At 31.4% G+C, this 72,089-nt stretch overlaps 2 protein-coding genes across 2 annotated transcripts; both read left to right on the top strand.

Annotated features, from left to right (window-relative positions):
- Window positions 1-52,942: 52,942 nt before the first annotated feature.
- Window positions 52,943-57,216, top strand: LOC139864851 (DEAD-box ATP-dependent RNA helicase 7-like). Its single transcript, XM_071853419.1, has 15 exons — window positions 52,943-53,291; window positions 53,616-53,852; window positions 53,951-54,085; window positions 54,182-54,328; window positions 54,416-54,527; window positions 54,723-54,793; window positions 54,944-55,098; window positions 55,205-55,316; window positions 55,402-55,503; window positions 55,588-55,648; window positions 55,755-55,923; window positions 56,001-56,097; window positions 56,190-56,284; window positions 56,385-56,518; window positions 56,640-57,216. Exons 1-15 carry the CDS (start codon window positions 53,037-53,039, stop codon window positions 56,867-56,869), a joined length of 2,112 nt encoding a protein of 703 aa, XP_071709520.1. The 5' UTR covers window positions 52,943-53,036; the 3' UTR covers window positions 56,870-57,216.
- An 825-nt stretch (window positions 57,217-58,041) lies between these two features.
- LOC139861527 (cytochrome P450 704C1-like) lies at window positions 58,042-60,619 on the top strand. The gene is made up of 6 exons (XM_071849950.1): window positions 58,042-58,517; window positions 58,602-58,817; window positions 58,899-59,183; window positions 59,261-59,596; window positions 59,969-60,169; window positions 60,330-60,619. Exons 1-6 carry the CDS (start codon window positions 58,164-58,166, stop codon window positions 60,510-60,512), a joined length of 1,575 nt encoding a protein of 524 aa, XP_071706051.1. The 5' UTR covers window positions 58,042-58,163; the 3' UTR covers window positions 60,513-60,619.
- Window positions 60,620-72,089: the final 11,470 nt, after the last annotated feature.

The following is a 72,089-nucleotide window of genomic DNA, read 5'->3' as shown; positions in this document are numbered from 1 at the left end:
CGACCTAGTCTTCAACTCACGACGAATTTTAGAAATCAATTTTTTTTTTTTTTTTTTTAACTTAATGAAATAAAGTCAATTTTTTATTTTTAAAAACACACAAAACTTAAATTTAAAAAGCATATTAATTTCATATAAAACCTACAAAGCAAAAATTCAGAATGGAGGGAGAAAACTAGTTCTTTAGTGTCTGCTAGCGGAAAAGACCAATCGGATTCCATTCTCGGAACTACACGAGAACAGAACAAATAACTTTAGACAGCATTATCTTTTTAGAACATTCGAATCTCCTCACACTTAGGTAGCTGTGGTGTTGAAATTGTGATTAACTTCATTGTCAATTTCTCTTGGTCCATAATCAACTTGCCTATCTGTGACTTTTTCTTTAAGCCAGTGCCCGGCTTCTTCCGTAATATCCCAAAATTCAACTAGTTTCGCCTTTTCTTTAGGCGACAGATTGGATACTAACCGGTTACATAACTTAAAGTTCCCCTTACTTCTAGCATCGATAGCCCGTTTAAAAAGTTTCTTCATTGAACTGTTAATAACGGGGTCATTTAATTTCGTATCAACAACGGGGTTCTTTATTATCAAGTCATCATTAGGTTTTACTTCATTTTCCCCACACTTAGGCGTTTTATTATTGCTAAGCACTACCGTTGGAGTTGGTAAAACAACATGGTTATTACCAATCGTTTTTACTGGTTCAACGGTTTTAGTTGGTGGAGATTTAGACTTTCGAATCATAAAGGTGATTGATTTGTTACCACTTTTAAGTGTCATTCTTCCATTTCCTACATCAAATAACGCCCCGGTGGATGCAAAGAATGGTCGACCTAAAATTAGAGGAACGTTTGGGTCCTCTTCTATGTCAATGACAATGAATTCGACTAGAAAGGTTAAATTGCCTACTTGAATGGGTAGGTTGTCAGCAATTCCAACTGGGTGCTTAATGGTTTGATCAAAGAGTCGAACACTCATATCCGTTGGAGTTAACTCACCTACACCTAATCTCTTATATAAGGAAAGAGGCATAACACTTACACTCGCACCTAAATCTGCTAGTGCATCATACATGACACAATCACTAAGTAGACAAGGAACAATAAATTCACCCGGATCACCTACCCTAGGTGGAGGTTTTGGTGGAACTGTCTTCACCGGGTTTATATTTACGGCTTTTGTTTCTTGCACTTTCTTATTCTTTTTCTTCTTCTTCTTTCCAGAGGTATCACAATCTTTATTATCTATCACTTGCTCATACTCAACTCCTTTTCTTGGAAACGGGATGGGTGGTTTGTATGGTGCCACCACTGGCTTTACATACTCGGGTGGTGGTGGTGTAACTTCTTCATTGTTACTCTCATCTAAAACCTTCCCATCTTCTGATGCTGGTTTTTCAGAATTCGTTGAAACCATGTTAACATTCTCATTCCGAGGATTTACTTCAGTATCACTCGGTAGCTTTCCTTGTTCTCTTTCACTTATTAATCTAACAACAGTACCTACTTGTTTTTCTAGATTCAAAATGGAAGCTTGTTGAGTTCTAAGTGACTGATCAAACCTCTCATTCGTTTGGGTTTGAGATGTAATAAATTGTGTTTGAGATTCAACTAGCTTTGCTATCATTTCTTCTAGATTTGACTTTTTCTCTTCGAGTTGTTGTGGTGGTTTATACAAGCTAGGTCTTTGTTGATTGAAAGTGTTGTTTTGAGTTGGTTGGTTATTCGGACCTTGTTGGTTGTACAAGTTATTTTCGGGTCCTTTTGGATTGTAAAGAATGTATTGATTTCGATTGAAGTTCGGCCTTGGCGGTTGATAATTATTTTGATAATCATTTCCCGGCCTTTGGTTCATATAAGAAACATTCTCTCGTTGTTCCATCGTTGGTTCAACATTACAATCTTTCAATAAGTGTGGTCCACCGCATTGCTCACAACTGATTCGTATTGCGTGAATATCTTTATTCATCTTTTCCATTCGTCTTTCGAAAGCATCTATTTTTGCGGAAACGGAATCAAAGTCATGGCTAGAATCGGCTCTAGCCGCTTTAGATGATCGAAAGATATCTTTTTCTTGGTGCCACTCATGCGAGTGGGAGGCTGTGTTATCAATAATTTTGTAAGCTTCAGTTGCGGTTTTCTTCATAATGGATCCACCAGCGGTTATGTCGATGTCTTTTCGTGTGGTGATGTCTACACCTTTATAGAAGATTTGTACTATTTGAAAAGTATCTAATCCGTGTTGAGGACATCCTCTCAACATCCTTCCGAATCTTGTCCACGCCTCATATAATGTTTCATTTGGATTTTGCGCGAACGTAACAATTTCTCCTTGAAGTCTCACGGCTTTGGATGCCGGAAAGAATCGTTTAAGAAATTTTTCAACTAAAACATCCCATGTGTCAATCGCCCCTTCAGGTAACGATTCTAACCAATCTTTGGCTTCTCCCTTTAAAGTCCAGGGAAACAACATGAGATAGATCTGCTCATCTTCCACTTCTCGGATTTTGAATAGTGTACAAATTCTTTTAAACGTACGAAGGTGTTCGTTAGGATCTTCATTCGGTGCACCACTGAATTGGCATTGGTTAGTTACCATGTGTAGAATTTGTCCTTTGATTTCATAATCTGACGCATTAACTTCTGGCTTAATAATGGCGTGACCTTGGCCCGTGCGTGTGGCTCTCATTCGATCTTCCATACTTAGAGGTTCCGTTACTTCCATAATTGAATTTGTTGAATACGAATCACTAGAGGATTCTGATTTAACGGTTTGTGGTTCAGGAGGAATAATTAGTGGTTCAGGATCTTGGAATTGTCCTTGAATATGCTCCGGGTTCTTAATTGTGAAGTCGGGTTCAAAAGATGGATTATCGGAAATTTGAGTTGGAGTTCTTGTTCGACTAGATGACGATTCTAAAGAAAAATCAACGGCGACAATATTTGCTAGATGTCTTGATCGAGTTACAGGTGGTGAACGTATGAAAGGTGGTGAACGTTTTGCTCGGTGCATTCACTGAATATCCTATTAGTTTTTAAAAAGGAAAGAAAAATTATAATAAGTTATCCAATTAATAGACTTTTCTGATTTTGCCCACGTTTCGAATAGCCAAAAGATGCAGCAGAGGGGCAGGATTCGTTTGGTCTCAATATAATTGAGGACTGTTTGGCTCCAATAACCCGGTCCACGTACAAATCCAACTATTACTACGAACCAGAAAATTTTGATGTCTATCAATTTAACAACTTAAAATAAATTTTCGTAATTTTAAGAAATTTAGAGAAGAAGTAGAAAAAAATTCTAAGTCCTAAAAACTAGAATGGCGAGAAATAAGAGAGAAATAGATTGCGCGTCGAAAAATGTCGAAAAATAAAAGGTCGAAAAATAGGCGTCGAAAAATAAAAATAAGAAAGTAGTGCGAAATACGGCGTCGTAAAATTCTAAAGCACCTAAAACTTAGTCTAAGGAATAAACACTTAAGGGATTTTACGGCAAAGCCTAAAAATTCTAGAAGTAAAAATAACTATGGCAAAACTAAACTTAATACTAAAAGTTGCGACTATAGTCTAAAAATCTAAAGGTAATAAAACTAAAAAAACATTTTTTTTTTTTATAGACAAAATTTTAAAAATATATATTTTTTTTTTTACGTTTTTTTTTTTTTTTTTTTTTTTTTTACGTTTTTGTTTTTTTTTTTTTTTTTTTTTTACGTGTTTTTTTTTTTTTTTTTTTTTTTTTTTTTTTAAAAAATTTTTTTTTTTTTTTTTCTTTTTTTTTTTTTTTTTTTTTTTTTAAAAACGATTTTTTTTTTTTTTTTTTTTTTAAAAACGATTTTTTTTTACAAATTAATAATTTTTTTTATAATTATAATTTTTTAAAACTTTTTTTTTTTTTTTTAATTCATTTACTATTCATGAATAGTAAATGAAAATTAATTAATTAATTTACTATTCACATGAAAGCGACATGATAGCAATTATTAATTATAAGTTACATAATATACCCCTGAAGTATTTAATAAATACGACTTTTTTTTTTTTTAAAATTTACGTAAAGATTCTTAAATATTTTTATATTATTATATTCTATTTCAATATTATTATATTATTATATTCTATTTCAATATTATTATATTATTATATTTTATTTCAATATTATTATAATTAAAAATATAGCGTTTTAGCGCTCCCCGGCAGCGGCGCCAAAAACTTGATGTTGTAGCGTGAGGGTACGAAATAGTATTAATTTTTACTACAAAATGCGACGAAATATTACACAAGTTTTATTAATTTACGGATGGGATATACCTAAACCTTGCTACAACACTATAGGCAGTGTACCTAATCGTAGAGTAGTGTAGTTTTTAGTAAGTCCGGTTCGTTCCACAGGGAGCTGGTGAAGTTAACGCTATATTATTAAGTTTATTTGTAAAAATATATATATAAATAAGTAGTAGTATTATTATAAAATGGGGGTTTTACCGTTTAATGACCGGTTTGTCGATTTTAAGCGTAAAAATAAATGACAAAAATTAAAGTGCGTAAAATAAATTGCGATAAATAAAATGACAGAAAATAAAATTGCGAGTAATAAAATGACAGTAAATAAAGATACGATGAGAAATATAATAAAAGAATTATGCTTATTTAAACTTCCGTAATCATGATGTTTGACGTGTTGATTTTAATTTATTACCATGGGTTAATTGTCCTTTGTCCTGGTTTATTTGATACGTCTATCTGGTTTTTGTCCATAATAGTCCATCGGTCATAAATATAAAGTGCGAGTATCCTCGTCAAATTACCCTTATACCCGAAGTCAAATATTCCAACTGATTAAGGATTTAAACTGTGACGCAGTTATCACTTCTGTCAACAATTACACCAGTTATCACTGTATGTAATTCACCCCTGTTTTAATTAGTTTATGAATATTAATTCATCCACTTGATCAGAATGAATAATCAATTACCCAACCCAATTGATTAATTAAATGATTATAACAGATTCCATATGAACATCACTAAATAGGACAACCATAATCATTATTAATTATTAGGTTAATTAATTTGAAGATAGGTTCGACAGACTCCAATGAGTTGTCACTCAATTAGACAATACCCCCCATCTATTAATAGTCAATAGTTCAATTTCCACAAGTGTCGGTCTTTTGTCCAAACCCCAATTATGGTACAAAGCCCAATTACCCAATTTTAGTAATTAGCCCAACATCATGATTACTTCGTTTTAAATAAGCATAATAATAACTTAGCTACGAGACATTAATGTAAAAAGGTTGAACATAACTTACAGTGATTAAAAATAGCGTAGCGTTACACGGACAGAATTTCGACTTACACACTCAAACGATCTCTATCATAAATCTTATTATTATCATAATTTAAAATTAAAATTAAGATTATTGTTATATCTGATTACATTAACATTATGATAGAGAATTATAAATATAGATATTAATATTTGATATAGAAAAATAAGAAAAAGATAGAAAGAAAAAAAAGATCGTAAAAAATCTCTTCTCCCTTCTCATCGTTACAATCGTTCCATTTATAGGCTAAATTGTAAATTGAATTTTCATTTACGACCCCTGAACTATGCTCAATTAACAACTTTTTATTATTTAATATTATTCTTATTATGATTTATTTAAATATTATATTTTATTCTTGTGCATAGTTGACTCGTAATTTTTACACCGTTGCGTCGAGCGTTGAGAGTTGGTTCATGTCCTGGTTCCGGATTTTCGAACGTCCTTTCGTACAATTTTATATCTTGTACTTTGCGTTTTGTAACTTGTACTCTTGTCATTTTTAGACGTTCTTCATCAATAAATTGAACCTTTTGAATTGTATCTTGTACATTTGAGCTTTTTGGACGTTTTGGTCTTTCAAATCTTCGTTTTTGTCTTTAAATCTTCATTTTCGAGCGATTTGCGTCTTTCGTCTTCGCACTTATTTATTTAACTATTACAACTAAAAATAAGGAAATTACATTTAAAAACTTTACATATTGGAACGATATTGCTACAAAATATATGTTCATTTGGAGCACTATCAGTTATATTATAGTAAGTCATGCTAAATTTCTAATGTAACGTGATGATGATTCAAAGACCTTATCCTCATCGTGTGTCATGTTACACGACTCTTTCATTCTACTTAATCTCTAAGCATATCACGGAATTATTTCCTTGATAATTCTGTTCTTCCGTAATTCCAACAGTTGCTAATAAATCGTGCCATCACATTTTCTTTCTGATTAGAAGATTTCCTTAAATTCCTTGAATTCCGGGAATCCACAATGATTACGTCAAAAGTTAAGACAAAACTTTTCACTCTTTTGTGATAGCTTCACTCGTACGTTTCACATGATCGAATTGTTTTATCTATATTCATCAATAATGATAAAACTCTATCTATCAACTCATATTCGTCATAAAAACAATTTTATTGTTTGCCATGACGACCTCAATCAAATTTCGGGACGAAATTTGTTTAACGGGTGGGTACTGTCACGACCCGGAAAATTTCGACTAATTTTAAACCAAATTCTCGATACGATTTAATATTCTTGACACGATAAGAGAAGTCTGTAATGTTAGGTCTCAAAAAGTTTGAACTATTTACATGAATTCATTTGACCCTCGACTATTCCCGACGACTCACGATACGATTGCTTGTGAATAGATATGCATGTATTTAGATATATATATTTATATATATGTATATACAATAAAATGAAATATTATATATAGTAATTGTTAAAATAATTTTTGTTTAAAATAAATAAATAATAATAATAATACATAAAAAGTATCTATATGTAAATAAAGTATGTAGAATATACAATTATATGGTTTCGAAGTTATTTAGTAAACGACGGTAATGCTCAATTGTTATTCGACTGATAGTAAATGAGTTAAAAAGGAACTTACGTGATTTTAGAATAAACGAAGATCCGGAAATGGGTTGTATCAATTTTAGCTTTATTAAAAATATATTTAGAATCTATTTTACCAATTTTAAAAATAGGTAATTTTTAGTTGGGATCGAGCTCGAATAAAAGGTAAATTTTTATGAACGATATTAAACAAGCTAAGACTCTTATGAAAAGTTGGAATTAATTATTGGTCCATAATTAGGTTATGTAAAGTTTAGATTTATTAAAAATATTTTTACTTTGATGAGTTGAATTTTAATACTCCGTATAGATTACTTGAAATTAAAAAATAAATATTAGACGCACATTTTTTTATCAGGTTTCAAACAGTTAATGAGTGAAATAATTAAATATATTTAATCTAAAAATTTGGGATTTTTTTAGAGGACTTTTATCCGCCACTAAATAACAACGAGCACGAGATAACACAGTGTAAGAAAAACCGTCGGCACAATACTCCAATATAAGCGGCTGCTATTTTTTTTAACATGTGAGTTTTACTATTTATGTATATATTATAATAACATGTGAGTGGGATTAGGTTACCACTTTAAATTTATATATATTCACATTTACGATTAAAAATCTCACCACTTTAATTTTATGGATTCATTAAACGGGTAAAAGGAGAGAACCAAAGCAAGAAGTACCCTCATGTTAATGTGATAACTCAATTTCTTTTGGGAGGTAACGGTTAATCTAACTCGTATATTATTTTTTTTATGCGTTAATCTCATATATAAAGTCGTAACAAGTAATCCAATTTCGGGTCTAAAATATGTCATCATGTCCGTCTATTGGTGAGTCGGGACCCAAAAATTTAATTTTAACCTTCAAAATGTACGTTGAGATTTGTCATCCATATTTTAAAAGTCAAAGTCTTCACAAAATTTTGAGTTAAATTTAATCCCGGATGTGCGAATGAAACCATGAAAATGGTGATGAGATTTTTATAAACTTCACTTCTGGTCCCTAGATTATGATCAAGTTTACAAATTTAACGTAAAGATCCATACTACTAATTTAACTTATTAATTATTAATGTTGACCTACTTATTTATTTAGTAACTATAGATTCACTACAAAAAAAAAAAAAAAAAAAAAAAAAAACATGCGAATTTATTCATATATTTTAGCGTCAAAATTAATGAAAATGTCAAAAAAAGTGAACATTTATTTATAGTGATTGAAAATATTGAGAATATGAAAAACGAGATTTCTTAATGAAAGTACTCATGTCGACATATTAGTTACATATAGAAAAGTTAGGTAATTAAATATTATAATATGAACACTTTGTTTTACGAAATCAAAAAGATGATAGTTTCTGAATTTATGTATTTGATCCCTAGACTATGTACAGTTTTACAAATTTATTTAGTAAAATAAAAGTGATACGAGTTTACCTTGTACTACGTATATATATATTGTAATAATTAAATTTTTGAAACACATTTGTGGCACAATGAAACTGGCACTATGAAACAAATTTTCGGACTAATTAATTGATGAATAAAAACTTATAGAAATTAATACATAAATAGGAACCCTAATATATTTTGGTTAGTCTTGTTATTAATCTATCCAAAATAATTTAGGACATACTCAGTTCGGTTCGCTCTCTCGTTTACACGATTTTCTATGTAATTGGTTGCTGCACTCAAGGTGAGTTTCATTTGCTCCCTTTTTAATTGCTTTTGCAATATATATTTTTGGGCTGAGAATACATGCGCTGCTTTTATAAATGTTTACAAAATAGACACAAGTACTTAAAAATATATTCTACGTTGAGTTGTACCACTGGCATATTTCCCTGTAGCTTGGTAACTACTATTTACATGGGTATTGTAAACGCGAATCCTGTTGATAGATCTATCGGGCCTGACAACCCCAACCGGACTGGACGACCAGTATTCAACGGTTGCACAGTACTTCGTTTTGGTGACTACACTTGGTACGGTGTAGTGAGATTTCATAATAAAGGGAATATGCGACGTTGATTAAATGTTAAGTATGGTTACCAAGTGCTCAACCACTTAGAATGCTTTACATACACTTGCGAGTGTATTATGTTTATGATTATGAAATCTTGTGGTCAATTAACATATTGAAATGATTGTTATGATAAACTTATGAACTCACCAACCTTTTGGTTGACACTTTAAAGCATGTTTATTCTCAGGTACGAATTAAGTCTTCCGCTGTGCATTTGCTCAATTTAAGGACATTACTTGGAGTCGATCATCGCAATGGGACCAAATGTTGATGATTTCGTCCAGGGGGATAAGGACGGGTCGTCACACTATCCTACTTATATCCACAGATATACGAATCTGTTCACCGCAGAATAACCATTTTCATTCAATTTCATATTTGGATTTTGACCTATCAGAATTCAACAAGTGGCATAATGAAGAAAACATTGGACAAAAATAAAATTTGTTAGAAACAAATAAATTAACTATGAGAAATTTTGTTAAGAATCCACGCTAACAAAATCCTAGCTAACTATTCCTAGCTAACTGTTAATTTCTTATTACATTTTAATTATCGCAATTTATTTTATCGCCATTTTAATTCTCGCAATTTTATTTATCGTCATTTTATTTCTGTTATTTATTTTACGCACTTTATTTATCGTCATTTAAATATTGTTATTTATGCACCATAAATATCAGGACACGTATACAAGATTTTGACATATCATATCGATGCATCTATATATATTATTTAGAATAACCATAGACACTCTATATGCGGTAATGATCAAGTTAGCAATACAGGGTTGAGGTTGATTCTAAAATAATATATATACTTTGAGTTGTGATCGATTCTGAGACATGTATACAATGGGTCACGATACGTATTAATTAATTCGAATATTATATATTAAACTATATGTGAATTGTTGAACTACTAATTGTGGACTACTAGCTGTGGACTACTAACATTGGACAATTAAAATGAATTAAAATAATGATTATAACATATGAAACTAAACATTTCTTCAAGTTTGCCACTTGAGTTCATCTTAAAGCTCATTTGTAACTTGACGATTACAATCTGCGTTCAAACCTTTTTATGATTCTTGAAAACACCTCCATCGAGAAGATGAACCAACCGCACTTCTTCTACGGAAGAAAAGATTGATGCATATAGTTATGCACCTAAAAACACTCGAAACCTGAGTAAACGTTTAACACGTATCTATGCTAGCCCTTTTGGCATTGTTATTATCGAAAATAACTATGCAATCCCTTTTCAAAGTAGCCAATTCTGTCACAGCTCCAACAAATCAACTTCGACTTTCATTCGAATAAGCCTTATTATAACTTTGATATATAAGTTTACCTTTCGTTATCATTGCCAAGGTACCGTTTATATTCCACCACATTAGCGTTAAACTTACCAGCAACTTCATTACTCATTAGCTTAAGTCTCTCCGAAGAACCATTATATTTGTTCGTTAAAACTATTCATATACTCATCCACATCTTGTAACGAGAACTACCGTATCAATTACTGGGAATTAGCAATCAGTATTTTGAACCTCACAGCGTTACTACATCAACAGTTATATGTATATACATAACATTTATCTTTTAGAATTATGACCTTCCATTCTGAAATTCTGAAAAACACCCTAAACTGCGAACTAGTTCTCGAAATTTTGAAAAATGCTGATGAAGCAGCAAAAATTATAAATGACCTTAACAGCTAAAAGTTTGATGATAAAGAATAATGTGTTGGCAAATATCAGAAAAAGAGAAGGTTTGGAACTGGAAAACAGATTAAGCAAACCATGAAGGAGGCTGTGAATAACTCACAAAGACTAAATCTATCTTCAAAGAATCCAAATGATTCAGTATCTTCTGAAGTTATTAACGAATACCTTGCTCCTGACTCTACACTTTTACGGACAAATCTTCATCATCATCCATCGATATTAGAAATTCTAAGATATCATCATATCTTTTATTATAAATATCCTCGATATTTCTGAAGATATTTTTATAACTATTCTTATCTGAAATCATTTATCTCTTCGCGATATCAATGTTACATCAGAAAGGAAACTGTTTTAGTTTCTAAATTCTGATAAATGCGAATTTAAAATATGAATGTTTTTGAAGTAGTGTTGGGAACTGATGCATGATTTAGTATAATATAATGACACTTGGTCAACGTGATTATATTATAGTAAGTCATGTTGAGTTTCTAATGGGACATGACGATTCACAGACCATATCGTCATCATGTGCCATGTTACACGATTATGGTATTCTATTTAACCTCTAAAAATATCAAGAAAATATTTTCTTGATGATTCAGTCTTTTTGGATATTCTGATAATTTGAAAAATCAAATCGTGCTACTACCTTTCCTTTCTACTTTGTATATTATGATAATTCGAAGCTCTGTACCTACGAATTCTGGACCAATACTTGCTAAAAGAAAACAAAAGCATTAAGCTCCGAAATAGAAAGGGGTATAAATCGCAGCAAACAGAAAAGATCATTAACTATAGATGTCAATAATTATAGAAAGAAAGAAGCAGGGACTTCGAAAAATAAGGAAAGACATAAAGCCCGACAGCAACACATAAATTACAAACCGTGTATATCAATACGTATTGCAACGTAAAGACACGGGAGAATTAAAAACACTATAACCCCAAGGTAATAGTAAAAGTAAATAAAATCCTCCGGTGGTAGATGAAAGAGAAGAATGAAAGATATGAAAGTTAGGAGTATATCAAGAATCAGAACTGGATGGAACATATTGAAGAATGTTTTAGAAGTATGAATTGGGAAAGAAAGTATATATAAGGTGGGAGTGTGGAAATAAGGAAACGAATGGAGTGGATTTATAGCGAAAAATCCGACAGAGCAATCAAGACAGATCATCGCATTTAACCGAAGAGGATCCTAAATTCTTTAATTACCGAAGAATTAAATCTTATTACAAGGATTTTCTCCAAATCCCTTGAACTCTGGAAATCAATCCTGTCTACATCAAAAGATATGACGAATCTACATTTACTCATTTCACTCTTTTGTGATAGCTTCACTCGTACTCTTCGAATAATCGAATTGTTTTATCCATATTACTCTATAGTAATAAAACTCTATTTATCAACTCATATTCGTCATGAAAACATACTTATTGTCAGCCATGACCATCCTAATCAAATTTCGGGACAAAATTTCTTTAATGGGTAGGTACTGTAACGACCCGAAAATTTTTGACCAAAATTAAACTTAATCTTTATATGATTTCAAAACGATAAGCAAAGTATGTTAAACCGAGTCTTAAAAATTTTGAACTGCTTTCATGGATTCAGTTAACCTTTGACTATTTCCGACGATTCACGGACAATTGTGTGTAAATAAAAATATAAATAAATATATATAAATATAAGTAAAAGTGTATATATAATATTTTGAATTAATAAAGTATACTTTAAGCAATTAGAATCAAAAATGTAAAATAATAAACAGAATAATTAAGTATTATCAAAATGAATAAGTATATATATGATTCTTATTAATAATTATGATTATATGGTAATATATATAAATTGTATAAATAATAAATATTCAACATATATTATCACATAATATATAATATTAATAATTATATGTAATTACAAGTTAAAAATATATTTGTTATAATTGCTTTTATTATTACTAATATCAATATTGGTATTATTAATATTATTATATAAAAATGAAAACATGTAACTCGTTATATCTTCATTATTATTAGATATTATTATTATTATATATAAAAATCATTATTATATAATATATATTATATAGTTATATTATATAATCTATAAATTGTAATATTAATATATTAAACATAATTGTTATAATAATATTGTTAATACTTTTAATAATAATATCGATACTAGTGTTATTAATATAATATATAGATATGAGATTTGATAAATTTTATTTGTTATAATATTATTAATGCTAATATTATAGTTATCCTTATTATTAATTATTATAGAACTTATTATTTCCATTAAAAATTATCATTATTGTTATATTAATGTTATTATTATTATTATTATTATTAGAAAATAATAAAATTTATTTTTATTATCATTAGTAATATCAGTATTATCATTTTTAATTCTTTTTAGTATCATTATTATTTAATATTATTATAAATGTAATTATTATTATTATTATTATTATTATTATTATTATTATTATTATTATTATTATTATTATATTTTAATTATTAATATTAATTTAATTACATAAAATATAAAAAGGATGATAATTGGTACTGTGACGACCCGGAAATTTCCGACCAAATTTAAACTTAATCTTTATATGATTCCGACACGATAAGCAAAGTTTGTAAAGTTGAGACTCAATAATTTTTTTTAACTGTTTACATTGATTCATTTGACCTTTGACTATTTTCGACGATTCACGAACAATTGTGTATAATTAAAAATGTAAAATAAGATACAAAATAATTAAGTATAATTCAAAAAGAATTTATATATATACATATAAATAAATTGCTATCAATAATTATTATGTAGTAATATATATAAAGTATATAAATGTTAAATATCCAAATGTGTTATTATTACATAAGTAATAAAAAAAATAGAATTTATGTATTATATGTAATTACAAGTCAAAGTATAAATGTTATATTGAGATCATTACTTTCATTAATGCTAACATTAATATTAATATTTGTATTATTAATATTATTAATCTTAGTATATATGAAAGTAGATATATATAAACTGATATATTATTATTATTAGTATTATTAATCAGTATTACTAAAATCATTAAATTATTACAATTATTGTTATTGTTATACACTTATTATTATTATCATTAATATTATTATTATTAATAATATCATTATTAATATTATTATTAATAATTATCAATATACTTAATATTAATATTAATACTATTAGTTTTATTAGTATTATTAATAATATTAAATGTATTACTATTATTTATATATATACAAATTATTAGTATTAATTTCATATAGATAAAAAAATGGAAAAGGATCCAATTCAGTTTACAATCCCACTAACCTTTATATATTTTGTTTCCTATCTCCAATTTCTTACATATCAATATCAATCGTACAATCTGTTTCCTTTCACTATCAATTCTTATTTTTTTCCCTGACCTCTTCTCCTGCTCAAATATTCCGTCGACCTAATTTCTAATATAAAACAACTATTTGTTCATTGTACTGAGGAATTCATTCGATTATCCACCAACAATATCAAATTACAACTGTCTGTATTTGTTTATAGCTGTTAAAGTATTTTTTTTATTATATACAGCTCAACACCCTGTTTTACTACGTTCAAATCAAAAACTAGAATACGAATCAAATTGCAAAATCTATAAATGTAGAAGGGATATGAATCTTCTGGTCAAGTTATCTGTGAAATTTCAGGTATCAATTCCTCAAATTGATCTTGAATTTAGGAGTCAAAAGATTTGAAACAAAAAGTCAAACGAACCAGTCTTCTTAAAATTTGAATCTGTTTTAATAATTTAGGTTCAATTGATAATTTCTAACGTTTCTATAGGTAATTTAAGGCATAATTCATGTTGAAATCTTGCTCTGAAACAGCCTCTAGATTCAAAATCGATTTTGAGTTTCATCGTTTTTTTTAACAGCTCGTTCTCATTTTTTTATTTTCTGTTTTAAATTAATTGAGTCACTCATTAAAGGACGCTTCTGTTTCAATTTCTGATCTAATTCAAAATTTAAAGCTTGCTAATATTTTGGTTTGGTCTTGGTCGAGTTAATCTATTGAGGAAGATGAAGAAAAGAAAGGCAGTAGGGGTTAAATAAATATAAAGTTGTATTATATCAGAAAAATAGAATTGGTGGAGTGGTTTGTGGTGTTTGCGGGCTAGCGGGTGGTCGTGGGTTCGAGTCCCTGAAGGGGCTGTTTATTTTTTTGGGGCCGATTTCTCTTGAAGGTAGCTTCAATTTTCATTATTATTATTATTATTATTATTATTATTATTATTATTATTATTATTATTATTATTATTATTATTATTATTATTAATCTGATTATTGTTATTGTTGTATTATTAATTGTATCAAGGATATTATTATTGTCATCATTATTACTAATACAAGTAATAAATATTATTTACTTATAATTACGAAAATGTATAATTTTATTAAAATAAGTATTAGTATTAAGTAATAGTATTATTATTGTTAGAATTATTATTAGTTCACTTATTATTATTATCATCACAACTATAAGTATCATAACCATAGTATTATTATTATTGATATTATGATCATTATTAATTATTGTTATTGTTATAACATGATTTTTATTATTATCATTTTAGTTATTATTAAGTAATATTGCTATAAACTAAAAGTATTACTATTATTAATACAGAGTATGATTATTATTATTATTATTACGAATATGATTATTATTATTATTGTTTCTACGAAAATAACACAAACTATTATTATTATTATCATTAATATTAGTATTAGTATCATTGTAGACTTATTATTATTATTAACAAAAGTATTATTATAAAGATTATCATTAGTAATATGATCGTATAATTATTATTATTATTATTATTATTATTATTATTATTATTAAGTATTATGTATTATTATCAAAATTATTATTTTCATTATCATTATTATTAAGCTTACCATTTTATATAAAATTTGCATTAATATTATTATTATTAAATCTAATAGTATTATCATCCATATCTTAATATTTTCATTAATTTAACTAGCAACTGATATTCATATAACAATATATTTAATAACACAAAAGTAAACTATATTAATATCTTATTTATTAAAATAAATAAAATGAATATAATGAAACATATAAGTTATTAATATTAAAACTTATATTACTAATAATATACATATTTGTCCGATTACAAGTATATGTATTAATATATATATGAATGATATAGGTTCGTGAATCCGAGGCCAACCCTGCATTGTTCAGTTTCATCGTATGAATATTTTTCTACAAAATATTGGATAGTGAGTTTCATTTTATCCCTTTTACTCTTTACATTTTTGGGCTGAGAATACATGCAATGTTTTATAACTATTTTACTAAATGGATACAAATACTAAAACTGATTTTTGCGTGAGTTTCATTTGCTCCCTTTTTAAATACTTTTGCAATATATATTTTTGGGACTGAGAATAAATGCGCTGCTTTTAAAAATGTTTTACGAAATAGACACAAGTACTTGAAACTACATTGTATGGTTGGATTAATATACCGAATATCGCCCCTTCAAGTCTAGTAACCTAAGAATTAGGGAAATGGCCCCTAATTGACGCGAATCCTAAAGATAGATCTATGGGCCTAACAAACCCCATTCTGGAATTTGGAATGCTTTAGTACTTCGATTTAAATGGTGATTGCTATTGCCAATATTATGGCATACTTGCGAGTATGCGGGGGATATTCTATATGCATTATGTTAATGTCGGTTACCAGGTGTTCATCATACGAATGATTTTTAAACACTTGCGAGTGTATGATTATTGAATAAAGGAAATCTTGTGGTCTATTAAAATGACGGAAATGAATGTTTATGATAAACTAATGAACTCACCAACCTTTTGGTTGACACTTGAAAGCATGTTTATTCTCAGGTATGAAAGAAATCTTTCGCTGTGCATTTGCTCATATTAGAGATATTACTTGGAGTCATTCATGACATATTTCAAAAGACGTTGCATTCGAGTCGTTGAGTTCATCAAGATTATTATTAAGTCAATTATAGTTGGATATATTATGAAATGGTATGCATGTCATCAACTTTCGATGTAATGAAAGTTTGTCTTTTAAAAATGAATGCAATGTTTGTAAAATGTATCATATAGAGGTCAAGTACCTCGCGATGTAACCAAATGTAATGTATTTATCCAGATGAATTAGGACGGGTCCATTAGAATTGGTATCAGAGCGGTGGTCTTAGCGAACCAGGTCTTGTATTAGTGTGTCTAAATGATAGTTGTTTAGATGCAATAGTGGGTCTGGACTTCGACCGTGTCTGTATGTCAAAAGTTTTGCTTATCATTTCGTGTCGAAAATTACCTGCTTATCATTCTTAGGGAATCACTTGCTTATCATTCTTAGTCTAGACACATCTTATTGCATTGATTGCATGAATAGTGTATAGACAAAATTCATATCTTAGCGTATCTGCTAATCCATATCTTAGCGTATCTATTACTATAAACTTTGCCTGACATATTCCGTAAATTCCTCCATAATCTATGAAATCTTTTGCTCTATATATATAGATATTCTATGTAATTAGAATACCATCTGATAGCCGAAAATCATTTCATATCAAAAAATCCTTTATTCAATCGTACGAAATGGAACTCGTCACTAGTTCAAGTTCTTCGGAACCCGACAGCTATTCCGACATGGATGTTCACCTAAACTCTGGAAGCAGCGTCACCAGAATGAATCAACCAATCATCCATCCCCAATTCATCTGATGGGTTCGTAGTCTACTTAATCATTGGAGACGCGAAGAAGGCGATCCCTTGCACCAACCGAATTCACCTCTTGATTATGAACCTGAAGGGCTTACCGGCGAACCTGTTCGAGACACCATTTTCTCTCTCTTATCTATAGTATCTCGTCACGATTATATTCTATCCGCTATTCTAAACCTTATTCATCCACTTGTTCCGACCGACAATCATCCCAGAGTAATACAAGAAGTCAACGAACTTCGCGCTCGAGTAATCAATTTGGAGAATATGGTGCAAAACGTACCAGCTTCAGCAACATCATCGGCATCAACAGTACCACCAACAACACAAGTTTCAACATCACATGCCCCAATATCTCATTCTGTACCTCGAGCATAATCATCGTTCTACGAATCATTCTACATATTTTATCTTCGTTCGACATGGCGATTATATAATCTTTAATATTTTAGAGATTATATATTCTTATTCTAACGGTAAATCAAATGAGTCTAATATCATATGGACTCATTAAATTCATGATTACATCTGAAGAAAATATATATGTAAGTATATTTTCATAAAGATTGTAATTAAAATTCTTTTGTACAAACCGTTAATGGTGAAAATATTTTAACGGGTAGGTAATACCCGAGGAATATTTAGATTTCACATTAATAAGTTACACTGTACATTCTTCGAATTTGATTCAACAGTCATTTACTATCCTACTTACATCCACAGATATACGAATCCGTTCACCACAGAATAACCATTTTCATTCAATTTCATATTTGGATTTTGACTTATCACAATCCAACAAGTGGCATAATGAAGAAAACACTGGACAAAATAAAATTTGTTAGAAACAAACAAATTAACTACGAGAAAATTTTGTTAAGAATCCACGCTAACTGTTCCTAGCTAACTGATTACATTTTATTTATCATAATTTAATTATCGCAATTTATATTCTCGCAATTTTATTTATCATCATTTAATTTATGTTATTTATTTTACGCACTTTAAATATCGGGACACGTATACAAGGTTTTGACATATCATATCGACGCATCTATATATATTATTTGGAATAACCATAGACACTCTATATGCAGTAATGCTTGAGTTAGATATACATGGTTGAGGTTGATTCTACAATAATATATATACTTTGAGTTGTGATCGAGTCTGAAACATGTATACAATGGGTCACGAATACATATTAATTAATTTGAATATTATATATGAATTGTTGAATTACTAACTGTGGACTACAAACATTGGACAACTAAAATGAATTAAAATATTGATTATAACTTATGAAACTAAACATCTCTTCAAGTCCGCCACTTGATTTCATCTTAAACCTCATTTGTATCTTGACGATTACAATCTGCGATTCAAACCTTTCATGATTCTTGAAAACACCTCAATCGAGAGGATGAACCAACCGCACTTCATCTACGAAAGGAAAGATTTATGCATATAGTTATGCACCTGAAAAACTCTCGGAACATGAGTAAACGTTTAACACGTATCTGTGCTAACTCCTTTGGCATTGTTATTACTAAAAATAACATTGCATTTTCTTTTCAAAGTAGCGAATTTTGTCACAGCTCCAGCAAGTCAACTTCGACTTTTCAATCGTACTAGTCTTATTATAACCTTGATGTATACAATTGTCCTTTCGTCATCATTACCGGGGAACCTTTTATACCCCATCACATTAGCAGTAAACTTATCAGAACCTCATTGATCTTTGACTTTTCGAAAAATCAATATATTCATTGAAACCCTATCATATACTCATCCGCGTTTTGTAACGATAATTGCCATACCAATCACCGAGAATCAGCAATCAGTATTTTAAATCTCGCAGCATTTCTACATCAACAATTATATGTATACATATAACATTTATCTCTAAGAATTATGATCTTCCGTTCTGAAATTCTGAAAAGCACTCAGTTTACGAATCGATACTCCAACTTTTTGAAAAAGCTGAATGAAGCAGAGAAACTGTAGACAACCGTAAATGACCTTAATTGCCAAAAGTTTGATGATAAAGAATTGTATATTGGCAAAACTCAGAAATGTTAAAACTGGAAAATGGATTGAACAAACCATGAAGGAGGCTGTGGACAAATCATAAAGACTAAACCTGCCTTCGAAGAATTCAAATGATTCAGTATCTGTTGAAGTCATTATCGAATACCTTGCTCTTGACTCAACACTTTTACGGACAAATCTTCAACATCATCTATCGATATTAGAAATTCTAAGATATCATCGTATTTTTCATTATAAATATCCTCGATATTTCTGAAGATATTTTCATAACTATTCTTATCTGAAATCATTTATCTCTTCGCGATATCTGTATTATATCAGAAAGGAAACTGTTTTAGTTTCTAAATTCTGAAAACTTCGAATTTTAAAATATGAATGTTTTTGAAGTAGTGTTGGGAACTGAAGCATGAGTTAGTATAATATAATGAACTTAATCAACGTGATTATATTACAGTAAGTCATGCTGAGTTTCTAATGAAACTTGATGATTCACAGACCATAACGTCATCATGTGCCATGTTACACGACTATTACATTCTATATAATCTATAATTATGTCAAGAACATATTTCCTTGTTAGTTCTATCTTTTCTCATGACTTCTGATAATTTGACAAGTCAAATCGAGTTGTGAAAATAATAGAACGAAAGAGGTTCATTTATAGTAAGATATCAGACAAAATAATCAAGACAGATGACCGCATTTAATTAAAAAGATCCTAATTCTCTTAAATCCCGAAGAACCAGATCTTATAGATTTCGAAGATTTTCTTTAAATCCTTGAATTTCAGAAATCAACCGTGACTACGTCACCGGTTAAGACGAACCTGCATTTACTCATTTCATTATTTTGTGATAGCTTCACTCGTACTCTTCGAGTAATCGAATTATCTTATCTATATTACTCAACGGTAATAAAACTCTAATTATCAGCTCATATTCGCCAGGAAAACATTCTTATTGTTAGCCATGACGATCTCGATCAAATTTCGGGGACGGAATTTCTTTAACGGGTAGGTACTGTGACGACCCGGAAATTTCTGACCAAATTTAAACTTAATCTTTATATGATTCCGACACGATAAATAAAGTTTGTAAAGTTGAGACTCAATAACTTTTTTTAACTGTTTACATAGATTCATTTGACCTTTGACTATTTTCGATGATTCACGAACAATTGTGTATAATTAAAAATGTAAAATAAGATACAAAATAATTAAGTATAATTCAAAATGAATTTATATATATACATATAAATAAATTGCTATCAATAATTATTATGTAGTAATATATATAAAGTATATAAATGTTAAATATCCAAATGTGTTATTATTACATAAGTAGTAATAAAAAAAATAGAATTTATGTATTATATGTAATTACAAGTCAAAGTATAAATGTTATATTGAGATCATTACTTTCATTAATGCTAACATTAATATTAATATTTGTATTATTAATATTATTAATCTTAATATATATGAAAGTAGATATATATAAACTGATATATTATTATTATTATTAGTATTATTAATCAGTATTACTAAAATCATTAAATTATTACAATTATTGTTATTGTTATACAACTTATTATTATTATCATTAATATTATTATTATTAATAATATCATTATTAATATTATTATTAATAATTATCAATATACTTAATATTAATATTAGTACTATTTTTTTAGTATTATTAATAATATTAAATGTATTACTATTATTTATATATATACAAATTATTAGTATTAATTTCATATAGATAAAAATATGGAAAAGGATCCAATTCAGTTTACGATCCCACCAACCTTTATATATTTTGTTTCCTATCTCCAATTTCTTACATATCAATATCAATCGTACAATCTGTTTCCTTTCACTATCAATTCTTAATTTTTTTTTCCCTGACCTCTTCTCCTGCTCAAATATTCTGTCGACCCAATTTCTAATATAAAAAAACTAGTTGTTCATTGTACTGAGGAATTCATTCGATTAACCACCAACAATATCAAATTACAACTGTCTGTATTTGTTTATAGCTGTTAAAGTATTTTTTTTATTATATACAGCTCAACACCCTGTTTTATCACGTTCAAATCAAAAACTAGAATACGAATCAAATTGCAAAATCTATAAATGTAGAAGGGATATGAATCTTCTGGTCAAGTTATCTGTGAAATTTCAGGTATCAATCCCTCAAATTGATCTTGAATTTGGGAATCAAAAGATTTGAAACAAAAAGTCAAACGAACCAATCTTCTTAAAATTTGAATCTGTTTTAATAATTTAGGTTCAATTGATAATTTCTAAAGTTTCTATAGGTAATTTAAGGCGTAATTCATGTTGAAATCTTGCTCTGAAACATCCTCTAGATTCAGAATCGATTTTGAGTTTCATCGTTTTTTTTAACAGCTCGTTCTCATTTTTTTTATTTTCTATTTTAAATTAATTGAGTCACTCATTAAAGGACGCTTCTGTTTCAATTTCTGATCTAATTCGAAATTTAAAGCTTGTTAATATTTTGGTTTGGTCTTGGTCGAGTTAATCTTTTGAGGAAGATGAAGAACAGAAAGGCAGTAGGGATTAAATAAATATAAAGTTGTATTATATCAGAAAAATAGAATTGGTGGAGTGGTTTGTGGTGTTTGCGGGCTAGCGGGTGGTTATGGGTTCGAGTCCCTGAAGGGGCTGTTTATTTTTTTTGGGCCGATTTCTCTTGAAGGTAGCTTCAATTTTCATTATTATTATTATTATTATTATTATTATTATTATTATTATTATTATTATTATTATTATTATTAGTAATCTGATTATTGTTATTGTTGTATTATTAATTGTATCAAGGATATTATTATTGTCATCATTATTACTAATATAAGTAATAAATATTATTTACTTATAATTACAAAAATGTATAATTTTATTAAAATAAGTATTAGTATTAAGTAATAGTATTATTATTGTTAGAATTATTATTAGTTCACTTATTATTATTATTATCATCACAACTATAAGTATCATAACTATAGTAGAATTATTATTGATATTATGATCATTATTAATTATTGTTATTGTTATAATATGATTTTTATTATTATCATTTTAGTTATTATTAATTAATATCGCTATGAACTAAAAGTATTACTATTATTAATACAAAGTATGATTATTATTATTATTATTACGAATATGATTATTATTATTATTGTTTCTACGAAAATAACACAAACTATTATTATTATTATCATTAATATTAGTATTAGTATCATTGTAGACTTATTATTATTATTAACAAAAGTATTATTATAAAGATTATCATTAGTAATAAGATCGTATAATAATAATAATTATTATTATTAAGTATTATGTATTATTATCAAAATTATTATTTTCATTATCATTATTATTAAGCTTACCATTTTATATAAAATTTGCATTAATATTATTATTATTAAATCTAATAGTATTATCATCCATATCTTAATATTTTCATTAATTTAACTAGCAACTGATATTCATATAATAATATATTTAATAACACAAAAGTAAACTATATTAATATCTTATTTATTAAAATAAATAAAATGAATATAATGAAACATATAAGTTATTAATATTAAAACTTATATTACTAATAATATACATATTTGTCCGATTACAAGTATATGTATTAATATATATATGAATGATATAGGTTCGTGAATCCGAGGCCAACCCTGCATTGTTCAGTTTCGTCGTATGAATATTTTTACTACAAAATATTAGATAGTGAGTTTCATTTGATCCCTTTTATTTTTTACATTTTTGGGCTGAGAATACATGCAATATTTTATAAATGTTTTACTAAATGAATACAAATACTAAAACTGATTTTTGCGTGAGTTTCATTTGCTCCCTTTTTAAATGCTTTTGCAATATATATTTTTGGGACTGAGAATATGATGTTATGCGAGGTGTATATAAAATAGTTTATATTTTACTAGGAAAAACTATTAAATACGATACAATTTTACACAAGATATTTATTTATTTATAGAATGGATATACTTAAACCTTGCTACAACACTTATAGGCAGTGTACCTAATCGTACAGTAGTGTAATTTTTAGTAAGTCCGGTTCGTTCCACAGGGAAATCTTTAAACAAAGCTCAACGCTATATTATTTTACTTTTATTAAAAATACAAATATATATATAAGTAATATTATTATTATAAAGGGGGGTTTTTACCGTTTAATGACCGGTTTGTCGATTTTAAGACTTTAGTCGCAGTTAAAACCTAATGTAAAATATAAAATAAATACAAGACTTAAATTAAAGCGTAAAGTAAATAACGATAATGAAATTGCGAATAATAAAAGTGCGATAAAATAAAATTGCGATAATTAAAAAGTACGATAATTAAAAGTGCGATTAAATAACAATAAATAAAAGTGCGATAATTAGAAGTGCAATTAAATATAAAATAAAGGAAATTAAATATGAAATAAAAGAATTATGCTTATTTAAACTTCCGTAATCATGATGTTTGACGTGTTGATTTTAGTTTTATGCCCATGGGTTAATTGTCCTTTGTCCTGGATTATTTAATATGTCCGTCTGGTTTTTGTCCATAACAGTCCATCAGTCATAAATATAAAGTGCGAGTGTCCTCATCAAATTATTCTTATACCCGAAGTTAAATATTCCAACTAATTGGGGATTCGAATTGTAACAAGGTTTTAATACTTTGTTTAATGAATACACCAGGTTATCGACTGCGTGTAAACCAAGGTTTTACTACTTTGTTAACAATTACACCAATTACCCTTGAATGTAATTTCACCCCTGTTTTAATTATTCTAGTGGCTATTAATCCATTCCCGTGTCCGGTTAAATGAACGATTATTCGTACATATAAATACCCCGCCCATCGTGTCCGATCGAGTGTATATGGTAATTTATAGGGACGCCCAATTGTAAATCTTTATATTAACATTAACAAACTATCATTTAGTTAAACAAATATAAAGCCCATTAATAGCCCATAGTCTAATTTCCACAAGTGTCGTTCTTTTGTCCAAACCCCAATTATGGTACAAAGCCCAATTACCCAATTTTAGTAATTAGCCCAACATCATGATTACTTCGTTTTAAATAAGCATAATAATAACTTAGCTACGAGACATTAATATAAAAAGGTTGAACATAACTTACAATGATTAAAAATAGCGTAGCGTTACACGGACAGAATTTCGACTTACACCCTTACAACATTCGCTAACATACCCTTATTATTAGAATTATAATTAAAATTAAAATTAAAATATAAATTATATATATATATATATCGTATATATGAGAGAAGAGAGAAAATAGAATATGAAAAATGATCAGAATTCGGTTTGCTTTATAGCCAGAGTTGATTTTTGGGGCTCCGCGACTCGCGGCAAAATCCTCTTCAAACTCCGCGAGTCGCGGAGAATGTATTTACAGCTCACACCCTTGGAGTTTCTCTGCCGACGGTTTTATAATATATATATATAATATATATAATTAATATAATTAATATAATTAATTATATATTATATTATATTTATATGCATAGTTAACTTGTAATTTTTAGTCCGTTGCGTCGAGCGTTAAGAGTTGACTCTGGTCCCGGTTCCGGATTTTCGAACGTCCTTGCGTACAATTTTAAATTTTGTACTTTGCGTTTTGAATCTTGTACTCTTGTGATTTCGAGACGTTTCTTATCAATAATTGGAACCTTTTTGATTGTCTTTTATACTTTTGAGCTTTTTGGTCGTTTGCGTCTTCAATTCGTCGAATCTGTCTTTTGTCTTCACCTTTTATTATTTAAACGAATATCACTTGTAAATAGAACAATTGCAACTAAAAGCTTGTCTTTCTTGAGGAATAATGCTATGAAATATATGTTCGTTTTTAGCATTATCAAATATTCCCACACTTGAGCGTTGCTTGTCCTCAAGCAATATTGTCTTGAAATACTAGAATCACTTCTTTATTCTTCACACTTTGTACATCAGTGATTTCTATACGGCGGTATAAACAATGGTAGTAACGATATGGTTTACAGTCCCACATGACTATAAAAATTTAGATCCATTAAGGAAATTGGATCTTTATGAAAACATTTGATCTTTTGAAAATTAAATCTAGTTTTTACCCTAGATAAGTTTTCCGGGATAACCCTTTACCGGTGTTTGCAAAATATTTTTGTGGGTTTGGTGGGTTTCAGATTTGAAAATTTTAGCTCAAACTTGCGGTTTTGTGTCACCCACTTGCTAACCTTGTATTTGGAAAGCAACACGTCCAGTTTACTTGTTCCGTATATTACCTTTCGGCAAACTACCGTCCGGTTGTAAAGGAAAGCGTTGAACAAGCAACTGTTAAGGCAATGTCCCGTGACATGCTTTTGATTATGGTCTATAACGTGTCGGACGCAATTACTATCCTTGGTAGGAGCAATAGTAAAGCTCACCCTTATAATTTTTCAGTATGGCACAAGGTCCTGTCTTTGACCACTATGCAACCACCGTTCTTACAGTTGACACCCGATTTAGTTCAGGTGACCTAATGAATTCCAGGTGAATTCCTAGGATTTTACGTTCAATGGTAATGAACGCATTGAAAATAGGGTTTTCAGAAAACAAATCGGTTTATAATTTTGATCAAAATATTTTCTCGTTCAAGCTCGAGTTTAGATATCATTGAATTCCATGAGTTTGTAATTCTCAATCTTTAAGGTCAATCTCTAGGATTGAGTAATATCAGTCTTAAAAGCTGATTTTTAATCTTTAAGGAGATTATCCTTTCTGGGGATCTGATTCATTAGTCTTATCCAGCTAATTTGCATGGTGCCCCCCCATTGTACGAGATAAATCCTTCTCATGGTTAGGATAAATCTGACCACTTGGCGACCCTGTTTAATGCTGAGGTCCGTGGATTTCCTGCTGATTTTAGTGATGACTTTTCTAGATTTTTCGTCAACCTACAGCTGGTCTGGACGACAACTTCATGACCTAAATCAAGAAGCGCGTGTCTTTTTCGGAAGACTTTACTTCCTTTTAATGATGGAATTGATTCATCGTGTAGATCCATCTCTTCTTTTCTTTCATCGGGTAAAACAGTTTAGTTTAGTCCAAAGCAAAAGTATTTTCAGTTATTTGTTACAGATATATGTGACATATGTTTAAGATAACTTGGTAAATTTTCCCACACTTGGCTTTTATTTTCCTTTTTATCGTCCTCTATTCCATTTTAAATGAATTTTGACATTTTAGTTTGTTTCTTAATTTATGTTCTTTCTGAGATAACAATAATTTCGGTGTTAAAACCTAGTTTTATCGTTCATAAATATGTATAAACATGATTTGAATTCATTTAATTGAAAAATTTTACTAGAATTGGGTAGTCAGTATATAAGACTAGGGCTGTTCTTTTTTATCAGAGAGCACTAGATTCTAATACAACTACTGCTTTACTAGTTTTTTTTTTTTTTTTTTAATGGTAACCAAGTGTTTAAGATAAAAATTTTAAAATCCGAAAGAATTTAACCCCTTCCCACACTTAAGATCTTGCAATGCCCTCATTTGCAAGAAATCAGTAACAATTTAAATTATTGAGGGTGATTAGTGTGAAAATGATTAAATTTTACCAAAGTTTCCAAATATATTGGCGTTTGTTTGCTGAATGATAAATGGTGCACATCATTTGTTCATTCCGTCTTGTTGTTATTTCACATATATTTTGCATCTTGTCGTCAAAATTAGTTGCTTTTGCTGAACTTAATGCCAGTCTTTGAAAATGCGTTGTTTTACCCTGTTGTGTACATAAGATAAACTGCAAACATATATACATATTTTTGAAGTTTGGTATATTACCCCACATTCAAAAATTATTAAAATCTAAGAATAAAAGTTAGACAATTATAAAAATGATTACAATATTAACAAAAATATTAAATGTATCAATAATTACAAATTACAAAATAAAAAAATTAATAAGTAAACTAAGGATGATATTGGTACCAATAGGGGTTCCAGGCATAACCATAAGTGCTATAGAATGCTTCGGCAGGGTCATACGTAGGACATGGTGGCTGCATCTCTATCGACCAAGGAGGGAAGATGGGTTTCGGTGTAGGAATATAGTTTCTACCTATATGTTGGCAATGAGCTATGATCTGGTTCTGATGAACTTGCCAATCTTCAAATGCTCTCTGTCTAGCATTTTCGTATTCCTGAGAAGCTATAAACCTATGCATTTCTTGCATCTCATTCCCCCCTCCTACATTACCTTGTTGTTGGTTTCTCTCCACCTGTGGATGTCTACCATGGTATCGTACTGCGGCGTTATTTCGCCTCTTCAAAACTTTCGCACCATGGTATACATTTAAACCTATAGTGTCGCGGGGTTCCGGCTCTTCTAGTAATAATCCCCCCCGACTTATATCCACACCGAGATATTCACCAATCAAAGTAATAAAAATACCACCTCCTATTATGCTATGTGGACGCATCCCCCGAACCATAGCTGATAAATAATAACCCACACAATATGGTATACTTACAGCGCTCTGTGGGTCTCGAATACACATATGGTAAAACAAATCTTGTTCATTTACCTTTTCTTTGTTTTTACCCCTTTGTGTAATCGAATTAGCTAAAAACCTATGTATCACTCTTAATTCGGCTCTATCTATATCCAAATAAGAGTAGTTTCCCCCTTTGAAACGGTGATGGCTTGTCATTTGACTCCACACACCGTGTGTATCAAAATTTTCATCTATCTTTCTACCGTTTAGTATCAATCCTCTACAATCGGCAGACGCTAACTCCTCAGGCTTATATATACGTAAAGCCTGAGCCATGTCCAGTAAAGACATGTGGCGCATCGAACCGCCTAACAAAAATCTAATAAAAGAACGATCGGTTAAACTCGCTACCCGATCATTCAACTCTATACTACATAACAATTCTTCACACCATACTTTATATACAGGTCTGCGTATGGTGAATAAATATATCCAGTCATTAAAAGAAGAATTACCATACCTCTGTACAAGTAATTCCCTAATTGGCCCGGCCAATTCTACAGCTTCTAAGGGTCCCCATTCTATGACCCTCGGTACCTCAACAACCTTGGAATGAAGAGTATGCAAACCCCGTTGATATTTTGGATAATCTATCCAAAGTCTGTCAAATCTCAGGTTCGGGTGCAACTCTTCCAAATGCATATCAGAAAAGGTCATGACTGGATGAGGTACATCCTGCTTGTAGTAGTTATCCACCTCCTGTTGTTCCAAATTCTCAGCAGGAGCATTGCGGGCTTGGGATGAAGATTCACCCCTTTCATTCTGCAAAACACATCAAACACAATTTTTGTGCATCCAAATATGCATTAGTGTCAGCAAAATCATCAATCAAAATAATTACAATGACATTATCAATTTATATCAAACTTAAGCTTATTTTCACCTTTTTATCAAATCTATACTTTTTCAAATAAGCATATACGAAAATGTTCGCCAAGTTCATAAGTATTCAACTCAAATAACATGTCAAAATAATCATTACTAGCAATCAAACAAGTCTCAAATGGCATTATCTTTCAAAAATCAAGTTCATGAATTTTAGACTTGAAAAAGTCCACTTTAATTCTCAAAATCATGTTTAGGCTCAAAGTTTGGATTATTTAACTACCTAGACATGTTACACTACTCAATTTAGCAACAATTCATGACAAAAATCGGCCATAACCTGTTTATATCAAAAAGCCCCAAATTTGCTCAAGAACACAAACCCTAGATTACTCAAAATTTGAAGTTTAAGGCTTCTAATCATGTTAAAAAGCATCAATCTAGGTTATACAAGCATAATACATAAACAATTTAAGTCTAATTACACTAAAAAGCATCAAAATCAAATTGGGGAAAAAATTGCTCAAGAACACCAAATTTCGAAATAAATGGTGTTTAGGTGTAGAAATTTACCGTTTTTCTTGAGTAATTCTTAGATAGCATCCTTCTCAACATGATTTTAGCAAAAAATTTGGTGATTAACGGTTAAAAATTGAGATTTTTGGGGGTGTTTTTCGTGTATTTTCGGGGGTTTTTCGCTGTGTTCTTCGCAGTGTTTTTGGGTGGGGGAGTGTACTGATCGTTCAGCTCTTTTTATTTTTTTTCTGGGTTTTGATCCCTCCGCGAGTCGCGGAGATTAACCCTCCAAACTCCGCGAGTCGCGGAGTTTGGTATATTTTTTTTTTTTTTTTTTTTATAATAATCATTAACTTATTAAAACAATTAAGTAATTAATTTTAAAATTTTGTTTCCCTTGTTATTTAGGACGAGGTCGTTTCGGATCGATGTCCTAGTCCGTCCTTCGACAAAATTTTAAAATTTGTCTTTTTGTAGCGATTGTTTTAAAAGCTAAGATTTTTGGGTTTTTTTATGTTTTTGGCATACTTTAAATCAATAAGATTAAAAATAATGATAATAAAAGTTCTCGTCCCTTCCTTGGGTAAAGCAATTTCGGTTCAAAGACCTAGTCTTCAACTTACGACGAATTTAAAAATCATATTCTTAACTTAATGAGATAAAGTAAATTTTTGTTTTTAAATTCACACAACTTAAATATAAAATTCAAAATTATTATTAAAAATTCACACCAAACTCAAAATTTAAAATGCATAAAATTAAAATTTTATATTTTAAAAATTTACACCAAACTTAATTTAAAAATTCATAAATTCATATCAAACTTATATTAATTTTTCAAATATTTACAATTTTAAATATATTGTTTTTACAAAATTTACAATATTAATTTAAGATTTAAATATTAATTTTAAAAACATGGTAAAAATAAATTTAAAAATCTTTTTGTCTTTTTATCCCACTTTAATCAATCAAATATTATCAAAAATATGCGCCCCTCTTTTCGGTAAAGTAATTTCGGTTCCAAGACCTAATTTAACTCATGACGAATTTTTGAAATATTTTGGGTTGATTGTTTAAAGATATTTATACCTTAAGAATAAACGTTAAATTTCGCAGTGATGTAATAAATTTTTGAATGATATCAATAATTTCGGTCGCCAAACCTAATTTTATTTAATACCAATTTAATACTTTTTAGCGAACAAATTAGCGTTTATTATCAAAAGGTTAAAAATAAAAATAAAAACTAAAAACTGTACAGACATACCTGTGAAATAGATTTCTTAGTTATATGATCTATTCCATTCATAAGATAGTCGGTTTAATTGATTTTCCATGGCTACATAGGCGTAACCTCGAGCATTCAGTGTCTTTTCTTCTAAACATATGAACGGTCCGTCTCTGCATAAAGTAACAAATTCGGTATTTGAATAGGTTTGATTATTTGAACATTTACCTCCATGTGACCATTTTCCGCATTTGTGACATCGTTCTAGGTGTCGTGCTCTTCTTTTCGCTGCGGATTTTGATTTTCCTTTACCAAATTGTAACTTATTATCTTCGCATCTGGATTCTTTTCTAACTCCGTCCATTCTTTCTCTGATTACTGATACTATTTCACTCGGTAGTATGTCATTATTTCTTTTAGTGATCAAAGCGTGTAGCATTAGACCATGGTTTAGTTCACAGGCAGTCTTCATTTCGTAAAAACCTAAAAAAAATAAAAATTCAGAATGGGGGGAGAAGACTAGTTCTTTAGGGTCTGCTAGGGAAAGACCATTCGGGTTCCATTTTCGAGAACTACACGAAAACAGACAATCTAACTCTAACAGAAATACATATTATCCTTTAAAGACTTGATTCTCCCCACACTTAGTTAGCTGTGGTATCGAAATTATGATTAACTTCATTGTCGACTTCCATCGGACCATGTATGTAATGTTTAACTCTGTGACCATTAACTTTAAATTCAATCCCATTTGAATTTATTAATTCTATCGTTCCGTATGGGAAAACTCTTTTGACTATGAATGGTCCAGACCATCTTGATTTCAATTTTCCAGGAAATAGCTTGAATCGTGAATTGAAAAGAAGAACTCTGTCTCCTTCTTTAAATTCTTTTGAACTTCTGATTCTTTTATCATGCCATTTCTTCGTTCTTTCCTTATAGATTAACGAATTTTCGTATGCTTCATGTCTTAATTCTTCTAATTCATTTAGTTGACTTAATCGTAGACGTCCAGCTTCATGTAAATCAAGATTACATGTTTTCAAAGCCCAAAATGCTTTGTGTTCAATTTCTACTGGAAGATGACATGCTTTTCCATAAACAAGTCTAAAAGGTGTGGTTCCAATTGGAGTTTTGTAGGCTGTTCTAAAAGCCCAGAGTGCATCCTCCAATTTAATGGACCATTCCTTCGGATTTGATCCTACGGTTTTCTCTAGAATACGTTTTAAAGCTCGGTTGGTATTTTCAACTTGTCCACTTGTTTGTGGATGATATGCGGTGGAGATTTTATGAGTTACTCCATATCTTTTAAGAACTTTCTCAAGTTGATTATTACAGAAATGAGTACCCCGATCACTTATTAAAGCTTTCGGTGTTCCAAACCTTGCAAAAAGACGTTTTAAAAAATTGACTACAACTCGTGCATCGTTAGTTGGGAGAGCTTGTGCTTCCGCCCATTTAGATACATAATCAACGGCTACGAGTATATATAGATTATTATGAGATTTTGGAAATGGGCCCATAAAGTCAATACCCCAAATGTCAAATACTTCACATACTTGGATGACATTTTGTGGCATTTCATCACGTTGACTTATTTTTCCGGCCCTTTGACATGCATCACAGGATTTGCAAAGAAGGTGTGCGTCTTTGTAAATTGTAGGCCAATAGAATCCAGCTTCATAAACTTTTCTTGCTGTTAGTTGAGGCCCATAATGCCCTCCTGTTGGTCCTGTGTGACAATGGTTTAAAATTTTACTAGCTTCATCTCCAAATACACATCGGCGTATTATTCCATCGGGACAACTTTTAAACAGATGTGGGTCTTCCCAGAAATAGTGTTTTATATCACTGAAGAATTTCTTTCGTCTTTGGTACGATAATCCTTTTTCAAGGAATCCACAAACTAAGTAGTTTGCATAGTCTGCAAACCATGGGATTTCTTTATAATCTATCTTCAATAGATATTCATCAGGAAAGTTGTCTTGTATAGCCGATTCATTCAGAACTTCTAATTCGGGATTTTCAAGACGAGAAAGATGATCAGCGGTGAGATTTTCTGCTCCTCTTTTATCTCGGATTTCAATATCAAACTCTTGTAAGAGTAAGATCCAACGGATTAATCTTGGTTTAGCATCTTGTTTTGAAAATAGGTATCTAAGAGCAGAATGGTCTGTATAGACCACCGTTTTTGCTAGAACGAGATATGATCGAAATTTGTCAAAAGCAAAGACAATAGCAAGGAGTTCTTTTTCAGTAGTTGTATAGTTTGTTTGTGCTCCTTGTAACGTCTTACTAGCATAATATATAGGTTGAAATCGTTTTTCAATCCTTTGTCCTAAAACGGCTCCCATTGCAAAATCACTTGCATCGCACATTAGTTCAAATGGTAGATTCCAATTTGGTGTTATCATGATTGGCGCATTAGTGAGTTTATCTTTAAGAATATTAAAAGATTTGATACACTCATCTGAAAAGATGAATGGCGCATCCTTTTCTAGGAGTTTATTCATAGGAGTGGCAATTTTAGAAAAATCTTTTATGAAACGTCGGTAAAAACCGGCATGCCCTAGGAAACTCCTAACTCCTCTAACATTGGTGGGATGTGGAAGTTTAGCAATTACATCTACTTTAGCTCTATCCACTTCAATTCCTTCTTTTGAAATTTTATGTCCAAGAACGATGCCTTCTTTAACCATGAAATGGCATTTCTCCCAATTAAGTACTAGATTTGATTTTTCGCATCTAATTAGCATTCGTTCCAGATTAACTAGACATGATTTAAATGTATCACTGAAGACTGAAAAGTCATCCATGAATACTTCCATGCATTCTTCTATCATGTCGTGAAAAATCGCCATCATACACCTTTGAAAGGTTGCAGGGGCGTTACAAAGTCCAAATGGCATTCTTTTGTAAGCAAAAGTACCATAAGGGCACGTGAATGTGGTTTTCTCTTGGTCCTCGGGTGCTATTGGAATTTGAAAATATCCGGAAAATCCATCTAGAAAACAATAGTAACTATTTCCGGCTAATCTTTCCAACATTTGATCTATGAAAGGTAAGGGAAAGTGATCTTTTCTGGTGGCGTCATTTAATTTTCTATAATCAATACATACACGCCATCCTGTTACAGTCCTAGTAGGAATAAGCTCATTTTTCTCATTTGTGATGACAGTCATGCCACCCTTCTTAGGTACGCATTGAACTGGGCTTACCCATGGACTATCAGAGATTGGATAAATTAAACCTGCATCTAGCAGTTTAATAATCTCTTTCTTAACTACATCTTGCATATTAGGATTTAGTCTTCATTGGCGTTGCACATACGTTTTATGACCTTCTTCCATAAGGATTTTATGTGTGCAATACGAAGGACTTATTCCTTTAATATCATGAATCTTCCATGCAATGGCTGGTTTATGAGCTTTCAACACAGAAATGAGTTGTGATTTCTCATTTTCAGTAAGAGAAGACGATATTATTACAGGTAATTCAGATTCACCATGTAAATAAGCGTATTCCAAATGGTTTGGAAGTGGCTTTAACTCTAATTTCGGAGGTTCTTCTATCGATGATTTATATCGATATCTGTCTTCTTCTTTTAGCATTTGAATTTCTTCTGTTGTTGGTTCATATCCATTAGCTATAAGTGTAGCTAACATTTCAGCTTCATCAATTGGTTCATTACCTTCTCCTAAAGAACATTCTCCTGTTCCTTGTAATTCTGGAAATTCTTCTAATAATTCTGCATGTGCATCTATAGTTTGAATATAATAACATGTATCATCTGCAGATTGTGGTTGTTGCATTGCTCTATCAACTGAAAAGGTAACACTCTCATCCTCTATACTTAGGGTCAGTTTCTTACCGAACACGTCTATCATTGCTTTGGCCGTGTTTAAGAATGGTCTTCCTAATATGAGAGGAACTTGAGAATCTTCTTCCATGTCTAAAACAACAAAATCTACTGGAAATACTAAAGTACCAACTTTAACTAGCATGTTCTCCATTATCCCTCTAGGATATTTTATTGATCTATCGGCTAGTTGTATGCTTATTCTTGTTGGTTTTAATTCTCCAAGGTCCAGTTTAGCGTATAGTGAATACGGCATTAGATTTATACTAGCACCTAAGTCTGCCAATGCTTCTATTGAACTAAGACTACCCAGAAAACATGGAATTGTGAAACTTCCTGGATCAGATAGTTTTTCTGGTATCTTATTCAACAGCACTGCTGAACAATTAGCATTCATAGTAACAGCCGAGAGTTCTTCCATTTTCTTTCTATTTGAGATTAGATCTTTCAAGAATTTAGCATATCTTGGCATTCCTAAAATCACATCAATGAAAGGAAGATTTACATTTATCTGTTTAAACATATCCAAAAATTTGGATTGCTCGGCTTCAAGTTTTTCTTTCTTCATTTTACTCGGATAAGGAAGTGGTGGTTGGTATGGTTTAACATAAGGTTTATCCTTAACTGTGTTATCTTCATTAACCTTTTCAACTACCGGTTCTTTTTCCTTATCTTGATCAGGTTGTGGTTCTTGTGGAGTAGGAATAGTTTCATCAGAAGTTACAGGTATTTCAGGTGGTTTAAGTGTTGTACCACTTCTTGTGGTAATAGCTTTAGCTGTTTCATTCCGGGGGTTAGCATTTGTATCACTAGGTAGACTTCCCGGTTTTCTTTCACCTATTAACCTTGCTAGGTTACTTACTTCTTGTTCCAGATTTTGAATAGAAGCTTGTTGATTTCTAAATGCTTGAGCATTTTGTTCATTGGTTTGTTTTTGAGATGTGAAAAACTACGTTTGAGTTTCAACTAGCTTCGTCATCATATCTTCTAAATTCGGCTTTTTATCATCGGTTTGTTGTGGTGGTTTGTTTTGAAAATTCGGTCTTTGCTGGTTGTAAGTATTATTGGATACTTGTTGATTGCTAGGACCTTGTTGGTTGTTGTATGGAATATTTCAGTTATAATTCTGGTTTTGATTGTAAATCGGTCTTGGCGGTTGATAATTATTCTGATAATTATTTCCAGGCCTTTGGTTTATGTATGAAATATTCTCTCTTTGTTCCATTGTTAATTCAATACTGAGACAATCTTTTGTCAAATGTGGTCCTCCACACTGCTCACAACTAATTCGTATTGAGTGAATATCCTTAGTCATCTTTTCCATTCGTCTCTCCACAGCATCTATCTTTGCGGAAATGGAATCTAAGTCATGGCTAGAATCGGCTCTAGCTACTTTAGATGATCTAATGATATCTTTTTCTTGGTGCCACTCATGTGAGTGGGAAGCAGTATTATCAATAATTTTGTAAGCATCAGTTTCGGTTTTCTTCATAATAGAACCACCAGCTGCTATATCTATGTCTTTTCTTGTAGTGATGTCGCATCCTTGGTAGAATATTTGTACTATTTGACAGGTGTCTAAACCATGTTGCGGACATCCTCTTAATAACTTTCCATATCTTGTCCACGCCTCATATAGAGTTTCATTTGGTTTCTGTGTGAACGTAACAATTTCTGCTTGAAGTCTTACGGCTTTAGATGCAGGAAAGAATTGTTTAAGAAATTTGTCAATTAAAATGTCCCATGTATCGATCGCCCCTTCAGGTAACGATTCCAACCAATCTTTGGCTTCTCCCTTTAAAGTCCAGGGAAATAACATGAGATATATCTGTTCATCCTCCACTTCTCGTATTTTAAATAGTGTGCAGATCCTATTAAAGGTACGTAGATGTTCATTTGGATCTTCCTTCGGCGCACCACTAAATTGGCATTGATTAGTCACCATGTGTAGAATTTGTCCTTTGATTTCATAATCTGGCGCATTAATGTCTGGATGAGTAATTGCGTGACCTTGGCCAGTGCGTTTAGCTCTCATTCGGTCTTCCATACTTAGAGGTTCCAGATTCTCCATAATTGAATTTGTTGAATCGGTATCACTAGATGATTCTGATTTAATGGTTCGTTCCTCAACAATCTCTGTTTGAATGATTGGTGGTTCCGGAGGAAAGTTTAGTGGTTCAGGATCTACGAACCGTTCCTGAATATTCTCCGGATTCTCAATTGTGAGGTTGGGTTCAAAAAATGGATTATCGGAAATTTGAACTGAAGTACTTGGTCGACTGGATGACGATTCTAAAGAAAAATCAACGGCGGTTATATTTGTTAAACGATGTCTTGATCTAGTTACAGATGGTGAACGTACAAAAGGTGATGAACGTCTTGCTCGGTGCATTCACTGAATATCCTATTAGTTTTTAAAAGGAAAGAAAAATTATAATAAGTTATCCAATCAATAGACTTTTCTGATTTTGCCCACGTTTCGAATAGCCAAAAGATGCAGCAGAGGGGCAGGATTCGTTTGGTCTCAATATAATTGAGGACTGTTTGGCTCCAATAACCCGGTCCACGTACAAATCCAACTATTACTACGAACCAGAAAATTTTGATGTCTATTAATTTAACCACTTAAAATAAATTTTCGTAATTTTAAGAAATTTAGATAAGAAGTAGAAAAAATTCTAAGTCCTAAAAACTAGAATGGCGAGAAATAAGAGAGAAAAAGAGTTCGTCGCAAAAGGTCGAAAAAGAAAAAAATGGTTGAAAAATAAAAGGTGACGGAAAAATAAAAAAAACTTAAAAATACTTTACTAACCTAATCTTATTACTACAACTAACTTAAAATTATAATCGCAAATTGAGATTACTAATTGGAATGATAATTGATACATAGTAAAAGGTCTAAAAATATTAAAGCTTACAAGGAAAAACTAAATCCCAAATGGAAATAACTTAAAAAGAAACTAAAACTTAAAAAGGCGTCGCAAAATTCTAAAGCACCTAAATCTTAGTCTAAAGAAAAAGCACTTAAGGAATTCTACGGCAAAGCCTAAAAATCTAGGAGTAAAAATAACTATAGCAAAAACTAAGTTTAAAATTAAATATGAGCGAAAAAATACAAATATTACGCTACAACGATTAAAAAGGTACAAAATATAAAAATATACAAAAAGTTGTAAAAATTACAATTTTTATAAAAATATTATTTTTATATTATTTATTTAATAAAACTATTAATTTTACAATTTAATAAAACTAATTAATACTAAATACATAAATTAAATAAAAATAAAACTAATAATAATAATAATAATTAGGTTTAAATAATAATAATAATTAATTAAAACCCGTAATTAATGCAGGATTAGGGTTTCTGTTCGCGTGTCAGAGAAGCTCCGCGACTTGCGGTATTTAATAAAGAAAACCCCGCGACTCGCGGGGTTCAGAAATTCAGATGACAGCTTATAATTTCAACGCGTTTTTTTTTTATTTATTTTTTTTTTATTTATTTTCTGTTTTCTATTTTTATATATAAATAAAAGATGTTTTAATAAAACTTATATTTTTATAAATTAAAATAAAGATAAAGAAACTTATAAAACTTAAATATTTAACAAAATCTTAAAAAAATACTTATATTTTTGTTTTTCTTTTTATATTTTTGAATAATTAAAACGTATTTTTACAAAAGCGAATTTTTAATAGAAGTAAGCTAAAAATCTTTTTTTTTTTATATTAGCGTTGCGCTTCCGGCGTTTAAGAGTGTTCCCCGGCAGCGGCGCCAAAAATTACTTGATGTTATGCGAGGTGTATATAAAATAGTTTATATTTTACTAGGAAAAACTATTAAATACGATACAATTTTACACAAGATATTTATTTATTTATAGAATGGATATACTTAAACCTTGCTACAACACTTATAGGCAGTGTACCTAATCGTACAGTAGTGTAATTTTTAGTAAGTCCGGTTCGTTCCACAGGGAAATCTTTAAACAAAGCTCAACGCTATATTAGTTTACTTTTATTAAAAATACAAATATATATATAAGTAATATTATTATTATAAAGGGGGGTTTTTACCGTTTAATGACCGGTTTGTCGATTTTAAGACTTTAGTCGCAGTTAAAACCTAATGTAAAATATAAAATAAATACAAGACTTAAATTAAAGCGTAAAGTAAATAACGATAATGAAATTGCGAATAATAAAAGTGCGATAAAATAAAATTGCGATAATTAAAAAGTACGATAATTAAAAGTGCGATTAAATAACAATAAATAAAAGTGCGATAATTAGAAGTGCAATTAAATATAAAATAAAGGAAATTAAATATGAAATAAAAGAATTATGCTTATTTAAACTTCCGTAATCATGATGTTTGACGTGTTGATTTTAGTTTTATGCCCATGGGTTAATTGTCCTTTGTCCTGGATTATTTAATATGTCCGTCTGGTTTTTGTCCATAACAGTCCATCAGTCATAAATATAAAGTGCGAGTGTCCTCATCAAATTATTCTTATACCCGAAGTTAAATATTCCAACTAATTGGGGATTCGAATTGTAACAAGGTTTTAATACTTTGTTTAATGAATACACCAGGTTATCGACTGCGTGTAAACCAAGGTTTTACTACTTTGTTAACAATTACACCAATTACCCTTGAATGTAATTTCACCCCTGTTTTAATTATTCTAGTGGCTATTAATCCATTCCCGTGTCCGGTTAAATGAACGATTATTCGTACATATAAATACCCCGCCCATCGTGTCCGATCGAGTGTATATGGTAATTTATAGGGACGCCCAATTGTAAATCTTTATATTAACATTAACAAACTATCATTTAGTTAAACAAATATAAAGCCCATTAATAGCCCATAGTCTAACTTCCACAAGTGTCGTTCTTTTGTCCAAACCCCAATTATGGTACAAAGCCCAATTACTCAATTTTAGTAATTAGCCCAACATCATGATTACTTCGTTTTAAATAAGCATAATAATAACTTAGCTACGAGACATTAATATAAAAAGGTTGAACATAACTTACAATGATTAAAAATAGCGTAGCGTTACACGGACAGAATTTCGACTTACACCCTTACAACATTCGCTAACATACCCTTATTATTAGAATTATAATTAAAATTAAAATTAAAATATAAATTATATATATATATATATATATATATATCGTATATATGAGAGAAGAGAGAAAATAGAATATGAAAAATGATCAGAATTCGGTTTGCTTTATAGCCAGAGTTGATTTTTGGGGCTCCGCGACTCGCGGCAAAATCCTCTTCAAACTCCGCGAGTCGCGGAGAATGTATTTACAGCTCACACCCTTGGAGTTTCTCTGCCGACGGTTTTATAATATATATATATAATATATATATAATTAATATAATTAATTATATATTATATTATATTTATATGCATAGTTAACTTGTAATTTTTAGTCCGTTGCGTCGAGCGTTAAGAGTTGACTCTGGTCCCGGTTCCGGATTTTCGAACGTCCTTGCGTACAATTTTAAATTTTGTACTTTGCGTTTTGAATCTTGTACTCTTGTGATTTCGAGACGTTTCTTATCAATAATTGGAACCTTTTTGATTGTCTTTTGTACTTTTGAGCTTTTTGGTCGTTTGCGTCTTCAATTCGTCGAATCTGTCTTTTGTCTTCACCTTTTATTATTTAAACGAATATCACTTGTAAATAGAACAATTGCAACTAAAAGCTTGTCTTTCTTGAGGAATAATGCTATGAAATATATGTTCGTTTTTAGCATTATCAGAATACATGCGCTGCTTTTATAAATGTTTTACGAAATAGACACAAGTACTTGAAACTACATTGTATAGTTGGATTAATATACCGAATATCGCCCCTTCAAGTCTAGTAACCTAAGAATTAGGGAAATGACCCCTAATTGACGCGAATCCTAAAGATAGATCTATGGGCCTAACAAACCCCATTCTGGAATTTGTAATGCTTTAGTACTTCGATTTAAATGGTGATTGCGATTGCCAATATTATGGCATACTTGCGAGTATGCGGGGGATATTATATGTTTATGGAAAAATGAAATCTTGTGGTCTATTAAAATGATGGAAATGAATGTTTATGATAAACTAATGAACTCACCAACCTTTTGGTTGACACTTGAAAGCATGTTTATTCTCAGGTATGAAAGAAATCTTCTGCTGTGCATTTATTCATATTAAAGATATTACTTGGAGTCATTCATGACATATTTCAAAAGATGTTGTATTCGAGTCGTTGAGTTCATCAAGATTATTATTAAGTCAATTATAGTTGGATATATTATGAAATGGTATGCATGTCGTCAACTTTCGATTTAATGAAAGTTTGTCTTTCAAAAACGAATGCAATATTTGTAAAATGTATCATATAGAGGTCAAGTACCTCGCGATGTAACCAAATGTAATGTATTCGTCCAGATGGATTAGGACTGGTCCATTAGAGGTACGATCTTGTTTCACATAGCTATCACTACTGTGTTAAATTTTTGTTTCTGTCGATTTGTTACCAGTCGCGACTAAAGAAAAAGAAATCATACATCACAATGAATAATGTAATTACTATTATTGTTATTATATGATTAAGTTAATTATTAGCATTACTATAATAATGTAATTACATATTATTATCATTACAATGAATATTATTATTATAATTATAATTATTGTTATCATCCTTAGTATTAATATTAAGATTATTATTATTTTTAATACTAATATTATTATAAGTGTTATTAATAGTATTATCATTTAGGTTAGTATTAGTGTCATTATCAAAATTATTATTATTACAAGATTAATAACGTATACCATCACTACTATTATTATAAGTATTATCATTACTATTAAATTTTTCATTTTATTAGAAACTACTGTTATTATCATTATTATAAGACTTAATAACAAAACTATCATTATTATTACCATTAATAGAATTATTAAATATTATTTTTTTCTAGTATTAATATGAGTATTATCATTACCATTATTTTTATCATTTCAAATATTATCTTAGTATTATTAAAAGTACTGTTTTAACAAACAAATAATACACACACACACACACACACACACATATATATATATATATATATATATATATATATATATATATATATATATATATATATATATATATATATATATATATATATATATATATATATATATATATATATATATATATTACATATAACATAACAAAATTTAATATTATCATATAAAAATGAAAATAAGTATTAATATAAAAGTTAAATCACTAATAATATACATATTTGTTCGAGTACAAGTATATGTTTTAATATATAAATGAATGATATAGGTTCGTGAATCCGAGGCCAACTCTACACTTGTTCAATGTCGTCGTATGTACTTTTACTACAAAATACAGTATTGTGAGTTTCAGTTGCTCCCTTTTTAAATGCTTTTGCAAAATATATTTTTGGGACTGAGAATACATGCGCTGCTTTTATAAATGTTTTACGAAATAGACACAAGTAATCGAAACTACATTATATGGTTGAATGATCGAAACCGAATATGCCCCTTTTAGTCTGGTAATCTAAAAATTAGGGAACAGACACCCTAATTGACGCGAATCCTAAAGATAGATCTATGGGCACTAACAAGCCCCAGTCAGAGAATTTGAACTGCTTTAGTACTTCGATTTTATCATGTCCGAAGGGAGTCCCGGAATGATGGGGATATTCTATATGCATCTTGTTAATGTCGATTACCAGGTGTTCAATCCATATGAATGATTTTTGTCTCTATGTATGGGACGTATATTTATGAGAAATGGAAATGAAAAGCTTGTGATCTATTAAAATATTGAAATGATTGATTATGATAAACCTATGAACTCACCAACCTTTTGGTTGACACTTGAAAGCATGTTTATTCTCAGGTACGAAAGAAATCTTCCGCTGTGCATTTGCTCATCTTAGAGATATTATTTGGAGTCATTCATGACATATTTCAAAAGACGTTACATTCGAGTCATTGAGTTCATCAAGAATATTATCAAGTCATTTATAGTTTAGATATATTATGAAATGGTATGCATGCCTGTCAATTTTCGATGAAATGAAAGTTTGTCTTTTAAAAACGAATGCAGTGTTTGTAAAATGTATCATAGAGAGGTCAAGTACCTCGCAATGTAACCAAATATAATGTATTCGTCCAGATGGATTAGGACGGGTCTTTACAAATCCAACATCAACCGTGGACATGAGTGATCTTGGGACAACGTTTCAACCTAATGATGACGTCAGGAGTTTAAGTGGGGGGCGTATGTAATAACTCGTCCCGCATTGGCTATAGATAGAAAGTTTGAGTCCATTATAAGCTTAAAGTTGTGACTAATTAATATCTCTCACCCTGGTTTTTAGTTGAAACTTGGCGATGCCCGATTAGTCACTGTTTTAGCTTGTGAGGGGAAATTTTCTCTCGGGTTGTGACGGACACTTGGTCGTGCATCTCTTAAGGCCGCTTTGCAAGTCGTTTCATAGAGAGTCTCCTTGTCGAACACCTTTCTCGAGAAAAAAATTCCTTAATTGGTGATCCATTCACTAGTACCGATACCAAAGCAGATTTGAGGCATTATTTCATCCAAGCTATCCATCTAGATCCAAAACCCATTCACTCCATAATAGAAAAGAGGGAATGCCAGTTTAGGCTATCAAAAGTCGCAGTTTAGGCTATCAAAAGTCGCGAAGTCGACCTTGAAAACTAAAGACTTTCTTATATGGTTTTTTTGATCTTCCAAAGTTTGGTTAGCTACTAGAATAACATCAAGAATATGTCGTTCGTTAGTGAAGACACTTTGCTCGTAGCCGATAATTTTGGAGATAATCCTACGGACTCGGTTTTTCTCGTAGTCGATAATTTAGGCTAATGGGTCGGTAGTTGCCAAGTCCCATGGGTTCTTTGTTTTTTGGGATTAAGGTCACAAAAGAAGCGTTGCAACCATTTGAAATGGTATTGTTCGTCCAGACCAATCTATCGCTTTCTTGAGGTTGTCTTTTATAAGCCATCAAAACTTCTTGTAAAATTTCATGTTGAAACCGTCCGAGCCCGGAGCCTTTGCGTCTTCACAATTCTTCAAAGCCCGCCACATTTCACATTACATAATGGGGGCCTCAAGGGTAGTAGCCTCTGTAGGGGATATAGAATTGAAATTAAGATCGGGAAGCCCACTAAAATTTGGTTCAGAAGGTTGATGTTGTTCGAATATCTTTTTATAATAGCCAAAAAAATTATCTTTGACCTTTATCGGGTTTTCTTGACATACACCATCAATGTATAACCCTTGAGTATTTGATTGGTTGTTTCTCCTTTTGATTCAATGGAAGAGTTCGGTGTTCTCATTTTCTTTCGCCGCCCAATTTACTCGAGCTTTCTGCTTTAACATTTGTGCTTTTTCTTTATTCTTTTTCTAGTCACAAACCGCCTGATGTTATCCATTCATCACGCTCTAGATATGAGAGTTGATTTAGCTCGGCCTTTTCCTCCAGTTTGCATGCTCTCGATTTGGCATTTTCAATGTATTTGTCCAATGTGCCATATTGTACCTTGCTCCACGTTCTTAAACCTTCTTTGACGTCCTTCATTTTGTTTCCAAAAGTACAGTCGTGTCTTGAGCCCTTAATCTGTTTATTCCATGCCTCCACGATTATCCACTCTATATCTTTATTTTCTAGCAAAACATCATATATCTTCAAGGGTTTTGATCCAAAATCAACGTTCTTATTGCGAAGGATGATAGGGCAATGCTCCGATGTCCTTCTATCTATAAAAAGGGTTCTTAACATTATAACTATTAAGAAGCTAGAAGAACACAAATTCACTATAAAAATCGCAAGCTACGACACACACATAACTACACAATCGGGGCAGTCTCAACAATTTAAAGGCACTAGACGAAAATAAAAATGCACCCACATATACGTTAAATTTTTTTACTCCGCATAAAAAAATAATTCCAATTTATCTATTTATTTACTTACATTGTATTTTACTATTAAAACAGAGTATTTTAACTTTGATGACAATTTTTTATTTGATTTAATTAAATATATTGAGAAATTTATTTACATATTCAAAATTTTGGAACTTTCTAAAATTTTGGGCCCCAGACAGTTGTCTATCTTACCTATGTTCAAAGACACCTCTTACACAACCACGTCTATAATAATTACATAGGCTCCAACTAAACTACCACGAAATCAAACAAAAATGTAAAATAAAGAAGGTTAAATCTAACACGAAACGTGAATTCTGAATAATCCAAAACCAAACTTTATACAGGTCCGAATCTGACGATAAAAATACTCATCTTCATTATCGTCCAAGCTCTTTAATAATACAACGAGGTAAGCCTATTCATACTAAACATAGATAGAGTAATTGTTACTTGTTAGTGTGTATCGTGTGCTTAAAAGTATACTGAATTTTCAAAATCGATGGAGTACTTCGATGTCGTTAGGTCAATCCAGGTTTAGCTACGTTAATTGATGATTAACAGCTAAAAAGAAAAGAAAAAACACAAAGTGCACCCAACTAAGCAATATACAATGTTTAATGATATCAAATTGTATCTCGTATGATTATTTGATAGCTTTAGTTATTGTTTATTGAGTAGCTTCATGTGTTTGTGTGTTGAGGTATTATTGGTTAATATCTCGATTTTAAGGTGAAGGCCCTGACCGTAAATATGAAGAAAGTGAGAGTGGAAACGCATGTTTTTTCTTTTGAAAAACTTTCAACCTTGCCACTTGCGCCAATCTCGGTCTACGTTACACGTGCACGACACCTGCTAGTATATCAAAGGCCCAAACTATTAAAAGAATGAGCATGATATAAGCATTTGCGTATTTTTTATAGCCAAAATGAAACAGAAATTATCTCAATACGATACTTTTTGAGAACGAAAAACTTAAAAATAATTTGCAATGAAAAAACTAGAACCAACTTGTAAGTATCTTTGATATTTTACAGGAGAGTTTATGCAAGACATTCAACTTATACAGATCTCAGTAAATTTAAGTTAAATTTAATACTAATGTTTTTATAGGGGGATGTTGTATCCATAAAGCATAAACAATTTACAAAAGCTAGTCCACTAAATGATGTCTCGTCAAAGTGTGAAATCGCATTTCATGATACAAAAATAACTGTGAACTGGGCCTATAACAGTTTTAATACAGTACTTTAAAGTGGGCCTAGACAATGAATTTTTGCCATATATCTGATAGTCTGAAACACTAAACCGTGAGCGTCAAAGTGTTAAATGTAATAGACAACCAATAAACAAAGAGTAACAAATAAACAAATGATAAATAAATATAAAATATAAATATTACACCGTATCAAATAATGAAACTTTTTTTTTTTTGAAAGGCAATAAAATTTCATCATATCTCAAATGGTACAATCACAAGTCTATGACTACATCGCAAACCCAAACGGGCGAAACACACTAGGAAAAGAAGGTGCTAAGATAGCAACTCTACGCTAGCTAAAATTCAAACTTCATAAAAATAAAAACAAAACAACTAAGTAAAATATAATGACGGATTATGGAGCCAATTATGCCATTCGATCTTCTTCTCTTTACATCTCTTCGCGATCCATTCAAAGCTTTTAACTTGAATTTCACTAACCGCCACCGGGATATTCCAACTTTTGCGTTTAAATACTTTGTCGTTACGGTTCTTCCAAATTAAATACACACACGTCCATATTATCCCTTGCCAAATGAAGTTACCCGAGTCAGAATAGTTCCGACCCGACTCACCATTAAGAAGTTCACGAACATTATTGCCATTTACATTTCCCATTTTTAACCAATCAAAGATTTTTTCCCAAATCCCCTTAGCTATTCCACAAAAAAGAAGAGAGTGATCTAAAGTTTCGATATCGCCATCACAAACCGGACAACGCACCGAATTCAAATCAATCCCTCTTTTATCAAGTTCCGATAATGTTGGAAGTCTTCCCAATCTCGCTCTCCAAACAAATAATTCCACCTTAATGGGGACTAGTCTGTTACGGAGAGTATGCGTCAACACACCATTCGAATATATGTTCTTTTCTTCCAGCAATTTAGTCAACGACTTCGTGGTAAAACATCCCTTCGCGTCATGAGCCCAAGCCCAGCAATCTGATGAGTTTGGGCTGATTTTCACGCTTGATAGCAGCCCAATTAATTCGTCCAGCTCCCCTTTTACACGTCCTCTAACAGCACGAGCCCAATTCCAATTCCCCACCCAATTCGTTCCATCCCAAATCACCCTTTCGCACACTCTAGCATTCACATCAGTCTCTAAGCGTGCTAGTCTCCCGAACCTGTTTTTCAATGAACAAGATCCAAGCCACACATCATTCCAAAAAAACGTAGAAGCTCCATCCCCAATTTGTTTGACAAAGGAGCTTCTAAATACCACACCAAGTGAATCAATGTTGTCACCCGTTTTAACAATATTGGACCAAACCGAACTATAAGGTTACTTTGTATTGAGGTTTTCAACACAAAGACCCCCCGTATGACCATAAATACTCGAAATGACTTTGACCCACAAGGAGTTAGTTCGGTTTTAAACCTCCACCACCACTTTCCAATCAAAGCCCAATTTTTACATTTTAAAGAGCCAATATTTAACCCTCCTTTCTCGAAAGGAAGAAGGGTCGTATCCCATTTAACCCAAGCAATTTTATGTTTATTTCCCGACCCGCCCCAAAAAAAAGAACGTCTTACACACTCAAGTTTTTTTAACACACATGGCGGAGCACGGAAGAGCGAGAAGTAGTACAATGGGAGACTATTTAACACCGATTTCACAAGAGTCAAGCGCCCACCAAATGACATCGTTCTAGCCTTCCAATCCGAGAGACGTTTCGAGAATTTATCAATTACCGGGTTCCAATTCTCCAACTTATTCATCTTACCACCAACCGGGAGCCCAAGATATATAAAAGGAAAAGAACCCGCCTTACACTTATACAAATGGGCCATATTCTCCACCATCCTTTTCTCAACACCCACCCCATAGAGATTACTTTTATTATAATTTACTTTTAGGCCCAAAGTCAACTCAAAGCATTTCAAGAGCTTCATAAGGTTTCTTAGGTTACTCTCACTCCATTCACCGAAAAATATTGTATCATCCGCATATTGAAGGAGCGAAATAGGCACTTTATCCTCACCAATTTCCACCCCTTTAAACAAATTATTGCCCACAGCACCTTTAGTAATCACATTCAGACCTTCGGCCGCCAAGATAAACAAAAAAGGTGAAAGCGGGTCACCTTGCCTAACACCCCTCTTCAACATAAACTCGTTTGTTGGAGACCCATTAACAAGAATCGAAATAGAGGCCGATTGAAACTTTTTAACCAATGATCCATTTATAAACATATTAACCAATTAGTACACATAAAAGTTTCACTGAAAAAATAAAATAAAAAATAACCATGATTAACAGACTCTTAAAACAATAACGCAAACACATTTGGGGCCTTGTTCACAGTCAACGAAAGTGGATCCCAACTGTTCATCTCGGTCCAAAAGGTTTGTTTCTGGTAAATGTGGCTGGATGGGGACTACACAAGTTTTTTGGTTCACCGATACATAAACTGGGATAGCAGGAGATTAATCTATCTATCTATCTATCTATCTATAGTTTCTATTATATTGCTAAAATGATGATGTCATAAAAAGGCTATTTCCCTTCACAAAAGAAAATCAAAAAGAAAAAGAAAAAAATCTAAGCAATGTTGATGATGTCATTAACACTAATTAATTAAATTTTAAAAAACAAAAAAAAAAAAAAGCACAAAGCGTATACATAAATAATAATGTGCCAGGTTCCTCATAAACCCTAATGTATCCCCAAAGAATATCACGTTCCTCATAAACCTTATTTTCTTAAACCTCTATAAACCCTAATTTATTTGTCTGATTTAGCTTATATATCAATTGTTTGATCATTTTTTTTCCCTGATTAGGTAATTCAGTATTCATTTGAAGATTGAAGATTCAAATAGAAGGTGCTGATGAAGGGCTATATATACACGTTTATTATTATTATTATTATTATCTTTCTTTATAATAATTGCTTTTGATTTTTTCTTTTCGTTAAATTTTTATTGATAGATCGATTTTGTGACGGATGAATTTGGTTATATTCTTTTCTTAGGGTTTTTAATTTTAATTTACGAAGCTGTTTTATGAAGATTTGGAAAAGATTTCAAGTGGATTATCAAATTAAAACATGAATGCTCTGGCTTTTGACAGGTTTGCTCTGGCTGTTCATGTATAACTTATGTTCTATGGCATTATCTTTTGAACAAAGCTTTTTTGAAAGGGATCTGTAAATTACTTATATGGAAGGGATCTTTTTTGATCCAAAGCTGTAGTTTTGATATAAATATTATAATAAGTAGATATGCATCTACTGTATTTGTGATACCATATGCATCTCAACATTGATTCAATTATATTTCTTATTTCTTATAATTGTTAAACTGAATTCATTGACTTACACCATATGTTTGATGAAATGTTTGGGAGAAATCTGGCTATTGGCATGTGTAAATTAATTTTGTTATGTTGACAGCAGGCATGATCATATTGATGATTTCAGAAGGACTGAAAGGATTTCTTTCGGGAATGAAAGCTTCTGTTGTTGGTATGTCCATTACTTGCTCATGTGTTAAATATATATATGATATAAGATTGATGATTGATTTCTAACATTCTTTAACTAAGTTCTGTTACTTTTTGTGTGAAAATTAATTATATTATACACATTTAGGTTGATCATAATCAGTATTTTGAATCGATTTTGCTCATACATTGGTAAATCTCATTGTGGGCTCACTTTTATGTGGAATATAATACATTGATGCAAGCTGGTAGGTCATTATTTTGAATGATTACAACAAAAGTGTATCTTATTGTTAAAATTTGTCCTTTTTAAGTTTTGAGAAGCCATCTGCAATTCAGTGAAAAGGAGTTGTTCCCATCACCAAAGGTCTTGATGTTATGTTACTAACCTCCCTTGGGAACCATAATTAATGTAAAAAGGTACGTTTGCTACTTTGAAATATCAATTATGACTATGAATTTTGTAGATTTATATGCTAAAGGTGCATTTGAGGGTGGTGCCCCTTAAAATTTGAGTATTTGCACTTACTGTAATATTTATAATATTTAGGGATAAAAGGAACTATATGCTACTTGGTTTATTTGATATATTAGTTAACATAATATGTTTTGATATGTGGCAGTTGAGATGTCTTAATTTTAGTCTACCTAATATCTCTTATTCATATAAAGATGTAGTCTATGTAAAGACTGTTAAGAAAGTGAAATAAACCAGTTTGAAGAAGAAAGTGACATTATGGTCTGTTGTTGGATCTTTTAGACTTAAAATTATAATATTGTCATATAGGTTATAGATTATTCCTATTATACAGTTATTCTTAATGTCATTGAAAGCATGATGAGTTAACTAATGTCATTTTTATTGTACTTATGTTTGAATTTTTTGTTTTCAGATCGGGATAGAAGCCATCGGATTTAAAAGAATTTATTAAGATTTTACAAGTCCCCTAATTGCCTTTCTTGAGATTATATAATCGTTTGGTGGATTTCACTCAAGTTTGATTGGTCCTAACAATAGATATAAAGAAAGCAAAATTTACCTAAGCTTTTCTGAGGAAAACCTCAATATTTCTGTAAGCATTATTGCCTTATGTAGTATATGATGTTTAATCTTTAGATTTTTTGAATTTCATAGGAAAAGGTTGAAGCTATATGCCGTTGTCGTTAATGTAAGTCATACCATATATTAAGACAAACTTTTTGAGTAGACTCTTGCCTTTAAGTTTAGGCCTTGTTGTTCTGATCTAAAGTGCGATTAAGGTTTCTGTTCTTAAGGCAGATAGTATTGTTCCTCTATGAATAAACAAGCTCATTATTATTATTATTATTATTATTATTATTATTATTATTATTATTATTATTATTATTATTATTATTATTATTATTATTATTATTATTATTATTATTATTATTATTGTTATTATTGTTATTATTATTATTGTTATTATTATTATTATTATTATTATTATTATTATTATTATTATTATTATTATACTCAACTTTGAGTGAACTTTATTATTATTATTATTACTTTTCATATAATAATTATATTTATAATTATTATATTATTAATATTCAAATATGTATTCTTTTTATGAAATTAATTACGTTACATATGTATGCGAAAATACATGTCTTTATATTTGTAAAAACGACAATTTTCTTAGTCAAACGGGTCATTAAAATAAATGACTTTAACATTTACATTCACTTAATACCTAAAACATGTCATTAAATTATTTCGTTTAAACAAACCCGTGATTTCACGGGTCATTTCACTAGTACAATATTAAGTTCCAAGTAAACAGGCTTGTGTGGCTACCGAATAAAGCAATTGGGCTAATAAGTCATAAGTAAACACTAAACAGCCCCTTAGACCATTTTTAACGGTATGGGTCATGGGTTTATTGTGTGAGTTTTTTTCTTCACTTTTTTGATAATTAGGCACTGTGAGTTTTTAGTGTGGAGTAATGGTAGTGTGAATTTTTAGCGTGGGTTATGAGTGTTGTAATGATGTGTTAAAATATACGTAGCAATTGATAAAATAGTAAAAAAAAGAGGTTAAAATAATATTTTAAAACTAACATAAAACTAATAAATACAAACCCACATGAGTGACTTTTTTCGTGGGATTCCAACGCACACTCAACCCACATTTAAACCCACACCCCATTATTTAGAAAATTAAGCGTTGGATACTTGACAAGTCATCACCCACGCCATGGGTTGGTGACCATTAGGAATAGTCTTGGTTATCCTAGAAATGCATGTTATATAATACGTAAGAAACTGTCTAGTAATGTTATTGATTTTTATCAAAGTGGTTGAATATATACTTAAGACCATTCACTACAACATTCTATAAGTTGTGTTGTGGGGGGTGGGGGGTGGGCGTTTTGTTAACGTGGCATTGTTGTGGGATGAATTGAGCGTTGTGGTAAATGTATTGTTGTACTATTGTGGGATGATGATGTGACATATATTTTTTGTTTAAGAAAACGAAATAATTTAAAAAAATGAAATTAAAATATTTAAAAATACATAATTTAAATCTTAAAAAGGAAAAAAACATAATTTAAATCCTAAAATACGTTAAAAACGTCCTAAAAATTAAAAAAAATACATAATAAAAAGTGCTAAACATTGTTTAATTTTTTTGTCGAACGAGTCATGACTCGCGTAAACTGACTCAAGGCTACTCGAATCGGAGTGCGCCTGATTATAAGTTGATTGACCCATGTTTACGAGATATAACTCAATTCGACAGGGTCGTGTCTTGGCTCGCTCTTTTTGTGCATCTCATTGCTCATTCGTAAACAGAAACATCAACACTTGCTGCTCTAGTAGAAATACACAATTTGCGTAAAAATGTAAGGCGTTTCTTTTTCGAGGAATTTTTTCAACTTTGACCAATCAAAGTTGGAAACATCGACATCCTCAAAAGATTTTTTTCCCCACCTATGTATGACTTCCAGTTATACTCAGCTCGACCCCCGTAATGAACATCAATCGAAACCTTGTTTGAACTCATGGTGTTAAAAGGGTTTGATATGTATATAAAAAGAAATGTAGTGTGTTTGATATTTTTAAAGTGTATGTATATAGAGAGATGAAGATGCATGTATTTATAATGAAAATGTTAACGGATATATACAGTTCAATATTTAATTTCAGAGCTGTCCTCCTGCATTTTCCTGCACACCACGCCAATCGAAATGCTTATCGACCGTTGTAGCATTTGTTGAAACGTCCCACAACGAGACAACGATATGGACCACAACGACTGCACAGAGCCCGTTGTGGTCGAAATCCGGAAACAATTTGGTCGACAACGATAGCGTAGTGCATGGTCCAAGAAAAAAAACCGAGTTATTTGAAATGGTTACATTTTTTTCTTCTCTTTTAAAAGAAAAAAAAAAAAAGGAGTGGAAATATCAGTATTGCCACCACTAAAAATATCTCAAGACAAAGGGGAACAAATTGTCATAAATGCATACTACTAGTTTTAATCTGTAGCTAAATCCTACGGCTCGCAATGCCACTGCATGCACCTAATCCAACGGTTAACAACTCTTCTCCAGACATCACCGTTATAAATATTAAAAACCCTAAACATCAAATCCCCTCTTTCTCCTATTCTCCTGCTGCTGCAAACTTAACCGCTTTTTCATATTTTTTAGAGGCAGCAGGAAGGAGACTACATACAACCACCAATCATCAACCCTAATTGATATGCCTTCACTCGCTAATTTATCTGAAACCCTAACAACCGAAACTACCGTCAAGAAGATGAAGAATGACGTCAACTCCGAAACCGCCGCTATCGAATCTTCAATTAAAAAGAAAGAAAAAAAGAGCAAAAAGATCAAAGAAGTTGAATCCGATTCAGAAAAATCAGAGAAGAAAATCAAAAAGAAACGTAAGGCTTCTTCTGATTCCGATAATGACGAACGAAAGAGCGATAGTTCTGAATTAATTGAACCTAAGGTATTTTTCTATTTCGTCAACCCTAATTTTATAGATATGTCGTATATATTTAGGCATATGTATCTGTATGGATATCTAATTATCTATGTATATATTCTTTTAATTAATTTTGAATTTATGATTATTTAGGAATTTATTATGAAAAGAATTAATTAGGGTAAATATACATATATGTCTTTGAGAAATGATTAATGAAATATATATGAACGAAAGTTAGGAATGTAGATATATGTATATGTACATATGTATGTATATGTATATATATTGTATATAGCATGTGTGTGTCTGTTCTAGTGTTGAGTTTGTGTTGTAATTAATCTGAAGGTTGAGGAGTCTGTGAAAAAAAGTAAGAAGCAAAAATTGAAGACTGCTGAGGTGGATGAAGAGATGGTTGAGGTTAAAAAGGATGATCCTAACGCTGTATCGAATTTTAGGATTTCTGAGCCGTTGAAGAATGCGTTAAAGGCAAAGGGAATCGAGGCGTTGTTTCCGATTCAAGCTCGGACTTTTGAGTCGATTTTTGACGGTCTTGATTTGATTGGGAAAGCTAAAACCGGTCAGGTATTAGTTGTTATAGTGTTAAGAATTGGTTTGTAGTAGTTACAGGGTATGCATTATTGTTCTTAACTGCTTTATGAATGTCTGTATGTATGATTTAGGGTAAAACATTGGCTTTTATATTGCCAATTCTGGAGTCATTAATAAATGGACCCGAGAAAGCAACAAGGAGGACTGGGTATGGCAGGTCGCCTACGATTCTTGTGCTTTTGCCAACTAGAGAATTAGCAAAACAGGTATTGCAACTGCTTTGTTAGTTGGTTATAATTGATTAATGTTGTTGATTTAGTTGGAAGATGTTTAAGGTATGTTGGTTGTTTCATGTTTTATAGGTGTTTACTGATTTTAAGTATTTTGGTGAGGCTGTTGGGTTGACTTCATGTTGTTTGTATGGGGGAGGAGGAGCATCTATTGGTCCTCAGACTGTGCAACTGAAAAGGGGGGTTGATATTGTTGTTGGAGCAGTTGGACGTGTTAAGGTACTGTTTGTTAATTTTTTTGTAGTTTTGTTATACAGAGTGTTTTCTTTATAAGTGGGTTATAATGTGTTTGATAATAATGTTTAGGATCATATTGAGAGAGGTAATCTTGACTTATGCTCATTGAAGTTTCGTATCCTTGATGAAGCTGATGAAATGTTGAGACAAGGTTTTGTCGAAGACGTCGAATATATTTTAGGTAGGTATTGTTCACTACATTCAGATTGAATTCATGGCATTTTTGTTCATTTTTATTTGAGTTACTTTAGTGTTCTGCACCTCAGCACAATCTTTGATTCAATCAATTGCAATTTAGACTAGGAGGTAGACATAATGTCATGTATTTTAACTGTTGTTGCATCTGACTTTTTTTTTTTTTTTTTTTAAATTCAAGGCAAGGTGAATGATGCCACTAAAGTTCAAACAGTTCTGTTCAGTGCAACTTTACCATCGTGGGTCAATCATGTAAGTCTCTCGATTATTTATACACTGTTAAAATGCTTTTCCATTGAGCGGATTTATATATGTCCGGTATATGATATGATTGTTTTAGTCTATACAATGTTGATTGTTATTTATCTTCTTTTTCTATTTGTTGTTCGCTTCTTCCCTCAGATTGCAGCAAAGTTTTTGAAGAAAGACAAGAAGATTGTGGATCTTGTGGGTGTCCAGGTAATGAAGGCTAGTGAAAGTGTGAGACACATCATTATGCCATGCTCTTGGAATGCCAGGTCACAGGTCATTCCTGATATTATTCGTCATCATAGCAGGTTGGTTATCACTTCAAATTTTAATGGCCTGCACATATTTCTGTTAAGTTTATTTGTTTTATTAACACATATCAATGATGTACAATTATTATTATTATTATTTCAGCGGAGGCCGCACTATTATTTTTACAGAGACAAAGGATTACTGTTCTGAACTTTCTGGACTGTTGGAGGGAGCCCGCCCTCTTCACGGGGATATTCAACAGTCTATGCGTGAGGTACATCATTATAATGATTTATCAATATTTATTCTTTAATCATATCTTTTAGGTGTGATTATTAAACGTGTGATCTTTTGAATAGCAAACACTTGCGGGATTCCGATCAGGCAAGTTCATGACTTTAGTCGCCACAAATGTCGCAGCTCGAGGGCTTGACATTAATGATGTCCAGTTGGTCATTCAGGTATCATTTGATCAAAATATTTAGTTCTGATTGTTATATATATCATCGTTTTGTATAACTGAATTTACTTTTATAATCCTTCAGTGTGAACCACCACGTGACGTTGAAGACTACATTCACAGATCTGGAAGGACAGGAAGAGCAGGTAATTCAACATTTCTGTTTACCGTCTTTAATTAACTGAATGTCAAACTGTCTTCATGCTTCTAATTTATAAGGTGTTAACTTCTTTAACTGTTTCTACTTTTTAGGGAAGTCTGGTGTTGCCGTCACGTTATACGAGCCCAGAAAAGCAGGTATTTCAAAGCTAGAGAGAGAAGCAGGTGTGAAATTTGAACATCTTTCTGCTCCTCAACCAGCAGACATTGCTGAAGCTGCTGGTGCAGATGCTGCAGAAGCAATAAATCAAGTTTCTGACAGGTATAATCTGTTTGTAATTGTTTGGTATTTGTACAAGTTGAATCTTTGGTTGTTGACTTGTTTATGATTATTTGTAGTGTGATCCCTGTATTTAAGTCAGCTGCAGAGGAGTTGTTAAACTCTTCTGGTCTATCTGCAGTAGAACTTCTTGCAAAGGCCCTTGCCAAGAGCATTGTGAGTCTCATACTCTGTTTCTCTTATTTACTGGTGTTTGTTACTTGCTGTTAGTTGAAAGCATTCTAAATGTACTTTTCTTTTATGTCAAGGGGTATACTGAAATTAAGAAAAGATCACTTTTGACGTCCATGGAGAACTTTGTGACACTACTTCTTGGGGCTGGGAGACCCTGCTACACACCATCGTAAGCTTTCAAGTTTCTCATCTATTTTCGGCAAGATAATACTGGTACTATGTATTGTGTTGTTATTTATGGGTGTGATTTTTCTTTTTTACTTGTTTAGATTTGCATATGGTGTGTTGAGGAGGTTTCTTCCGGAAGAGAAAGTGGAGTCGATTCAAGGTCTTGCACTAACTGCTGATCAGAAAGGTGCTGTCTTTGATGTTGCTGCCGAAGACTTGGATACTTTTCTTGCTGGTTTGTTCTCTTTCACTTGTAGCTACAATTAATACAATTCAATTCAATAATCAGTATATAATATATGTGAATATGAACATGTTTATGATGATGTTTGTTGTTATGGCGATGACTATTTCAGGCCAGGAAAATGCGAGTGGAGTGAGTTTGCAGGTAGTAAAGGAACTGCCAAAATTGCAAGAAAAAGAACAGAGTAGAGGAAGGTTTGGAAATGGCGGTGGTGGTGGGTTCTCACGTGGCTCTGGAGGACGTGGTGGTAATTTCTCTGGTCGTCGGAGTGATAGATTTTCAAATGGTGGCCGTGGTGGTAGAGGAGGTGGTGGCCGTGGTGGGGGCTATAAGAAATGGTAAAAAAGCTTCATTGTTCAACGGGGTACTAAAGAAGAAATAATAAGCCATATTACTACCTGTTTTATAGGATCTGCCGATTGGTCTCAGCAGCGCGTGTTAGCAGTTATTATTATTTAAATATATAATGATGATGAAAAAAATGCCAATGTGGTTCCTAGTTATATATAGGTTCTGTCCGTCTGTTGCAAGTGTTTTGAATGATTTATTAATTTAGGTTGTTTTCATTCTTTTGGGGGGTTTGTATTTCATGTCCCCAGCCTTTTTGTTTCATGTAACAGAGATGTTAACACTCGGATACTTGACGTTTCTAGTCTATTTAAATATTTAATACTGTATTTGTGATGGATTTAAACATAAAGTGTTCAACTACTATTTACTCGTCACTTAACTTATGCTATTAGCTGATTAATTGTTTTAAATCCAACATTCTTTTGAGTGAATAGACATTATAATTTTTTTGCTTCAGATCTAAAGTTATCTTTTTAAACCTTACTGTCATAAACTTGTATGGTGTGGGTTGTTTTTTGTACTTCACGTGTGGGTTATTTGTGTGGTTCATATGTGGGTTATTTGTGTGGAGTAGTGGTTGTGTGAGTTTTTAGTGTGGGTTAGGACTAGTGTGACGATGTGTTAAAATATAATTGTGTTATATTGATAAAAATAACATTTTTAAAATAATAAAAAAATAAAATAAAGCAAGTCAGTTGCTTGGATTCCAACCAATGCCCTCAAATTGCCTGAAACCAATGCCCCAATACGGATGAAAGTGCGTTGCTTCTTTGCCACCTAGGCTGCAACGCCGTTGGTGGAGCACCGCTACAAGCGGTCTTAAGAGCATTCTCATTCATGACACTCTTCTTCATATTAACATACTGCAACATCAGCATCACATCATCATTTCTTTCCCATCACTAACTAGAGATTCACAATATGATATTTTGAATTGGCTAGAAATTGGTAAAGTGCTCTCATCAATTACATAATATTAACATGATATTTGTTTACATTAACATGATTTTTCGGAATGCTCTAAGTGGACCCAAAAAGTCTACAAACTTAAGTTCACGTTTGAACGTCTCTACTCTCTACCAAATTATCATATTCCGCATCATATATCCATCCATCATGAATTCAAGATGACGTTGCATTGATTGACATACCTATTTTGTACGCAATTTCAAATAAATTTATATACCTAATTGCCCTGCATTTTATATTTATATATACTTGTAAATCCCCAAAATCAACACCGAAGACTATTCGTTATTCACAAAATTGTAGTATCTCAAACAACATGAAGTCTCCTTTACTTCCTACCACCATTTTTATCATACTAGCTGGATTCTATGTTTCACCATCTTTCATACTTGCAATTCTTGGACTTCTTACTTCACTTCTGCTTGTACTTTTGGCTCTGGTCTTTGTACCTTACTTTATCGAGCTCATGTCAACCGATCACCGACCGCCGGTGGTCGGACCGATAACCAGTCAACTCATACACTTCCAGAAGCTTTACGATTACATGACGTCACTTGCTAAAAAACATCCAACTTTTCGTTTCATCACACCTACACACAGTGAAGTTTATACTGCTGATCCTGTTACTGTTGAATACATTCTTAAAACCAACTTTCCCAATTACTCAAAGGTATTGACTTTTTATTTTTATTTTTTTCAATTATTTTGAGATATATGAACCTTTAGTTATTATATTTATTGTTATGTTATATAGGGGGGACATAATATTGGTATAATGAGGGATCTATTTGGAGAGGGGATATTTAATGTGGATGGAGATAAATGGCGTCATCAAAGAAAGCTTGCAAGTTATGAGTTCTCAACTAAGAATTTAAGGGATTTCAGTACTGTTATCTTCAGGTCAAATACTGCTAAATTAGCCAAAAAGATTTCATTACTAGTTTCTAATGAGGAAATACTTAATTTGCAGGTAAACAAAGTTCTTTTTATATGATTCTCCACTAATCTGTAAAATATTGTTTCAAGCGTTTTTTAATTTGTTTTGGGGCAGGATTTGTTAATGAAATCGACTTTAGATTCGATATTCAAGGTGGGATTTGGGTTTGATCTCGATACTATATCAGGGTTAGATGAGGCAAGTAATCGGTTTATGAATGCGTTTGATGAGTCTAATGCTTTGGTCTTTTGGAGATTTGTGGATCTTTTATGGCCGATTAAGAGGTATTTAAACGTTGGTTCGGAAGCCGTTCTCAAACAAAACATCGAAATTGTTGACAAATTTGTCTATAAATTAATACAAAACAAGAGGAAGCAGATGAAAAATGAAACTCTACATGTGAGTAATTTCTTTCTTTTTACCCCATTATTCTTTTATCTATTTTTAAAGCTTTTTATATTTCGTTATGGTGATAGAGGGATAAAGAAGATATATTATCAAGATTTTTGATAGAAAGCGAAACAGATCCCGATCGAATGAACGATAAGTATCTGAGAGATATCTCCCTCAGTTTTGTGATTGCGGGAAAGGACACGTCTGCAAACACGCTCACTTGGTTCTTTTACATGATTTGCAAGCACCCGTTGATTCAAGAAAAGATTGCAGAAGAAGTTAAAACAGCAACCGAAGCTGATAATAATACATCTATAGATGAATTTGGACTCAAGTTAACTCAAGATGCACTCGACAAAATGCATTATCTTCATGCAGCATTAGCCGAGACGCTTAGGCTGTATCCTGCAGTGCCCGTGGTAATTATTGTGTATGATGAGTTCAATATTAGATGGCTATATCTATACCCGGCAACTGAGACCCATAGCTTGAAAAATGGGTCCTTTGGGTTAGGTATTTAACCAATTGGATCCATAAAAAAATTAAAGAATGGGTCCTATTTAGACCATATGAAGCCTAACAAATATATGTATGGTCCAACAGGTCATTAAAGGATCTTAACGTGATTTTAATAAATATTATTATCTAGAGGTTTTTGACCCGACCCATTTAGACCTGACTAGTTTGACTCATCTAAAAAATCTGACTTTGACCCATGAGCCGTGTTGACTCGACCTGACCCGACCCGTTTGCTAGGTATATAGTATCTTACCTATTTTATCATATATTAGGATGGAAAGAGTGCAGAGAAAGATGATATACTTCCTGATGGGTTAAAGATTAAGAAAGGAGACGGCGTTGCTTATCTTGCGTACCCGATGGGAAGGATGACTTACATTTGGGGAGACAATGCAGAAATTTTCAGACCCGAAAGGTGGCTTAACGACGGCGTTTTTCAACCCGAAAGTCCTTTTAAGTTCACCGCCTTTCAGGTATGTTAGTATATGAGCTCTGTGCAGTCAAATACATTCTGTGTGACTAGTTTTTTTGTTTTTGTTTGGCTGAACTGTAAAGTCATAAATGTCTGTGTCGGACACTTGATTTCTCTCTTGTATTTGATTTGTTTTGATGTTTGTTTGATTGATTGTTTAGGGTGGGCCAAGGATATGTTTAGGAAAGGAGTTTGCATACAGACAAATGAAGATAATGGCTGCTTTTCTTGTTTACTTCTTTAAGTTCAAACTAGTGGATGTGAATAAAGAAGCTACATATCGAACAATGTTCACTCTACACATGGATAATGGGCTACACTTGCATGCTTTCCATCGTTTGTAACGACAAAAATGCTTGATGAACTAGTTCTACCTTTTACATGTAAAATTAGTCACACGTTTATACATATATGTTCTATATGATGTCTAAATAAATGTCGCCTTCCAATTTTCTGAACTAGTTTCATACGTTTATGAATATGAATCTTTGAACTGCAGGTGCACTAAAAAATTCTCCGTATATATTATATTTGTTGATGAAATTGACTTATAAATAAATGTTATTAGGTGCCAATTTAAACACAAAATGATCCCTTGATGCTAATCCATATTTTTTTCCCCCTTCACTATACTACACCTTGGTATGTTTACATTACGCTGATCTACTTAAGTCAGATGGGTTCTTAAGTCAAGTTTAAAAATCGAAACATGGGTGGGCTGGGCTATCCATTCAATGGGTAATATCCATTTTTATTAAGAAATGTTGCCCTAGTATACTAGTAGTACTAATACTACTAATAAATAAAGAATCGGCAGTTTTCATTCGTCTCTCCCAACACATTCCAGATCTGGATCTGCAAAGCGAAAATATACAAGTCTTATGTATCTATTCTTTCATTGAGTTATATTATTGTTGTTAAATTTTACATCTTGTATATCGGATTAGGGTTTTGTAATGAAATTTACTTTACTTATTAATTGTTTTACTGAAAATCATAAGCTTGATTTTCTAGGTTATTTTTGAGATAAAAAAAATAATCCCCATGTGCTGGTATATGCAAAAAGTAAAGCTTTTTGAATTAATATTAATTAGTAGCAGGTTATAGAGGCAGGAGTATGTTTCAATTTTTTTTGTTGTTGTTGTTGTTATCGTTCGATTAAGACTTACTTTGTATATAAGTTTAGTTAAAAAAAATATAATCTTGCTTTATTTATTTTTCTTGTCTTTTTCGTTTAATATAATCTTGCTTTTCGAAAAAAATATAAGTTTAGTTAAAGAACTAAGTTACAAATATGTTTTTTTTTTTTTTTTTTTTTTTTTTTTTTTTAAGTGTTATGCATCATTTTGTTGAAATAATAAATGTAATTGGGAGAAGTTGGATTTTGAATTGCTATCTAGCTTATTATTCCTGCATAGCAACCTGACCTGATTAGTATAATTGTTGGTTTTACTTTATAATTTCATTTTACTGTTTTAAACATCTCCACCGATTGTTTGATCCATTGGAAAATTTACTATTTACTGTATGTATTAGTATAGTTGGTTTTACTTTATAATGTTATAATTTGTATTAATAATATATATTCTCAGAGAGAAAAAGATGATAAATGCTTGTCCGCGTCTTCCCTCTCCTTCTCCCTTACCGGAGTATGAGTCTATGTCTGATAGTGAACCTGAAGATCTTGAAAGAATCGATCCGGAGCTGCTAAAATTGATGATGGGTGATGTGGATAAAATTATAGAGAAAGCACAGGAGCATTACATCTCACGAACCCAAAAAAAAAAGTAATATCTACTATTAGTTTTCAATTCTATAATTATATGTTGTCTTCTAGACTTACTGATTTATTATTATTATTATTATTATTATTATTATTATTATTATTATTATTATTATTATAAACTTAAAAGTTTTAAAACTTACAAAAAATTAGTGGGAAGCCTAGAGACAATCTGAGCCCCCACACCTTTAGCAATAGCAAAACCTATCCTAGTAAAAATATGAGCAGCAGCACCGGCACCAATATCTTGCGCCATCGAACTCTTCTGAACCCGTTTTAGCAAAGAAACAGCCTCCTTCTCTAATTCCCCAAGGGAAGAAAATGAGAAAGGAATGAAACCATAACCAATCGCCAGACAACTAGATTCGTACTTGACCCGCTTCCGACGAGCCGCATTAATCACAGCACGTCCAGGGACAAAGTCAGAAAGCCCAGACTGTGTCAAAGGAGAAGACCCTGTCAAGTCAACACAAACATCGCGACCACAATCCCAGGAATAAAGTAACACATCTGCAGGTCTGAGGGCCCTGTCGTTCCCTCCAGACAACCCAATGTCAACCTCCTTTCTCGCCGAAATCCCAGATCGATAACAAACATCAACAAGGGAATCCCGGACAATATTATGTCGATGCTTAATACCCACCATACCAGCACAAGACACCGCGTGATCCCCGAAAATATCCCCAGTAAAAACCCTTGAACAGGCAGAGCATGCCGTCGAGATAGAGAACAATGGAACACCTAACCGGTAGCACAACACACATCGGTAAGTCTTTGCGTTCATCGTCTGACCCAACCCCAAAATAGGGACTGCCCTTAGCCAAGCAGAGGTGTGATCACTCTGCTGTGATTTCCATAAGGCCGATTGTCGGGGAGATAACGAAAAAGTGGATTCTGCAGAAGCGGTAACCTTTGTGAAATAAACATCTGCCAATTTCTTCATGAGTATTGGGGCAGCGACCTCACTCGGATTACCTAAAATATCAAACCCAACCGTTTCATTAAACAGACCCAATGCATTTTCAAAAGCACGACCAAGACCAACAATACCCGCATGACGTAGGAGCTTGGTCTGCAATCCAGCAGACTGTAATCGAGAAGCCAGAAAAGCATAATGACGAACATCTCCCGCAGAATAAACACCAAGCCCTCCAAATGCAAATGGCAAGGTGGCAAGCCGCCACTGCCAATCACCAAACCCAGGCCCTGAAGCAGTAACAATACGCCCCAAGGAAGATCGAAGGGCTCCATCGAAAGCGCGTTGAGCCGCCTCAAATATACTAGGAGGACAAGTACGCAAGGAAAAGTAGAGTTTAGAAACTCCCGTACATGCCCTAAGCAACAACAACTCACACTGAGGATCATCAAGCTTAGCAACCTTATCCATAAGCGCAATGGACTTGGTCACCCTTTGCATCACCAGTTCACTACTAAAACCAGGATCGGAACTTGCGGGGGCCCCAAGCAACTTAACACCATTTAAAGGCCGAGCAATATTAGGAGGAAAGACACCTACTTATTATTATTATTATTATTATTATTACTATTACTATCATCATCATCACCACCATCATCATCATTATTATTATTATTATTATTGTTATTATTATTATTATTATTATTATTAGTTATCAAACTTATCAATTATTAATTGATTAATTATTGTTATATTTTATGTTGGTTCAGGGCGACCAACTCGTCCGATCATTGTTTATTACACCCCGGCTTCTATAAGGAATACAAAAAAAGAAGCAACTTGTTGTAAGTAAACTAAATATTCTGTACGATCTTATGGTTTTACACCATTTTAAACAAACTCGCCTCGAAATACTATCTTTACAAATGCTTAATTGGATACTAAGCTTGAAGACATTGCCTATACGGCACACGCCAATCAAGACCCAGCTGATGTATTGTTCAAGATTTTGAACCCCCAAAACGGTAGTGTTCTGCTGTAACTATTTGACTTTGTTTTGTTTTGTTTTTTTTCCTTTTGTTTTGTTGTTGTAAAAAAATTCCTGATTTATAAACATTGATTAATTTTATTATAGACATTAATTAATTATTACTAGTGTGCTCTAATTGTAAATAAGCTGAAATTAGACTTGACTGGCTGGCTAATGATGGATGGTATACTTGATTTGTTTATATTTAATTAAATTAATAGGGAAGGTTGATGAAAAGTATACCGCATGTGTGATTCAACTCTACCGCAAAAAACAAAGTGACTCAAGTGGAACTGCTTTGGCTACAACTTTAGGTAAACTTTCAAAAATCCATTTTTATTATCTTGAAATTAGTTGGTTTTCGTAATTAATCTTTTGTTTCACATGTCGCTTATTATTATTATTATTATTATTATTATTATTATTATTATTATTATTATTATTATTATTATTATTATTATTATTATTATTTTTTATTTTTTATTATTATTATTATTTTTATTAATTTATTAATTTATTTATTTTTTTAGATAACGTGCTAGGATCATCTATCTTCAAGGATACTGGCGAATCAAGTCAGGTATACGTTTTAATCTAGTTTTATCAGTTTTTTTTTTTTTTTTTTAGCTTTCTAACACTATTAACTCATTTTTCAAATTTAGTTATAAAATTGCATAATGTAATGTTATTTGGTATTGCAGATGGATCTAGACGAGGCAAGCGAAATGGTAGTTGATGTTCCTGTTAATTGAATTCACTTTTATAGTAGCGACTGGGTTTAACCTTTTAAGTTATTACGAAGTATTTATTTATGTTAATCAAGTCATGATGTGGTGTAAGTGGTTGTAACAATTATACAAACCCACTCTTGTTTTGGCTTCACTCTTTGCTTTTGTTAAACATGCATGCAGATTATAAACCTTCCAAGTTTATTTTATTTATGCTAATCAAGATAATTTTATGCTTGCTCACTACTACATTTCGGCTCATTTAGAGCCCGTCATTTAGACGTGTTCACTATATAACATGTCTAATTTATCACACGGAACACGTCTAATTTAGATTTCTACCAAAAAAACACAGAACACGTCTAATTAATTTTCGCAACACGTCTAATTAGATATCTTCAACACGTCTAAATAAGTTTAACACCTCTAATTGGTAACCACGTCTAATTACTTTTACCGGGAACACATCTAATTGAAAACACGTCTAACAAATATTCCAAATAACATGTCTAATTATGTATACCAGGAACACGTCTGAATGAAACAAGAACACGTCTAATTGGCAACACGTCTTATTAGTTTTGCCGGGAACACATCTAAATGCTTAACACGTCTAATAAGTTTCAAAACGCACGTCTAATTAGTTTTTAACTAACGCCTTTAACTGTGACACGTCTAAATAAGTTAACAGATATATATGTTAACGATCTCCGTTTAATCAACATAACCCTTAAAGTTCTGTTAATATTAGTCTACCGAAATTACCGATCACGTCTAATTAAACAAACAATGTAACGGGTTATATATTTAGGGTTCCATATAATTGAACGGGTTAATAAACAAACACGTCTAATTAATAGGAAGTAAGTTAGTTAGTTACAGAAGAGTTGGGAAATAATTTGATACCTAGGAATGGATTTTGATAAGTATATATAATATAATTATAATATTATAAAATTTTATATACCTTAAATAAATAAGATTATTATTGAAGTTATAAATAATATAAAATATAAAAAAATCTTTTCAGAAATATAAAAACACACGTTTTTTAGTTTTTTTTTGGCTTGCTCTTGTTTGCTTGTTTGGCTTCGTCGCATGATTCAAAGATAATGGAGACTTCAAAATCATCAGAGGTAATTCAATATTTCTTTTTCTTTATATCTTAAGTCGTTTGTTATGAAAGTTTGTATAAATCTGGTTTACATGAACGTTAATAATATCACATCATTCACACATGTTTGAATCAGGTTTATAAATCAGGTTTATAACACATGTTTGATTGGATCTATAGCACAACAATTTGACTATATAACACACCATGATTCACACGATTACCCAACACGATTGTAGACATGTAGTGCAGACCTGGAGCAGAACTGGACAAACAAACGACACACAACCATCTCACTGTTTTAACACGCCATGATTGACGCGATTACACAACACGATTCTAAACATCATACAATACTATATTAACAACATATAAACTTTATTAACATCATATAAACACACTATATATAACCTATAACATATATACCCTTATTATGCAATGAAAGAAAGTTATACTATATAGTAACAATAGGCAAACACAACCTGATAGTAGTAGCAGAACCAACCGGGTCAGCTTAAACAAAACCTGGATAACAACTCAACGCTATGTTTGGTGAAGTAATAACAACTCAAAACCTGGATAACAAAACCTGGATAACCTGATTATTTACCTGTTGCACACTATGGCAACCAAAAGAAAACCAAACATAAAAACCTAGTCTATTATATATATGCCTAATTCAGAAACCAACCTATGTTTGGTGAAGTAATAACAACTCAACGCTCACTCCAATTTAGGAAAAAACCCATGAGGTAGTATACATGTCAAATCAGACCCAATAACCAATATGATAAACAATGTTGACCTTATAACCACCTTCAGTGGCAATCATAACCCAAAGTACAATCATTACCCTAATCATAACCCTAAGTACAGTTGCATTGGCAAATTACCATAAACAAAGACAGTTATATTATCATATCAAAACTTCATACAAAAGGAGCATCACAAATATTTATTAGCTCCAATAAAAAGTAGAATCACAAATATACATTAACAAACATAGTTATAGTAGCATCAATAATATTCATCACAAATTATAATTTGATTGGATTGTTCTCACTCATACCTGTGCCATCTTTGACGAAAACATTTTTTGAAAGCTTCTGTAATAAGATTCTTTCAGACTTCCTTCTTCTTGGTGGAGGACTGGGTTTCATTCTGAAATTTGTTAGCTCTGCATCAATATGTCTAATCAGTGGATCTTGCTCTGTATTAACTTCTTCATTAACATCTTCATCAAGGTGTTCTTTTTTGTCGTCTTCCATCAACATTTCTTCATCAACATCCTCAGAAAACTCTGCATCTTTTTCTGCTTCATTAACCTTTTTAAACACTCCATCTTTTATTTCTCGAACCACATAATCTTCTTCTTTATCCACATTTTCTTCTTCGTCTTCATTCATCACCATTTGGACATCATCATATGAAACAAACTTTGCATCTTCTTCAATCACTGCATCTTCTTTTTCATTGATGTTGTCATGAACATTTAAATTTTCATCAGGCTTTTCTTTTTCAACATCTTGTTCATTAACAAACATGAATAACTAAATGTAGTAAGTAATTTAAAAGTCTATAAAAAAACAACATTTAGTTAAATCAGTTACCTTTATGTGTTTCGATTGTTTCACTAATTTTTTGGTGAATTTCTGACGTTGAACATCCTTTTCCTTTTCCTGAGACTTCTCAATAGCACCTTCCACTTCATCATCAACATCATCTTCATCATCAGACTTCTCATCAACATCCTCTTCATCATCATCTTTCTCTTCATCATCTACATCTTCTTCATCATTATCATTCTCTTCATCATCATCATTATCTTCATTAACAACATCCTCTTCATCATCATGCTTTTGGTTTTTCTGAGACTTCTCATTAGCAAACATGAAATATAAAATGTAGTAAGTAAGCATTTAAATATTGTAAGAAAAATAACATCAGTTAAATCAGTTACCCTCGTTCCTTTATCGTCTGATTTCTGTTTCTTTATGATTTTGCTGTATCCTATTGTGCTACTTATACTCCTTTTTCGACCACCGTGTTCCTTCCCCACATGAGTTAACAAGGCATCCCTGCCTTCTTATCTGTCCTAACCTAGAAAAATAAACACAAGTAATCAATTATAGAAAAATTATGAGTTGGTTAGTCTAAAAATTCAAATATAAATATATTACAATTTTCTCTATAAGCGGCGCAAATGTTTCTGGCCATACTGCCGTCTTCCCTTTGTCATCCAGCTTCATCCTGCCCAGCACGTAATACCTCACAGTAGGATCTTTGATATTGTGGTATGGTGTACGTTTATGAGGATCATTTGCTTCTGTATCCCATTGTGCTTTTTTCCCACGATATCCCGAATAACCAACTCGAGCACACTTTTCTTTTCCTTTTTTGTAAGCGTTTTTGCCTGCCTTTTTCTCTTAGTTCCTACACAGTTTTAATGCGATTAAATGCCTTTTTCAAAGCGTTACAATATCATAATGTACCTCCTAACCTGATACAAATCAAATGAATAGCACTTACTCGTCTAGCAGGCGTATCTTCGATTTCACAATTTTTTTTCCATTTTTCTGGAGTTATGAAATCGTAATCTTTTACTTACACATAAGAAAGCTTGCCTTTATTCATATACGTTCTTAACTTGCGCTTGAATCTCGTAAACGCTGTATTGCATTTTTGCAGTGTTGTTTTTCGTGCAAAATCGTCTTCAATATTATGAAGTTCCTGTATAACTTAAACTAATGTAAGTGTTGAATGTTGTAACATATATAAATAAAAAGTAATTAAACAAAATCTTAGATTTTAATACCTTTATTTTGCTCCATAAAGTTTGTTTCTGATCCGGAGACACATGCTTCCAATCCTTTAAAAGGAAATCACAAGTGCTCCTAGTTAAAATGCCAATGTTGCTAGAAAAAATAGCTTGGTTTTTTCCAATAGCTTGGCCAAACTCGTCAAATTCAATCTTCAACTGAACAACAGCTGACTTCTTTTTCAGTTTGTTTACACTTCTTTTTTTTTTATTTTTTTGTTGCATCTGTACACAAAATGCAATAGAAAAGATACACATCAAATGCAATAGAAAAGATACAAATCTAAGCACATGCATATACAAATTAAGATCATAGTACAGCAAACACAGGCTTATACACCTTAATATCATTTCAAACACACGGAGTCTTATTATTGTGTTATGAATAATACAGCAAACAAATCACACATACGCAATATGCAATAACAAGGAAATTGACCGAACTCATAACCAAACCCATTTCAAAGTCTAATTGCGCGACAATAATATTCATATTTTTTTCTGAACAAAAAAAGTAATAAATTTAGATTATCAAATATACAAAATTAATTATTAATTATAATTACTGATAAGAACTAACCTTAGAAATAAACTCTCTTGAAATACGTTGCTTTGTGTAAGCCATGGTAGCAAAGTAGAATCGTGCAGAGACCGAATCTAAAATAGAACAGGAATCGAATTGGGTATCGAACAATTAGGGTTTACAGATTCAAGGGATTTGGGTTACTTCGTGGTTTTTTTTAGAACACAGAAATGATAATGAGGTAATGGGATTATGATCGATAACTCAATTGATTTTGATTTGGGGGTTTTTTTTAACAGTAGGCCATACGTGATGTTTTTTTAGAAAATAAATGTAAAGTTGTCAGGTTAACACAATTGCTTAGATGGTTAGGATGTTGCTTGGTAGAGAGGAGGTCGTGGGTTCTAGTCCCTTTTCCAACTTTTTACATTCTTTATTATTTTAATAATGTATTAACTTTTTCAATGTTGCTTGTAGATGGATCGAAATACTTAGATGTACGAGATAGGTCGTGCTACTTTTGAGTTTATGGAAAGTGTTGATGAATTTATTACAGTTGCTGAGACTGATCAACTAGGAAAAGAAAACACCACAATTAGTTGTTGTGACGACCCAGAAATTTCTGACCAAATTTAAACTTTAATCTTTATATTATTCCGACACGATAAGCAAAGTTTGTTAAGTTAAATCTCAAGAATTTTAAACTATGTTCATACATTCATTATAACCTCGACCAAATTCCGACGATTCACGAACCGTTATATATAAATAGATATGTATATGTATATATTATAACTTGAGAATATTAAAAAAGTATTAAACGTATAATACTTTACACGAACGTATTTGTTTCAATATAATTTTCGACGAAATAAAAAAAAATATATTAAATGATTGAATTATCAGAAACATTGAAATATGATTACAAGTCTCTGTTGAGAGGTCCACTATGATTTGAGAAAATATATTCCTCTTAACGATATTCAGAATAATTTGTAAAGCTATTAATAAATAAAAACAAAAAGTGTCATTTACGAAAGTTAGACAAAAGTTAGTGGAGAATTGTTTTCATAATATTCTATTAATCTATTTTTAAACGTACAAAGACGTTTTCAGTTTAAAAAGAACTTTATTATTAAAACGTATATAACTTTTATAAATATCTAGAATCACTTTTGACAACTCATTACTTAACCAGTATAATAAATATAACGATATTTATATTTTATTTCATTAAATATATATAACGATTTAAATTAATATTATATATATTTATAAGCGTATTATACATACATAGTTTTTATACTTTTACTATACTTTAACTTTACCTTTACTTTACTTTTACTTTACTTTAACTTTAATAATTCACTTTAATAATTCATACTTTAATAATTCACTTTAATAATTCATACTTTAATAATTCACTTTAATAATTCATACTTTAATAATTCACTTTAATAATTCATACTTTAATAATTCACTTTAATAATTCATACTTTAATAATTCACTTTAATAATTCAAAAATCTATTATAAATAGAATTCAATAGGTTTCATTATTTCATAGAAACTTGAAAATATATTTCTCTAAACTCTCTCAATCGATTTATATATATATATATATATATATATATATATATATATATATATATATATATATATATATATATATATATTTGCTCTGTATTATTTCAAGATATTATTAGTATACATAAAATATTACGACGGAGTGCTGTCTGAGTGATTTCAAAATAGTTTTTTTGAATGAGTCGAAGCTAAGGAAATTATGGGTTATAGCTATGGAGGTGATGGGTATGGTTCATGGGTATGCTCGTGAGGTCAATCTAGTGTTTATCATCTCCGTTGCGTCTACGTACTTTCCTGCAATATTGAATCTCAATATTGATACGTTCGTGAATCCGAGGCCAACCTTGCACTTGTTAAATGACGTTATATGTATTTTTACTACGAAATACAGTATTGTGAGTATATAGTCCCACTTTTAAACTCTAAATATTTCGGGATGAGAATACATGCATTTTATGATTTACGTTATGGACACAAGTGATTAAAAATATATATTCTACGTTGAGTTGTACCACTGGCATACTTCCCTGTAACTTGGTAACTATTATTTACATGAGGTATTGTAAACGCGAATCCTGTTGATAGATCTATTGGGCCTGACAAACCCCATCCTGACTATGGGATGCTTTAGTACTTCGAGGTTATTTTAAACACACCTGATCTGGTGTACTTCAGAGGGTAAAACATGAACGTTAAGGCTTGTTACCGGGTGCCTACAACTTATAGAATACTTTTATACACTTGCGAGTGTACATATATTTATAAACGGAAATCTTGTGGTCTATTAATATATTGAAATGATTGTTATGATAAACCTATGAACTCACCAACCTTTTGGTTGACACTTTAAAGCATGTTTATTCTCAGGTATTAAAGAAATCTTCCGCTGTGCATTAGCTCATTTTAAGGATATTACTTGGAGTCATTCATGGCATATTTTGAAAGACGTTGCATTCGAGTCATTGAGTTCATCAAGATTATTATTAAGCCAATTATAGTTGGATGTATTATGAAATGGTGTGCATGCCGTCAACTTTCGTTGTAAAGAAAGTTTGTCTTTTAAAAACGAATGCAATGTTTGTAAAATGTATCATATAGAGGTCAAATACCTCGCGATGTAATCAACTATTGTGAATCGTTTATAATGTATATGAACTGGTCCTTTCAGTTAGTATCAGAGCGGTGGTCTTAGCGAACCAGGTCTGCATTAGTGTGTCTAACTGATAGTCGTTAGGATGCATTAGTGAGTCTGGACTTCGACCGTGTCTGCATGTCAAAAGTTTTGCTCATCATTTTTGTCGGAAATTACCTGCTTATCATTCTTAGTCTAGACACATCTTATTGCATTGATTGCATGAATAGTGTATAGACAAAATTCATATCTTAGCGTATCTGCTAATTCATATCTTAGCGTATCTGTTAC

This window comes from Rutidosis leptorrhynchoides, chromosome 8 (genome assembly GCF_046630445.1).
Source record: "Rutidosis leptorrhynchoides isolate AG116_Rl617_1_P2 chromosome 8, CSIRO_AGI_Rlap_v1, whole genome shotgun sequence".
Lineage (NCBI taxonomy): Eukaryota > Viridiplantae > Streptophyta > Magnoliopsida > Asterales > Asteraceae > Rutidosis > Rutidosis leptorrhynchoides.
This window is presented reverse-complemented; position numbering and strand designations above follow the sequence as displayed.

Excerpts from the sequence above, each read along its gene's own strand:
- LOC139864851 (XM_071853419.1), top strand. The coding sequence starts at position 53,037 with ATGCCTTCACTCGCTAATTTATCTGAAACCCTAACAACCGAAACTACC. Across the intron at positions 55,504-55,587 it reads ATGTCCAGTTGGTCATTCAG|TGTGAACCACCACGTGACGT; the intron begins GTATCATTTGAT and ends ATAATCCTTCAG. Across the intron at positions 55,649-55,754 it reads TGGAAGGACAGGAAGAGCAG|GGAAGTCTGGTGTTGCCGTC; the intron begins GTAATTCAACAT and ends TCTACTTTTTAG.
- LOC139861527 (XM_071849950.1), top strand. The coding sequence starts at position 58,164 with ATGAAGTCTCCTTTACTTCCTACCACCATTTTTATCATACTAGCTGGA. Across the intron at positions 59,597-59,968 it reads TGTATCCTGCAGTGCCCGTG|GATGGAAAGAGTGCAGAGAA; the intron begins GTAATTATTGTG and ends ATCATATATTAG. Across the intron at positions 60,170-60,329 it reads TTAAGTTCACCGCCTTTCAG|GGTGGGCCAAGGATATGTTT; the intron begins GTATGTTAGTAT and ends TTGATTGTTTAG.